The 72,089-nt window shown below is 39.6% G+C and overlaps 3 protein-coding genes across 7 annotated transcripts; 1 reads left to right on the top strand and 2 right to left on the bottom strand.

Annotated features, from left to right (window-relative positions):
• Positions 1–14,678: 14,678 nt before the first annotated feature.
• On the bottom strand, positions 14,679–18,445 carry LOC110865492 (adenylyl-sulfate kinase, chloroplastic-like). Of its 4 annotated transcripts, XR_004861293.1 has the most exons (9): positions 18,030–18,445; positions 16,855–16,956; positions 16,651–16,776; positions 16,500–16,564; positions 16,296–16,414; positions 16,124–16,201; positions 15,584–15,758; positions 15,344–15,501; positions 14,679–15,074 (listed from the first exon to the last, which is right to left on the bottom strand). XR_004861293.1 is itself a non-coding variant. In XM_022114749.2 (8 exons), exons 1-6 carry the CDS (start codon positions 18,048–18,050, stop codon positions 15,723–15,725), a joined length of 507 nt encoding a protein of 168 aa, XP_021970441.1. In that variant the 5' UTR covers positions 18,051–18,341; the 3' UTR covers positions 14,679–15,074; positions 15,344–15,501; positions 15,584–15,722. The 4 variants fall into 4 exon arrangements, 2 of the variants coding, with proteins under 2 accessions (XP_021970441.1, XP_021970440.1); XR_004861294.1 differs by having other exon boundaries at positions 16,651–16,956; positions 18,020–18,336; XM_022114749.2 differs by lacking the exon at positions 16,651–16,776 and having other exon boundaries at positions 16,500–16,650; positions 18,030–18,341.
• Positions 18,446–32,148: 13,703 nt separating this feature from the next.
• LOC110865494 (histone H3.3) lies at positions 32,149–37,351 on the bottom strand. 2 transcript variants are annotated; one of them, XM_022114753.2, is made up of 6 exons: positions 36,984–37,351; positions 36,724–36,841; positions 33,146–33,237; positions 32,969–33,045; positions 32,556–32,646; positions 32,149–32,465 (listed from the first exon to the last, which is right to left on the bottom strand). In XM_022114753.2, the coding sequence occupies exons 3-6, from the start codon at positions 33,215–33,217 to the stop codon at positions 32,304–32,306; spliced, it is 402 nt and encodes a 133-aa protein (XP_021970445.1). In that variant the 5' UTR covers positions 33,218–33,237; positions 36,724–36,841; positions 36,984–37,351; the 3' UTR covers positions 32,149–32,303. The 2 variants fall into 2 exon arrangements, with proteins under 2 accessions (XP_021970445.1, XP_021970444.1); XM_022114752.2 differs by lacking the exons at positions 36,724–36,841; positions 36,984–37,351 and adding an exon at positions 33,313–33,550.
• A 1,352-nt stretch (positions 37,352–38,703) lies between these two features.
• Positions 38,704–41,263, top strand: LOC110865495. The gene is made up of 7 exons (XM_022114754.2): positions 38,704–39,123; positions 39,344–39,406; positions 39,498–39,584; positions 40,286–40,517; positions 40,665–40,738; positions 40,850–40,948; positions 41,026–41,263. Exons 1-7 carry the CDS (start codon positions 38,737–38,739, stop codon positions 41,104–41,106), a joined length of 1,023 nt encoding a protein of 340 aa, XP_021970446.1. The 5' UTR covers positions 38,704–38,736; the 3' UTR covers positions 41,107–41,263.
• Positions 41,264–72,089: the final 30,826 nt, after the last annotated feature.

The following is a 72,089-nucleotide window of genomic DNA, read 5'->3' on the forward strand; positions in this document are numbered from 1 at the left end:
AGCAATAGACTCAAGCCTCGACTAGGCCCTTAGTCGGTGCATCTCGGGATGCGAGTCATCCCGCTCGGGTAACATTTGACCGACTTTGGGTCTAGCCAAGGACCCTTATAAATGTGGCGCACCGTGGAGGCATTCCATGGACTATCCATCAATCAAGTAGTTTAATTTTAGTGTAACTTTTAGTTGATGCTTTTGTTATTAAGTTTTTCTCTTTGTAGGAGTAGAATACACTCGGGAGGATGGTTATAAGGCCAAAGGACGTTGACCCAGCACCCCATGCATGAAAACAGACGACTCCCGACTGAAAATCTTCAATTCTGTAAGTGTAGCATGGGGTCATGTCAGGTAAGCACGCCCCCGTGCCCCATGTCTGCTGTAACATTTTTGATTCTGTAACCTTGACACGGGGCCGTGTCCCATGGGCACGCCCCCGTGTTTGCTTTCCAGAAAAAATTGGTACTACCACTTTTGACACGGGGGTCGTAACAAGTGCCTGCCTTCTGAAAATTTTGTTATTTTTAACACATATCTTACAAATTTAATCAATTTAACCTATTTCGGACACATTGAGGACAATGTGTAATTTAAGTGGGGGGGGGACTTAATAACTTGAAAAGTTGTTTGTCCTAAACATAAGCCTTACACAAAACTCTATTTGGAAACGCTAAAACACCCCAAATATTTTTCAAAACTTTCTTTTTATTTTATTTTTTTTTGTTTTGTTTATTGTTTAAGTTAAGAAATCAAGTTCTAAAAAAGTTCAAGTTTTTATAAATATTTACAACCGATAGCGCCGTGATAAAAAAAGGAACCATACAAGAAAAATTTATAAAAAGGGCATGACAAATTTTTAAAATTTGATTGTATATATATTTTCACATTTTTACCCTTTCCCACAAACTTGTGAGTTTTGAGCCTTAACGAGCATCCACTATCACATCTACACTAAATGTTCATTCTTCATTTCTTGTGTGAATAGCCCGTACGGTTCCTACAAATCTAGAACTTGAGAAAACAATACATTCCTGGTCCTTACCAACTAATCCAAGTAAGTATATGATTGAGGCATTAGGATTTTAAACCCTTTTTTCATTTCAACCTTATTTCTATTTCTCACTCCCCACAAAAACACAAAAATACAAAATTCCCCCTAGTTAACCACTTTGAGCCTAAACCCTTTCATCTTAAAACCTATAACACACCATCACCCAAAAACCATATTCTTATCTTTACAACCCTTTGTTTTTGTAAAAATCGGTTCTTTTGGAAAAAAACGCAAAAATATGTGACTAAGGTTATCAAAAAAAAAAAAAAAAAAAAACTATTCTTTAAAGTGCTTGAAATAAATAAGCAAATCTATTGTTTAAAAAGCACTTAGTTCATAAAGTCACAAAATAAAATTTTCAAAAGAAAACCGACTTTTTACGTTTTTAGCCACTTTCAACATAACTACCCTACCCGTAACCAGGGGAATGTTCATTTAAGAAGAAAATTTAATTGAGAAGAAAAAGAACAAAGGGTAATTTTGTAAAACATTAAATAGTTTTTCACTTATCTCATTTATTATCATTTTTGACTAATTAATTAGTCATAAAAACTATTATCCTCCACACTAACTTTTTTTGCCTACACACATCAAAAGTTATCCTACATATTTCGAAATTCATCCTACACGTTGAAATTTATCCTACATAACTCGTAATTTATCCTACACTTTAAATTATTTTATTTTATTTTTTTGAAAAAAATATATATTTTGAGGATAAGTTACAAATTATTTAATGTAGTTAGCTATTAAAGAGGAAGACTACAAATTAATGACCTATGTAGATTTACCAATGTACCCTATAGTAATATTAATACTTATATTAAATGAAGTAAAAATAAAGCATTCTTATTGGTTGAAATTTCTTCTTTTTTCTTCTTACAAAAATTTCTTCTCATTTAAACTCTCCACCCCGTAACCAAAAACCTACCCTATCAAAGTTCTCTTGATATTTGCGAAGATTAAGTCAAAAAGGAGGAGGTTTGATTGATTGTCAAGCTTATGGTAGGATTAAGTTCCGTACCAGGACCGAGCGTTTCACTTATACATTTTCGGCCGAGTGTTGAGTGACCATTTGTGAGGTATGTGAATGTATATATAGCTTCATAAAATTTTAAATATATGTTATGATTATAAATATTTATTTAAAGTTCCAAATAAAATCATGATGATTAGGGTTGTAAATAAATTAAAAACACGAATAAATAACGAACTTGGAATCCTAACACTCGATACACAAGACTCCAAAATTTCTCTTCTACCCATTCTATTTGGTAGTGTAAGCAAATATATAAGAGTTCTTCTTGAGTACAAACAAAGATTCAAGTGTGGTGGTATTTGATATGCACAAATACCATATATAAATCATATCAAGTGAAGTATAAAAACAACCCTTTTTAGTACTAATGTTGGAAAATGTGCATTTCTTTCTTTACTTTTGATTTTCAGGATTAAAATAGCTTAAACGGACAAAATGAACAAATTAACGGTAAAAACCAACATAAATACGAAGAAAAGAAGTTGGCGCACTATACCAACCCTCCAAGCTTCACCCCAAAGACAAAATAACAAGACCAAAACCCAAGCACGGGGCCGTGCCATCCGGGCATGGGTCGTGCCCGATTCAAGATTCCCAGAAAATAAAGACAAACAGAAAACGACAAGTGACACGGGGCCGTGTCCCCTAAGCACGGGCTGTGGTCAACTCTCTGGTTCGCAAATCTGGTTTCATACAACAAGTACAGAAGACACGGGGCCGTGCCGTTGACACACGGGGCCGTGTGTGAAGAAGAGCTGACACCAGCATCAAATAAAGACAGAGAAGGGAAGGACACGGGGCAATGACAACCAGGCACGGGACGGTGTGAAGCCACTGTTTTCAAGTATAAAAGGAGGTGTTTGGCTCATTTGCAAATCATCCCTTGGCAAACCACTTCTCTCACACCTGCCACCACTCCACCATCATAATACCACCATCATCCACCACTTTCATCCATCATCCATCCTTAGAGTGTGTGTGTGTGTAGTCTCGGGATCCAAGATCGATAGTAAGAGTTTTTGTCAAACAAAGGTCATGCTTGGCTAATCTCTTACATCACTTGGTGAAGACAAAATCATTTATGTATTACTTTTGATTTCCTAGTTTCGGTAACTTTTTATTTTTGTTGGTATTAATGACTTTAATAACTAGTTTTTTATATTGAAGGTGAACTTTACTTAATCATTTCTTCATGTTTTTTGATTCACTCATTTGTGTCTTTACGGTCTATATAAAGCGCGTTAACTGTCTGGAAAGGGGTTAGAAAGGTGGTTGGGTAAAGTTCTTGCCTCGTTCAGTGTATATATCCTGCGAAAACCTGATTCAAGCCTATTAGGACTTACTTTGAGGAAGATAGCAAATCAGGGGAAGTAAGAACAACTTGTAATCCCTTATAAATTAACTACTATTAAAACTTTAAACCAGCCTTGCGGGACTGTATCCCTGCTGACCCAGACCAATATGGTCGAGGGTAGTGTTGCCTCCAAAAGAGGGATATGTCGCTTTTTGCATTAATAACTTACTTAATTGTCTTCCAATAATCTGGCCTTGCGGGACTGTATCCCTACTGATGCAGACCAATATGGCTGAGGGTAGCGTTGACTCCAAAAGAGGGACATGCCATAATAACTAAGATAATCTCTTAAAAACCCAAAGCGATGAAATCATCAAAGGATACATAAATGATGAGTCGGGTCCAAGTGATTCTATTTTGTCTATCTGTTTTATTTATTTTAAAACAAAAACAAAAATTTTCTCTATATTTGGTTAGATTAGACATCGACGATATTCCGTTATTAAAAACCCTTGTGCCCTTGGACGACCTCGGTATTTTACCATCACTATACTACGCAAACGATGGGTGCACTTGCCCTAGCGTGTTGTAGAGAGTGATAGTTTTATATCGTAATTTATAAATTTAAAGCTTGATTAAAGGGTAAAAAAGTACAAAAAATATATCAAAAAAATCCGTACACGCTCCGACACGTCATTGGACCACTTATACGGAAAGGATAGATGACCACGATTACCATAAGCTCATTATCTTGCAACAGAATGTTCCAAGATATTTTGGTTAATGACTTTAAAGTGTCATAACTTGTTGGGGGCAGCCATGTGTAGCTAGAGCGCCTCTGGCTGTCAGCGTTAACAAACTTAATCGAAAACCATCCAAGTGGGAGACTGTTGGAAAAATGGGCCGGTCCGATTAATTAACGCGATCGACCGAGTTATGACCCGTAAGAGTTACACCGTGGGTAGCGAACTAAAATCCACTAGAATGGTTTAACTGGTAATTACGAACGATATGCGAAACGAATCATATTTATATTTATGACCGTGAGCCAGTTTATATTATTATTACTCGTTATTAATAATATAATTGTTTATCTTAATTAATAAACTTGTTGTGGGTATTAACTGAGAGATGGGTACATGGACCGAATGAGACAAGCACACTCTTGCATCTCCACTTGTCGCACATGCACCCATGCTACGCCACTTGTCGCGCATGCACTCTTGCATCGCCACTTGTCGCACATGCATGAACTTCTCGCCACTTGTCCAACTTGACCATCATGTCCGCCACTTGGCAAGCATGCATGAATCTCCATACTATATATAAAGGAATGTATAGAGTAGCTTTTTTGGGTTGAACAACTTGCACAAAGCTCTCTAAACACCCACAACCACCACCATCGCCACCGCGGGACGTTGCTAGTACCGCCGTCCACCACCGCCGCTACCCGGCCTATACCCGCGGTTCATCAGTTCGTGTCACTAGCACGTGTTCGTTGAACCTTGGGGTCTCAACCGGTTAGTTATTAACCGATGTATCTTTCTCATTGGGTTAGATATTCTTATCACTGTGCTCGTATTTGTATGTAACCGGATCCTGTCAGGTTTCGTTTATTATTGATGACTCGTTTATTTTCCGCTACGTTTTATTGATTAATTCTCTTAATTAATTGACTATTATTTATTGAACAAGGTTTTGATAAATAATTTTTTTAATAACTGATCATCACGGAATCCCAACAGTGCCATCAATACATCTAAGTGGACTCAAAACTCCTCCTGGTGTGTTGAGGCTAGGGATGTGTAGATTCAGGCCGGATTGGCCTCAAGATATAACATTTGCTCAGTTTTTGGTTTGTGTATTGATCTATTTTCAGTCCAGTCGGAAAACTTTTTGACTTTTTCCGACTAATTAACTTATTAATTTTTAAAACACAGATATGAAACGCTGAAACTATAACAACAGTTTGAAAACACACTTTACCATGGTTATCTTGGCTTCCGCTGTTGTTCATTTTTGGTTGTTTTTGTTCATCGGGTGACTGCAACAATCGAGGACGTATTGTTCATCATTCTTAGTTTTTTTTTTTTTTTTTTGTTATCCACGATTAATTGTTCTTAGGTTATTTTCTTTTAACAAACTGTTTCTTTACAACCTTAATCAATTATGCACATCCCTATCAACTTTTCAGTTTTACATTCACATGTTACATAACCTCATCAATTTTTCATTCGCATATGTCAAAAAGTAGTTTGGATTCTAGAGTTCACTGTTATATTATATATTAATAAATTTAATAAGTCATCCCCAAGTTCATTGTCATATTATTTAAAACTAGGACAATAGAGTTATTACCTCATAAATTCAATGTTTGGCGATGGTATGGCTGAGAATACTGGGAAGTTTAGGGGTTAATAAGCAGGGAACAATGATAAATAAATAAAGTATTAGTAACCATCGACTGACTTACAGTTTGACACACGATTTGTGGTTACTTTGTGTGTGTATATACGATTACGATTTATTTGATAAACAAGTGTATCTATAAATCTTTAACAAAAATACATCAAATATAGAAAAGGCCACAAAGATCACATGCAAATATATAAAACCTCAAACCATTCTTTACCACGTCAATAAAATTCAAACATTTCCCATACTATAACTAAAAAAAAAAACGTCCAGCACGATCACAAAAAGAAAGGAAGAAACCAAGGTTTGTGCAGCTATAGGAAATATAAACTTGAATCTAATCACATTCATTAAGCACGGATCCGGAGGGCCAACTGGATGTCTTTGGCCATGATTGTGACTCTCTTGGCATGAATGGCACACAAGTTGGTATCCTCAAACAGACCCACTAGGTAAGCTTCGGCCACCTCCTGAAGTGCCAACACAGCATGACTCTGGAACCTCAAGTCACTCTACAACACAGAATTGCATAAACAATGTGAATCCCGTACAGTAAGATTAAAATAAGATGTGTATGAATTACTGAAGAGATTAGTAATCACCTTGAGAGCCTGAGCAATTTCGCGGACAAGCCTATGGAATGGAGCTTTACGGATAAGGAGTTCAGTTGTCTTTTGATACTTGCGAATCTCACTGTTCGTGTTCATGAACACAATCAATGAGTGAACATGATCAATTCTCCCATACTAACAAAAAACTGACTCATCAGGTTTTAATTTGATTTCTGCTCTAACATTGCATTGGCCTAACTGATCATTCCATAATGTCTCCATTCTAGAAATTAAACCTATAATCTATCTTATAAAACTGGAATTGGTGATCATGTATACATGCTTGCAGTGGCGGATCTAGGAATTTATTTCAATGATGTCACTGTTTTTTTATGTTTCAATTTCACAGAAGTGAACATATAACTTTTTGGGTTGGTTCGATAGTTCGGATCCGGTAAAGTTCATCACATAACAAAATATATCACCATACAATAATAAAAACAGACATCTCTAATCTGTTAGTCGATTTTGAATTTTTTTTAATCAAAATTCAGCAATTCGTCACTGCCTATCCACAAATCAAAATCAAACAGCAATGAGTGACCCACCGTGAATCGATGTTTATGGGGTTAGTTTTTTTTTTTTTTTTTTTTTTTGTATTATCATATCTGTTAGAAAATAAACTTAATTATTATTATATGTTATGTTTTATTTAGTTAATTAACTTAGGAATATATTTATGTATTACAATATAATCGGAGAGGCATGTCGGTTGGCAGACACCGTTTCGTAATGACGGTTACTCCCGCCAATTATAACCGTTCATCATAATGTATATAAGTGAGACCTCCGGTAACAATGGAGATCACTAAGACAATTTCATTTCCTTTTGAATTGTCCAGAATCGTTTTTCTTCTTGTTCCCATATTTCATACTCTGTCTTGTGTGTGTAATCATAACACAATGAAAACCAATTCTTCGAACACCGGTAATGCTTCCGCTGATATGAAACTGGATATCCAACATAGTGGTATCAGAGCCACGGTGGGAAATCGAAGAAAATCGATAGATATTATACGATTCCGGGCACAACCGGATGAAGAACAAAAACAGAGGATACGAAGTAAGAGGGACAGATTCAATGGATGGTGTTATTACTGTCATGAAACCAGTCACCGAATCGGTTCGTGCAAAACAAAAGAAAACGATGGAGCGACAAAATTAATCCGGTATGCAATCAACACCGGAATTCAACGAACGAGGGCAGAGTACGATTATTTCGAAGAACTGATCGTCGCCGGCACAGAACATGGATTATGGACAGATTTATGGCATGTAAGTACAGCGTTTAAGCACCATGATGTGGGTAATTTAAATGTTTTTAAACGAATACGAAATTCGTGTGGAGTAGGGACTAGAATAGGGGAAGATGAATTTTTATTCATCAGGGGTCTGGGTGTTGTAGAGATTCAAACAGGGAGTGAAACCATGCGAATTCAAAGCGTGTTTTACATCCCAGAATTGAATCGAAATATGTTAAGTATGGATCAACTAATACTGCAAGGTTACACTGTCAAAATCAATGGTGATAAGTGGCAGATATACCCAATGTTTACTACCCCTGTTTTCAGTACTAAGAATAAAAGAACGGGTCTCACTAAAGACGATGAAATAAATGAAAGACGAAAGAAGATGCGATTGGAACAAGATGTTCCAATAATGAATTACGTCTGCAAGAAGAACCGTGGAATAGCGAACGGAATCGATAAGGATTCCCAGAATTTAAAGAACGGACAAGTAAGTGTCCCAAGTTCCAGCCATGTAAGGGCTGAAGACGGTTATGATGAGGGCCGTAGTATTCACGCAGACGGGGAACCATTCAAGAGTACCATACGGGGAAAAGATGAAGTATCAAGCGTGAATTTCGCAACACGTGCAGATGACGAAGAAGACGTTCGTTCGAAGGAAGATGAATCAGGAATGAAAGACAAACAAAATCGTGATGCAGGGTATAAGAACGTGTCGACCAACAACCGCTGGATAATAGCCAAAGACATGGGTTATGATTATGATGAAGTGAGCAAGGGAGACTTCAATGGCCAAGGAGAAGGTTATCCAGGAACAAGAAATGAAGCTTCTGATTATGACCGAGAAAGGAGAAGCAAGGGACATGTTCAAGAAGGAGAGACACTCCAACACCATGCTCTGTTTGCTGTAAGTAACTAGCATGGAATGAAGAGGCTGCAGAAAGGAAACATTTCGATTTCAAGCAGGCTGGAAGACAATGGATGAAGCAAACAGGAGCGTTATGATGCATTCTCGAAGAGGCAATTAAGTTTAGGGGAGTGTGTTAGAAAATAAACTTAATTATTATTATATGTTATGTTTTATTTAGTTAATTAACTTAGGAATATATTTATGTATTACAATATAATCGGAGAGGCATGTCGGTTGGCAGACACCGTTTCGTAATGACGGTTACTCCCGCCAATTATAACCGTTCATTATAATGTATATAAGTGAGACCTCCGGTAACAATGGAGATCACTAAGACAATTTCATTTCCTTTTGAATTGTCCAGAATCGTTTTTCTTCTTGTTCCCATATTTCATACTCTGTCTTGTGTGTGTAATCATAACACAATGAAAACCAATTCTTCGAACACCGGTAATGCTTCCGCTGATATGAAACTGGATGTCCAACAATATCAAGGCTTAGGTTATTTGGGCATTTAAATGGAATTGAGCTTTGGGTATTTAAATGTAGCTGGGCTTCGTAAAGAATTCTTTATATATTTAATTGGGCTTTAGGTTATTGGGCATTTAATTCCAACTGATCTTTCACTTTCATACTTTGTCCCTGTCTTCTTGACGTGAGTTGCAGGTTGCAGAGTGCTTAAGGTGTGAACATCTAATTAGTTTAATTTATGTATTTGAGATTTAGGGTTATTTATTTATACTTCTTTTAACTAATGGAGTCACCGTCTTAAAAATCACTGATGTCACTCGAAAAACCTTTGCATACATGTCTATATACGACCGAAAAAACGTTGCTGTCCGGTGACTACGTTCTGATTAGCCTACCTCCGCACCTGCATGCTTGCAAATCGTTGGATTGATTCGATGTATGGATTTCTGATCTTACATTGCATTTCATTGACCAACATGGATGTATAAGTGTGTGCTATTCAAGTTCTAGGGTTTTTGAAAATAAAACTGACCGAAGCGCAACAGTTCCAGGACGATAACGATGAGGCTTCTTCACACCTCCAGTTGTTGTTGGAGTACTTTTCCTAGCAGCCTGCCATAAATTTAAAACTTTTACGACAATTTGCAGAAGTAACTAATCTCCAGAATGCTACACATTTGATCAAAAACAATAAGATTACAACAGTGTTAGAAATATAAACTTAGCATTTATATTTATTATTATTATTTGTAACATAGGTTAGTAATTAGTTAAGTTAAATATGGGGTTGGCAGTTAACTTTAGAAAAACGGTTATCACTCCATCATTTAGTATAAATATCCCCATATGATGAACTTTTGTAACTACTAAGATATTTTCATTATATCCATATCTGTACGTTTGTCTATTCTCTGCACAACATACGTTCATATCAAACACACACATGAATCCGATGATGATGATGATATCGGCTTCCGCTAACATGTGGTATCAGAGCGCATGGTTAGAAAACGAAGAATTAGGATCAGAATTACATGATCCTGGGAAGATACGGATGAAGAAGATGGAAAACAAACACGGGAAGAGGCGAGAAACAAATAGCGATTCAGATTATATGAGTCCCCGATTACGCGCGATTGCAATCTTGAAACAAGAGATTGCAATAATGGAATTGCAATACGAAATTGCATTAATGGAATACGAATCGGGACGTCACGAAGATAATGGAGATGCAGGCGAAGTAATGACACGGAGAGAAGAAGACGATTCCGAAAGAGATGTTATGGCCTGTAAAGATGTTCAAAAACTGAACGGTAAGATGCAGGAAGATAGGGACGGTTATTACAATAGAGAAGACGACAAGGATACGGAATCAAGAGAGAAATCACTAATTAACCGAAAGCATCACAAGAGAAAAGAAAGGGATTACAACGATGATTATAAAGATGATTGTGAAGAACAAGAAAGCACAGATTAGCGACAAGCAAAGAAAAGGTATTGCGACAGAAACAGGACTTTTAGCGACGGATGAAAAGGTAGTAGCAACAACAGATTGGAAATTAAGCGATCCCGATATCGAAAATTTCAGAACTATCTTACTCGGCATCACGAAACAAATCAAGGTGGATCTATGGACGAATCATGACAAGTTTAAAGAAAAATGCGTTTATCATCAAAGTCGACGTGACGAACCATTACCGATGCTAAGTTTAGGGGATGGAATTTTTTTTTTTTTTATAATAATGATGATAATAGTCAATCCGAACATAGAATCATAATATTAATTATAATATCATATCTGAGATACATTCGAGAAGAACAAAACAAATCAACGATTCGGGTTGGAGGCAACGGAGAGAAAGATGATAACTGCAACCAAGAAAACTGGAACAAGAACAATCACCGGAATCGACGGTGGTGCTACTGGTCCCATCCCTATCGGCAGAAACAACATGCATCCGACCACCAAAAGCATCGCCACGACCGATCCAATGCCCCAGCCGTACTCCATGTTGTTTTCCATATCTTCTTCTCGAATTGGTTTAGATCGGACAGTTAACTTGGCTTCTTCTGCCCTGAGAGTAATAATTATGTGTATCTCACTTGTTTAGCGGAAACCGATATCATCATCATCATCGGATTCGTGTTCGTGATTCTGTACGTGTGAGTTTGTACAGAAGAGAGTGCAAAACGAATTCTTGTAATAATTGGTTAGCGGAAGCCGATATCATCATCATCATCGGATTCGTGTTCGTGATTCTCTACGTGTGAGTTTGTACAGAAGAGAGTGCAAAACGAATTCTTGTAATGGATATATTATTGAATATCTTGATAATGATCAAGTTACATTGTTTTGATATATATACAAAAGGAACAGTTGTGTTGGTTGTTTAAACGATGTGACGGTTAACCGTTATCATTGCAACCGTTTACCTAGAATTCTAAATAATAATATAAATAAAGCTACATAATATTATCATCCTATAAATTAGTAACATTCTAATGCTTTGTAGTGTTGTAAGTTATGCATAGGGAGTTTTTCAAATAGAAATTTGATTTTTCATTTCAAATCCAAAGGTTTTAATCTTTTATATTTTAACCCCTTTGATTTTTTTACTTTTGACTCAAAGCTTTTTTTTTTTTTTTTTGCAAGTTAACCCTACACTTTTTTATTTTCAACTTTGGTCACCATACTTTTCATCTTTCACAAGCTTTTTGTTTCCTTTTAAATTTTGCGAGTTATCACGCCACAATGTACGTGTAGGGTTCAACATTTGTTCGTCTATTTTTCCTGTTTGATAGGCCCGTCGCAACGCGTCTATTTTTCTCTTTTGATAGATTCGTAGCAATGTGCGGGTCGTAGATCGACTTAGTTATTTTTTTTACAGTTTTACGTTTCGGTTTAATTTCTTTGCATTAACACGCCTCAACGAGCGTGCGTGTTTCAACGATTTTACGTCTGCTTTTCCTTCGGTGTTATTTTTCTTTTTTATTTATGTTATTTTTACGAGTTTCTCTAATGTTGGTGGTTGTTGGCAATGGTGTGACATTGCCGCTACTTGGCACGGTTTACGAACTTTTTTAACATATTAAGTTTTTTTACAAATAATTTGTTTTGAGTTTACCCCATACTTCTTTTACTTAAAAAACAATTATTTACGTGCATTTTTCTTATATACGTGTCGGTATATATATGATTTGCTCTACGTTTTGACATAATCTTTTTGCGAAAATGAGTTAGCTCAAATATAATACATTTTCTTTGAAAAACCCATTTTCACGTGCATATTTTTATGTACGTATTGGTATGAATTAGAGTTAGTCTACAATTCGACGTAAATTTAATTGGGAAACGAGTCAGGTCATATATAATATGTTTTCATGCTTATTTTATGGATTTACGAAATTTTGTTTCGAACCGAGTGAAGTCAAATTATGGTTTCCTTTTTTCTTTTTTCAAAAGTTATAATAAATCCCTTTTGATTACACGTGTCAGATTTTTCTTTTATAGCCGTTATGTTTTCTATGTACAAGTCGGGTCACATATAATACATTATGATTGTACGTTATAAACTTGATTTACTTTACGTTTTGATCCAATCGCAATACTTAGATAGGTTACATTGAGTCCAATTGGATACGTCGAAATGCATGTTTTCATATGGTTAACACATCGCATAACGTTTGGACTAATCGACTCGATGTTTATGATGTACCCGTGCCGCAACGCGCACGGGTCTTATTGCTAGTTAAGTTTAATTTATTATCTAACACTACCCCCTAAATTAAACTATCTTCTTGGAGACCTTTGGCAGATCAATTTGCATCATTTCATAGCTTTGACAGCCTGTGCAAAAATCAAACCTCCTCCTCTTGATCAGTCTTTGTGCAGCATTCCAGTAGCCTCCAAGATAGAGAGCGTAAGCGTCTTCGGTTGTGCGTCCCACTCCCTTAGCCGGTTCCTTATCATATCCTTGTACATCATCTTGTGTTTCATTTGAAGTTGATTCTTTAATTATCTTTGCCCTTTGAGATTTAAAATCTCTATAATACCTTTCCAGAATGTCTAAGTACTGAGCATATAGAATTCGAACCAAAACATTATCGCTGTAATCTAGCCCAAAATATTTGGCCATTACGACCCATAAGTTATACTCACTGACTCGTTTGTGTCCACCTTCCTTTTCGATGATAACAACAGGATCAAACAATTCCACCATTTGAAAAAGCTTATTCTTAAATATGCCACGATGTGTGCATATCTCAGTGGGTGATGAATTAAATTCAAGTTCACTTAATATTGTGTCAATTTTCTGAAATTGGTTATGATCTTGACTGATCATTAATACAACAAAATCAGAATCCAAATAATCCCTTTTAAATTCATCATAAACCCCACTGTCTCCTAATTTGATATAACCATTGTGAATTGTATGACCTGGTAGTCGATAGCAATAATGTGCTTGTTGTTCCCTTGTTTTCCGTTCCATTGTAGGTCTTCTAAACTTCCAGAAATTAAGGTAATTCTGGTTACTAAATCTCCTTTCCATTGCTAATAGTCCATCTGTCGCTAAAAGTTCTTCTGCTATCGTTAAGGCCTTCCCTTCTTTGTCGCTAAAGTTCGTCACTAAATCTTTCTTTCTTCTCTTTATCATTATTTTGGATTTATCTGCAGAAGTGACTCTTGTATAAATTTCTTTAAAAAACAGAGCATCATATCTTTTGCCGTTCACATCCTTTATCATTGTAATTCTTCGTGTCCGATTGCTTTCTTGTTCTTCACAATCATCTTTATAATCATCGTTGTAATCCCTTTCTTTTCTCTTGTGATGCTTTCGGTTAATTAGCGATTTCTCTCTTGATTCCGTATCCTTGTCGTCTTCTCTATTGTAATAACCGTCCCTGTCTTCCTGCATCTTACCGTTCAGTTTTTGAACATCTTTACAGGCCATAACATCTCTTTCGGAATCGTCTTCTTCTCTCCGTGTCATTACTTCGCCTGCATCTCCATTATCTTCGTGACGTCCCGATTCGTATTCCATTAATGCAATTTCGTATTGCAATTCCATTATTGCAATCTCTTGTTTCAAGATTGCAATCGCGCGTAATCGGGGACTCATATAATCTGAATCGCTATTTGTTTCTCGCCTCTTCCCGTGTTTGTTTTCCATCTTCTTCATCCGTATCTTCCCAGGATCATGTAATTCTGATCCTAATTCACTACTAGAAAACTAGGTTTTTCCGACCGCAATTTTGGTCGCAAACCAGTCGCAATTGCCCTGTTGCGACCGTTTTCCGACCGGAACTACAATCGGAAAAACACCCGTCGCAATTGCTCTATTCCGACTAAGTTGCGACTGCTGCTATCTTTTGCGACCCAGGTTTTGCGACTTTAATAATGGTCACAAATATTGCGACTGTTCCTGGTTTTGTGGGACTTCAGTTGCGACGGTCTTGATGCGACCGTATTCCGACCGGATGCCTCTTACAAACTGCGATCGTTTTCCGACCGCCTGTCTATACAAACTGCGACCGTTTTGCAACTGCTTGCCTTTTGAAAAATTGCGACCGTTTTTGCAGTCGCAATTTCTATTTATTTTTTAGAAACTATTTTTATCCATTTTCTATTTTAACCTGCATATAATGTCAATTTTAAATTTTACATATTATCAAATTTTCACAATTATATAAAACATCCCACTTGAAACATCAAATACCAAAGTTATCATAACAAAATACATATTCAAAACAAAGTGTTTATACGTTTTGAAACCTAAGTCGATGATTATACGTTTTGAAACCTAGCTTTTAGCATCGCTTCAATGTTTGCCATCCTTTCATTCATAGCCTCTTTCTCCGCCTTATCTCTCATTTTCCCCCACCAATTCTGCAATAATATCGTTCAACCTTTCTTTTTCTTCTTTTTCTTTCACTATATCTTGGATAATCACGTTCACTTTTGATCTAATAAAACCAATGCAAAGTGAAAAAATTAATGGCCACGACCCTTTCCGATATTTGTCGTAGTACATCCCATGATATCTACAATAAAAAGCCAAGTGTGAGATTCAGCAAATATGATTTGTTGATTTTGATTTTTAGGAATTAGTTATTTCTGTTACGCCATATTGATCTGTAAAGTTTGTCAATTTCATCATTTGCCTCATTGAGTTACACATTCCGTCAATTAACGATTAACAAGAATAAAACTCATAACTAACATATTTATGATAAAAACTTACTATTATAGCACAAATCACTTACACGTTACTAGGCAATTAAAAAAGAACTCTAATTACACGCTTATATACCTTGTTGCTGCCCTGTTCTCTTGTTGTTGCCCAGTTCTCTTGTTGCTGCCATGTTCTCTTCAGTGACGGTGTTAGCATTGCTTCTACTAATATATCAGAATTTTGAGTTAAGCACCAAATGAAGATACCAGACGCTTCTTTTGATAGCTCGGAGATTCCTGCCAAAACAAGCAGCAACAAAATTGAGTATGTAAGAAGCTTCTAGAAGTTGAAGTTTTTAAATAACATTGAAAAGCGCACCTTCTCCGGAAGTTTTTAAGGAAACGGTGTAACCCAAATTTCCGGAAGTACAACTTCTTTATCGTCCTCTCAATTTACCAGTATGATTCATGCCGGCCAAGCTTCCAATATCCGGTTTAACCGGCCGGTGTAAACCGGTTCAACCGACCGATGTAAACCGGTTTTTAAAACATACCTACCAATCTCATACAGAATCGGTAGCGTATCAGTATTTCAACGATTACCATAGTCCATACCTACAGTATTCCGTTTAGATTTGAAGTCCTTTCTGTTTCAGTATTTTGCTGTACGATACCGATCTCATACAGAACCAGCCTTAACCAGCCCTGGGTTTTAAAAAGCGCCCTGATGCAGGCCTTAGCGCCTCATGTCACTTGAGCCGCGCCTTTTCCACAAAGCACAAGAAAAGCGCGTATTTTGGGTTTTTTTTTGGGCTCTGAGGCGCGCGCCTTGTGTACTTTAGGTGTTTTTATGCATCAAAGTGTTGTACAATAGGTTTTTAGGCTTGTACATGTAGGTAAAATTATATATAAACCTTACTTCAGCATCTTTTGTCAGCTTGTATAAACCCTTTGGATCCCTGGCCTCACAAACACATAAAGGCATATCCATGAAAGCCTATCAATCACAATGTCATGTGAATAATTATGAAATGCAACCTTTTATAATCAAGAAAAGCTCAAATTTATACATATAGAAGTATAGAACTAACCTCAATGAAATCTCCCGTCGGAAGTTTGGCTCGACAAGAATCGCGATCTTTTCTGTAGGGAGATATCACACTGGCAATGCAGATAACTCCAGCATCAGAGAACAACTTTGCAACTTCTCCTAAAAATCCATAATTAGTATATAAAAAAATACAGCAAACGCGAGTACTACAATTAGGCATTAGCTATGGAAGAATTAAACTCACTGATTCTTCTTATATTCTTAACACGGTCTTCTGGTTGGAACGTAAGATCACTGTTAAGACCATGCCTGACATTATCACCATCAAGGGCGTATGTTAGCTTCCCTCGAGAATGCAAACCGCGTAGATAATGCACAAGCCAATGTGCTCTTACCTGAATCACATTTGTAATTGAAGCCTTTTGTCAGGCCTCAGCGCCGCATGGTTCTAAGTTGGGCTAATCTTGATGGGTTCGGGTTGGTTCGGGTCGAGTACGGGTCAAAGTCTAGTCATTAAACAGCTAACGGGTCATGGGTAAGGATTCTCATTAAATAAAAAAGCATGAAAACCTAAAAAACAAAACCTTACGAAAATATACCCGGAATATCGTCTCGAAGAACCTGTTCATTACCAAAAAATCAGAGTACCCAATCCAAACAGCGATAAAACAGCTTAACGACGGCTGAATCCGATTGAAAACCTGTTCATTACCAAAAAATCAGAGTAAAGTTAGTACAAAACCACCGAGACATTGCAAAATTTAGGTCTACGTGAGAAAGAAAAGAAAATTAATTAGTACATAACGAAGTAGACGAGATCGAAACCTGCTTATTCTGTTAAATGAAGAATATTTAGCTGAAACAGCTTAGTAGCATGTAAATGCGACCGTAAACCTATTCATCAACATATATAGCATGCCTAGTACTGTATTAACAGCTTAGAAAACAGATGTACTTTTTAGTTTTAGGGGCAGGGCAAAAGATGCGGGTTAACCATTTAACCGCATCTTTTAGTTTTGTCATCCGCATCATTTGTCCAATTGTGTACTAGTGTAATATGCTAAATTTTGTAAAATCAAAGTAATAATACATTTTTAGTATGAATATATAAACATATATAGCATGCTAGTACTGTATGAACATCAGAAAGCAAGCACTATAAGTTAAAACAGCATTCATGCACGCAGTTCTCCAAGCAAACCATATATATAGCTTTCTCAAAGTTGAATTAAATTTATGTACTGTGACAGAAAAAAGCTGGTTAATTCATTGTTTTTGAAGAATTAAACAACAACTATCAGCTTCATGATCATCAATAAGGTTTATTATCACATGTGACAAGTTGATAAACCAAAAATATTTCATTTCCTTTTATACTCAAACATATAATCATCAGAAATATGTTTAACAAAAGGAAGAAATTAAATTAAATCACTGTGTTTAAATTTAAAAAATCGAGTGGATGCAAAATTTGAATCCAGATATCATCAAACCGAAACCGAAACCGAAAAACATAATCGATAATTCGTTTGCTCGCACTGTGTACGAATTCATAAATCATAACCTAACTATAATCCATAAACCCTAAATCCTCACTCGAACAACATATGTTTATAGTTTCTACAGCATAAAATAACTATATATCCATATAAACAGTTATCATATCGAAATCGAACACAAGATCAATAAACAAATCAGTTATGTTAACCTAAACCGTTTAGATCGAGTTATGAACAAACATGAAGTCAAATTAAGAACAATAACCTTCAAATACCTTAGATCCGTGAAACGACATGAAATCTAGAACAACTTCGATGTACCAGCAAACGTGTGACAGAAATTGATTAGAGGAACGATTAAGGAGTCGTCGATCTAGGTTTTATGCAGAACAATTGGTGAATCTTCGGTAATGTGGAGGAACGATTGGGGAATCATCGGTGAATCTTCGTCGATCTAGGGTTGACATCGTGAATTGACAATAGGCGTGGGCAGAGTCAGTTTTAGGTTTTGAGAGACAGAGATTGGGGGAATTAGGAGCGGGATACAAAAATTTTAAAGGGATTATTTATATTTTAAAGAGATTGGGGGAATTAGGCCCATAACAAAGTCTTATACGTACTTAATATGATGAGGATATAAGTAGTATGTGAATAAAAATGCACAGTTGATAGTTGTTTATAATATGGATTTTATATGGTACGTATAATTAAGCTCAAAATAAATATAAAGTAAATAGGATGCTAAACTTGGGATTTTAGAAGGGCGGAAACGGCCGGGGGACGGGTTTATACGAAGAGGATGGAAGGGGGGAATCGGGTGGCGGTTGTGGATTTGGGTGGGAGTGTGTCGACGGGTACGCATGGGAACCCGCTTGGGATTTTGGCGCGACAACTTTCGTATCCGCTGCATAAGATACGGGACAAGTGTCCGCTTTATAGGTCGGTTGGTTGGTTGAGACGTTTTGGCAGGTAGATGGTTCACCGACGAATCCGGAGGAAATGAGTTTGTTTAACACGGGTTTACTCTCGAGGCTTTCGTTAGCATAAAACTACTGTTATGAAAATCTTTATATTTTGTAAATTTCTCATTGCATAATCAACTAGAAGCAGTTAACATTTCAGTAAACATATACAACTTTTTAATCAGGATAAAAGGTTTATACTGATTACTAAATCAACAATGTCCAATCCCTGCCTGGTGCTAATTGCTTCAAACTCATGAGCAAAATAAGATAATTAAGACATGTCAGATAGCATTTAACAAACACTACAGAACCAATAACTCGTATTTGCGACCGCTTTAGACGGTCGCAACTTTTTCTTATATATATATATATATATATATCTCGTATTTGCGACCTCTTTAAGCAGTCGCAACTTTTCCTTTTCTCGTTTTGTGCGACCTTTTTCCGACACTATTCAACTAATTTGCGACTGCGAATACGAGGTCACAAAACTTGCGACCGTTTTGCGACCGAATCTAGATTGGTCTTTAATTGTGCGACTATTTTGATTTTGGTCACAAACCAGTTGCTAATTTTGCGTCCGCCTTATATTGGTCGCAACATTTGGTCGCAATTGCTTAGTTTTCTAGTAGTGATTCTTCGTGTTCTAACCATGCGCTCTGATACCACATGTTAGCGGAAGCCGATATCATCATCATCATCGGATTCGTGTTCGTGATTCTGTACGTGTGAGTTTGTACAGAAGAGAGTGCAAAACGAATTTTTGTAATGGATATATTATTGAATATCTTGATAATGATCAAGTTACATTGTTTTGATATATATACAAAAGGAACAGTTGTGTTGGTTGTTTAAACGATGTGACGGTTAACCGTTGTCATTGCAACCGTTTACCTAGAATTCTAAATAATAATATAAATAAAGCTACATAATATTAAGTTTAATTTATTATCTAACAAACAGTACGTACCTTGTAAGCCAGTTGCTTTCTGGGAGCTTTTCCACCAGTAGACTTGCGAGCGGTTTGCTTGGTACGAGCCATTGCCTTCCAGATTCAAGAAACTAATAACCGAAAGAAAACTTACAATCAGATATAAACAAGTAAACATAAGAATGTAAAGAAACTAAATTCGATACCTATAGACTGATCGAGAGATTGTAAGATTCAGAATGCAATCTTCCATTTTCCGTATGCATATATATAGGGCGTGGCTGACTTTGGTTTCCGAATATAGAGAGAGACTTTCGGTGTGTTCTTTTTTCTGATTGGTTTCTAGTGTTAGTAAATGAATTTGATTGGTTATAACTATTTGACGGGGATTGCAATTTTGTGTTTCTTTTGTGTGTTAATTATTGGTGTTTAGGGTTTAGGAAAACCAAATTTTATTTATCCTAAATTACAATTTCAATCCTTTGGTAGTGTTTGGTATGCTGGAACGAGAGGTGGAATGGAATGAGTGATTATGAGGGAATGAAGAAAATAGTGTTTGGTTGGTCAATGTAATGGAATCATCCATTACAAAAGGCATTTCAATCCCTCAAAATCATTCCTTCCACCCCCTTGTTTTTTTTCTACCACCCGTTGTCACCGCCACCACCTCCACCCATCGCCTTCGCCGACACCCACCACCGCCACCTATAACCACCCACAATCACTACCACCGACCACCACCACCACTTACCGCTAATTTTATTACTCCGTTTTTCTTGACTACCGAACAATACACAATAATAATTCATTCCATTCACATGGTAACCAAACAAGACATGGAATGATAATGATCCATTGCATTCCCTCGTCCATTCCATTACATCATCCATTCTATTCCTTCGTTCATTCCATTACCCCATACCAAACAGACCCTTTATATTTATATGAACTAGTGTTTTTCAATGACGCGCGTTGCGCGAAAGGCATTGGTGTTTTCGACCGACATCATTCTTCAAACGATTCGAGATAAACGATGCGTAACCAGCCATATCCGGCATCGTAGAGTGTATTAATAAGGGAGCAATTGGATGATTGGATGTTGGGCTTTGGAATGCCCACGGATTGTTCGGGTCAAAACCACGATTATGAGGATTCATTTTTCGTATTGTGGTTGGATGAGAATTTTTTTTTTTAAAATAAGATAGAGATGATTATAGAAGAGGTTGAGTAGTTGTGGTAAAAAAATGAATAGAAGTGTGAGTATTTATAGTGAATAATGTTTTTTAAACACATAGCCGTTGGCCAACGGATAGCCCAAACAGCTACTTGTCTTGGCCAATGAGATCCCGTCATGTCATCTTGATAGACCCGTCCAACGCCCGGGCTGAAACCCCCGCCCAAGGGGCCACGCCGAAACCCAAGCCCACCCGGGGTGGTGACTTGGGCGTTTGTACCTAACCCACACCACAACCCCCGCCCCCGGGCTGAAACCCCCACCTAAGGGGCCACGCCAAAACCCAAGCCCACCCGGGGTGGTGACTTGGGCGTTTGTACCCAACCCACGCCACAACCCCCGCCCCATACCCCATATTCTAATATAGCCTAAATTCACTGTTCATTTAGTTTGAATTTTATCATAGATTTTTTTTAAAAAATAAGATAGAGATGATTATAGAAGAGGTGGAGTAGTTGTGGTAAAAAAATAATAGAAGTGTGAGTATTTATAGTGAATATATATTTTTTTTAAACACATAGCCGTTGGCCAACGGCTAGCCCAAACAGCTACTTGTCTTGGCCAATGACATCCCGTCATGTCATCTTGATAGCCCCGTTCAACGCCCGGGCTGAAACCCCCAACCAAGGGGCCACGGCGAAACCCAAGCCCACCCGGGGTGGTGACTTGGGCGTTTGTACCCAACCCACGTCACAACCCCCGCCCCTGGGCTGAAACCCCCGCCCAAGGGGCCACGCCGAAACCCAAGCCCACCCGGGGTGTTGACTTGGCGTTTGTACCCAACCCACGCCACAACCCCGCCCCATACCCCATATTCTAATATAGCTTAAATTCACTGTTCATTTAGTTTGAATTTTATCATATATGAATTTTTTTTCATAATTCATTTCAATCATCAGGGCAAATTACATAAAGATAGCAGGTAGACGAACAACAAATTGCGCCGCCATCCCTTTCTGAATAGAAAACCCTAATCTACTAAAAACAAAGCCTCGCCCCTGAGGGGTCGAAAAGTTGCTGTGGACCACACGCTGAACTCTAGACAAGAACCGAACTGCCTCTGGCGCCAAGGAGCCAAACGTGTCAAACGCCAGGGGGACAAAGGCATGCTGATTATCCTCACAAGGTTTCGCGTGCTTTTCCACCTTCTTCGACTCTGCTTTCAGTACCGCTTGCCCCGCCAGATTTTGGAGGTGGGAGGATAACCCGGTCAGATTTCGAGTTGAACTGGTCCAAAAGAAGCATATTTTTTGACCTTGAGTATTGGTCTTCTCTGCAGCTGAAACATAACTTAGATGTAATGCATATAGAGAAAAATGTGTGCGACAGCTTGCTCGGTACTCTTCTAATGAATGATAAGAGCAAAGACACGCCAAATGCGCGGTCCGACACAATGGCTGAAACAATCGGGTCGCAAGTTGTTAAGTCCCCACCCAAAGTACTCATTCAAGTCCGATGATCGAAAACTTTTTTGTCAGTTTATAAAAAATGTTAAATTACCAGACGGGTTTGGATCTAATATCAGTAAGAGGGTGACAAATAACAATGCTAACATTACCGGGTTGAAATCTCATATCCTCATGCAACGTTTGATACCGATTGGGGTTAGAGGGCTTTTGACTAAAGATACATCTACACCAATAGTAGACCTTTGTATGTTCTTTAAGCAACTTTGCTCTAGAACACTCTCGGTGGATGATATGAAGAAAGCAAAGGATGACATTGTTACCATCTTATGCAAGTTAGAGATGATTTATCCACCTGCGTTTTTTGACATTATGGTTCATTTACTTGTGCATTTACCTGATGAAGCGATTGCGGGAGGTCCAGTAGCTTTTAGATGGATGTATCCATTTGAAAGGTACATGAAAAAACTAAAGAACTATGTCAAAAACCCGGCAAGGCCTGAAGGTTGTATAGCTGAAGGTTATGTGTTTGAAGAAGCTCTAACATTTTGTTCAATTTACCTTAAAGATGTTCAGACTAAGTTCAATCGCCCAGATAGAAACGATGATTTCGTTGTTGAAAAAAGAAAGTTATGGGTGTTTGAGTCCAAATGTCGTCTTGTTGGCGCAAGAAAGGACAAATATCTATCATTCATCGAAAAAAGCAAGATGGAATGGTTTGTCCTCGAAAACTGCTCAGAAGTTAGGGAGTACATGAAGTGAGTGCTTCTATCATTAACTTTTCATAATCTATTAATTGGTATTTTTCATTCCTTTCTTATATTTGTCATCAATGTAGTGAATTCAAGCATACACATCCCCAAGATGATCTTAAAACGAAATTTCCGGGATGGTTTCTCCATAAGGTATAATACATATATAACACTCATTACTCTACACTTGCTAGGTAATACATATATAACAAACATTATTACTCTATATTTGTTAGGTCAATTTGATGAAAACACAAAATTCTCCAGAATTCCACCCGGAGTTGTATGCTCTTTCAATTTGTGCGAAAATGATTGCTTACACTTACACTGCTTGCATAGTCAACGGTGTTAGGTTTAAGACACTTGAACGTGATGCAAAATGCGCAACGCAAAACTCTGGGGTGGAAGTGGTTGGAGAGAACGGTGTGAAATTTTATGGCCAATTAGAAGAAATTATTGAGTTGCGTTATACAAATGATTATTCCACTGTCCTATTTTGGTGCAAGTGGTTTGATACTCAAAGGGGTGTAAACCATGACAATAATATCACCAGTATAAGCACTGAACATGAATAGGACAAAGACGATCAACTCATATTTGCTTCGCAAGCCAAACAAGTGTTCTTCATCCAAGAAACGTCTCGAAACCAAAAAAATAAACATAGGTGGGTAGTCGAAAATGTTAATCATCGAATAATTTGGGATCGGCCATTAAGTGATGACCGCGTCAATAAGGTTCAAAAAGTTGACAAACGCTTAGAAGATATTGACGTTGTCGATAACAACTCTTCATCTGACTGTCCACTTGTCATTGACTTGACCCAATACTTTCAAATTGGATCTTCTCATGTTACTGCGGGTGAGCCTTCAATTGAAGTTGATCCCCCAACGGCTACCGTCGATGAAGTGTTTGAGGTCGAGACTGACTGTGATGAGGTCGAGGCTGATTGTGATGAGGATGATCCCGATTATGTGGAGTCTGACTATAAGAAAAGTTATTGTAATTTATATTGATTTGTAATTGATAAACACTTGTTTGAAATATTTATTTGAATTTGAGTTACACTTGTTGTACTTTCCCTTAATTTCTATTAGATACACATGCTGTAACATTTGTAACTTTATAGGGATTATGTTTTCGGTATTGCTGATATTCGCTTATCTTATGGCGGATGTGGCCCCCTGGGGACATGGGGGTGACGGCGCTGGTGATCCACCGATTCCTCCTGGTGGATTTCGTGGCACACACGAGACAGACGGTAAGTCTTTTACTAAATTATTTTGTAGTCCTTATATTTTATATATTATAAATGTTGTTACTAATTTTTTTTTTGTTTTAATTGCAGCGGTTCCCCCGAAGAAGGTTAGGGGGAAAGCCAAAAACGAGAAACTAAGGCGTCTGGTAAAAGCGGGGGGGGGGGGGGGGGGGGGGCTGTGTCGCTTACGTTTGATAGACAGGTCATGTATACCCCTGTTGGTAAATCAAGAGATATGTTTTCACGGGAGGCCAGCCTATATATGTGGCGGACCATCCCGTTCGATAAAATTGGATGGGATAACGTTGAACAACATTACAAGGATGCCCTCATGAACCACTTACGTGTAAATAAGTTATATGCATAAAATTTTATCAAACATTTAAGCACATGCAAATCTAATTTATATATGATATTTTAACTTTTTTATTTACTTTGTAGGAAAATTTCAATTTTGATGAAGTGGAACGTGATTTAGAGGCCAAAAACTTGACGGGTGGTATTAGGGCTGTGCTTATGAAGCGGTACTCTGACCGCAAGTACGACGCTAAAAAATTATTTAAGAGCAAGGGAGGTTACAATGATATTGCGAGCGCAAGGGCATACCATCCCGCGGATATGCCCTATGATAACTGGTTGAGAACCATCGAAGGTTTCCGGGACCAAAAATATATTAAAAGAAGCAAGGCCAACACACTAGTACGCGAGAAACAACAATTCCCATACCGTGGGGGGACATCGTCGTACGGTAGCACCGCCTATAAAAATGTAATGTTTTATGTATGTGTGCGTGTGTGTAAGCTTTTTTTATTTAATGTCTAATCTTAGTTTAATGTTAAACAGGAGATGGATAGGGTACCTACGTATGCTAAAACCCACACGGACAATCAAGGGAATTGGGTTGATCCGGTTGCTGAACAAAATTACGTAAGTATTTCTTTTAAGCATTATTTTCTATAACAAATATATATATATATATATACACACACATATATATTTAATCATCTTCGTAAAATACAGTGGAACATACAACAGGCCACAAGTGAATGGAGCGGTGAGGGTCCACCAATTGCCCCGTATCAGGAAGCGTTGGATGAGCGGCGAGGATGGTACCGCGGGATGGGGCCTAAACCTTCTTCCAACACGTCCTTGAACTCGTCATCTAACATGTCATCTTCGCAAACTCGAACACAAGAACCCCTTTCCGAGGTAAACTACGCAATTTATAAAATGACAGACGAACGCATGTTTCCTTGTTAAATATATGCTAATATACGTTTTGATATCTATTATTGTAGGATTTTGTTAACAGCTTGTTCCAAACACCGTCCTTTTTGAACCAACTTAATAACTATCTTGCTTCACAAGGAAAAGGAAAAGGAAAGTCAAAAGACTACGATCCTGATGACTTATTCAATAGGGAATCCGACGAGGAGTGACTTGTTGTTTTTAATGTATGATTTAATTAAACGTTGTAGGATTATAATGTACGACTTAAACGTAGTTTTTAACTATATTACCTTTAGTATATGTTGATTATGTTCATGGCGTATGTTTACGTTGTTTGAAAATAGGCAGGTTCTGTTTTTTCAGCCGTAAAACTGGCTGGGCAGCTGTATATAAAGTTGTTGTATTAAAAAAAAAAACAGACTTTTAGCGGCGACATGTGTCGCCGCTATTGCCCTTCCACCTTTACCGGCCAAGCTTAATACCAGCGACACTTTTAGCGGCGACAGTTGTCGTCGCTAAAAATGGAAGATCAATACCGGCGACAGGAGTCTTTAGCGGCGGCAACTGGTCAATAGCGTCCGAGCAATACCGGCGACGCTTTACCGGCGACATGTCGCCGCTAAAAGTCAATAGCGGCGACAATAGTGGTCAATACCGGCGACAGCTGGCGCCGCTAAAGGTGCCCTGTTCTTGTAGTGTAACGCGACCGACCGAGTTATGACCCGTAAGAGTTACACCGTGGGTAGCGAACTAAAATCCACTAGAATGGTTTAACTGGTAATTACAAACGATATGCGAAACGGATCATATTTATATTTATGACCGTGAGCCAGTTTATATTATTAATTATTAATAATATAATTGTTTATCTTAATTAATAAACTTGTTGTGGGTATTAACTGAGAGATGGGTACATGGACCGGGTGAGACAAGCACACTCTTGCATCTCCACTTGTCGCACATGCACCCATGCTACGCCACTTGTCGCGCATGCACTCTTGCATCGTCACTTGTCGCACATGCATGAACTTCTCGCCACTTGTCCAACTAGGCATCATGTCCGCCACTTGGCAAGCATGCATGAATCTCCATACTATATATAAAGGAATGTATAGAGTTGCTTTTTTGGGTTGAACAACTTGCACAAAGCTCTCTAAACACCCACAACCACCACCGTCGTCACCTCGGGACGTTGCCAGTACCGCCGGCCACCACCGCCGCTACCCGACCTATACCCGCGGTTCATCAGTTCGTGTCACTAGCACGTGTTCGTTGAACCTTGGGGTCTCAACCGGTTAGTTATTAACCGATGTATCTTTCTCATTGGTAGTTAGATATTCTTATCACTGTGCTCGTATTTGTATGTAAGCGGATCCTGTCAGGTTTCGTTTATTATTGATGACTCGTTTATTTTCCGCTACGTCTTATTGATTAATTCTCTTAATTAATTGACTATTATTTATTGAACCGGGTTTTAATAAATAAATTTTTTAATAACTGATCATCACGGAATCCCAACAGTGCCATCAATACATCTAAGTGGACTCAAAACTCCTGGTGTGTTGAGGCTAAGGATGTGTAGATTCAGGCCGGATCGGCCTCAAGATATAACATTTGCTCAGTTTTTGGTTTGTGTATTGATCTATTTTCAGTCCAGTCGGAAAACCTTCTGACTTTTTCCGACTAATTAACTTATTAATTTTTAAAACACAGATATGAAACGCTGAAACTATAACAACAGTTTGAAAACACACTTTACCATGGTTATCTTGGCTTCCGCTGTTGTTCATTTTTGGTTGTTTTTGTTCATCGGGTGACTGCAACAATCGAGGACGTATTGTTCATCATTCTCAGTTGTTTTTTTTTTTTGGTCATCCACGATTAATTGTTCTTAGGTTATTTTCTTTTAACAAACTATTTCTTTACAACCTTAATCAATTATGCACATCCCTATCAACTTTTCAGTTTTACATTCACATGTTACATAACCTCATCAATTTTTCATTCGCATATGTCAAAAAGTAGTTTGGATTCTAGAGTTCACTGTTATATTATATATTAATAAATTTAATAAGTCATCCCCAAGTTCATTGTCATATTATTTAAAACTAGGACAATAGAGTTATTACCTCATAAATTCAATGTTTGGCGATGGTATGGCTGAGAATACTGGGAAGTTTAGGGGTTAATAAGCAGGGAACAATGATAAATAAATAAAGTATTAGTAACCATCGACTGACTTACAGTTTGACACACGATTTGTGGTTACTTTGTGTGTGTATATACGATTACGATTTATTTGATAAACAAGTGTATCTATAAATCTTTAACAAAAATACATCAAATATAGAAAAGGCCACAAAGATCACATGCAAATATATAAAACCTCAAACCATTCTTTACCACGTCAATAAAATTCAAACATTTCCCATACTATAACTAAAAAAAAAAAACGTCCAGCACGATCACAAAAAGAAAGGAAGAAACCAAGGTTTGTGCAGCTATAGGAAATATAAACTTGAATCTAATCACATTCATTAAGCACGGATCCGGAGGGCCAACTGGATGTCTTTGGCCATGATTGTGACTCTCTTGGCATGAATGGCACACAAGTTGGTATCCTCAAACAGACCCACTAGGTAAGCTTCGGCCGCCTCCTGAAGTGCCAACACAGCATGACTCTGGAACCTCAAGTCACTCTGCAACACAGAATTGCATAAACAATGTGAATCCCGTACAGTAAGATTAAAATAAGATGTGTATGAATTACTGAAGAGATAAGGGCAATTTCGAATTATATGCCCAATAGTGGAATGTCCTTGCACAAGATAGGCGACAGAAGAAATTGTTGCCTTTGATGGAGAGAGAGGAAAGAAAAAGAAAATTTGGATGAATGAAGTTGCAAAATTCGACCAAATGAAGAACGTGTCAAAATTTGGTCATTATGGTTTTTGATCGGGTCCACAGGAACGAATGAAGTGAAATGTGTGTCGATGCCTTGGCGTGGATTGAACATCCGCACACCATTTCTGAAAGAGAAAGTCAAAGACCTTCGCTGGTGAAATGTGAAAGACCAGCCGGACCCGGAGGTTTATGAGCTTGTTGCTGTCAAGAGATTTTTCAGTAGTTGCAAATTCGACTTTGAAGTCCACACCGGGTGGATATCCAGTTGGGAGAGTGCTTAGATTCCTTGCAATGCACGGAACAGTTGCAGGATACGCCTTTAAATTCTTAATCTCTCCTATACTTGTCGATATTTTAGCTGCTTTGTGAATTGTTATTATCTCGTACAGCACTCTTTGACCTGACACATTGATCTCGAATATCACCTCACACGTGATTGTTTCAATATGAAATTCATCAATGTTGTCATGGTCCGCACCGCTTACCGACATGCCAACTCACTTTTCCAAAATTTGTTAAATCTTTTCTGATAAAACTTAATTTTGGTAAACGGCATTAAGGTCAAGCAAGAGTAAAACCAACATCGGAAAATCATTTTTGTAAATACCCTTGTGTTTTTAAATTTATCTTAGTTTATTGATTTTAGGGGGAGTAAATCCAAAAATCAGAAAATCCAAAAACATCGAAAAATTTCAAAAACACAAAAACAATAGAAAAACAAAAATGAGTTTCCTGGCGAGCAAAAGAGAAAGTGATAGTACATCAGTAGTCTATCCAAGCCTCTTTAAACCTTAAATGAAAAACGATAAGCAGCTCTATATAAGATGTATCGGTAGGCTCACAATCATTTTAAAGTGTGCAGGGTGATATAAATCTTAATCGACTGAAGATCAGGTGGGAACCATTCATTGGCATATGGTCTTAGTACCGAAATTTCGTTTGATAGATTGCCGAGGTTCTGAGATATTCGGTCTTTATGCTGCTTATCATCTGGGTATCATGGTTGTATCTTTTACCGAAAAATAACGGGGACGTAAGTCTAGATCTTCCATGATACTATACATACGTGTACATATTACATACTGCATTCGACCTCAATAAGTGATAAACAATCACATGTCCAAATCAAATAAGTGATAAAATATCACATCTATCCGGGTGTCAAGTTCGTCTCTCTGCTGTACGGAAGTACTGACCTGTTCACGGACTTGCACCTGTGCCCTCATGCATACGAAAATCAAGTTCCTCATCAATAAGTGATTATATCACATAGGACTTGTTTTCAAATCAAAATAAGTGAGTATCTCACAATTTATACGGTCAAACAGATGATAATCGGTATACTCACCGGTAAGATGAACTCTCGTGCATACCTTGATACGGGAATGTGTCGTGATGTGGATGAACACCGGTCGGTAAGTATAAATCATACATTAACGTATCCTCTAAACATGATTACATCTGATAAGTTGAGCTTAAGTGGACAACAATACCGATAATTGTTATAGAATGCTTATCTTAATGTTAACTAACTGAACAACAAGAGTGTTTTGGCATGACCGTACACTGATATGATTCTCTTACCCTCGAAACTCACAAAAAGAATGTTTGTATATATTTATTTACTGCTTAACTTTTATTGTTTTTCTTTTAAACAGTTTCGTCGTTTGGTGCATATCAGCACGACATTAGCGGTGATGTCGTTTGATAACACTCAAAGGATTTTAAATTGTTGTCTTTTAATTTCAAAAACACGCCTAAAATCCGTGTTTTAATATAAACTTTATAAAAGCCAAAAAGATTTTATTTCTGCTTTATTTTCGATCGTACGATGTTGGAGCTCAAGTCTTCGTTACCTGAAACCTGACTGAAAACCGAACTGACTAAATCTTCATAAACGGTCAAAATTTGCAGATTTTGAAAGTTAGAATTTAAAATTGATAAATTTATTAAACTTTCAAACTGTCGGACGGTGTTTGATTGTGACATGGTCATACGTGTGTCATTTGTTTATGCTAACTATATTCCAAGCAGTTGTTCTCATTACGCGTTTAGATTTCTTGCATGTGCAGATTCTAAAGGCTAGGAGAACATGGTTGATGACAAGCTTTGGAATGAAGACATGACGAGAAGGCGCTCAAAAGATGAAGATGATCGAGTTGCCGCTGGCCATCATCAACACCACAAGGATCTCACTTCATAAAGATAAAGTCTTTTCACGAGCATAACTCAAGGGGGAGCTTATGTTAAGGGGGAGTTTGTCAACACACTTCCTACATGATACGGGTAGTTTGTTGATACACTCTCTGCCTTCAAGACGTGAAGACTTTGAAGATCCTCCGACAATGAAGACCTGAAAGGACATCAGAGTTTTGAGAACTCGAAGACCAAAGACCGTCGAAGTTCGAGACGAGTCTACAACTATAGAAGATAAAGACAAAGCTACAGCCAAGGGGGAGTTTGTTGGTGCACTTGTGTCTGTACTTTGTCTGTATTCGATCTGTATATATAAACGATGTTCTAAGTCTGTAAGTTGACCAAGTCAACCATCCTCCGGTTTGACTTGGTCAAACTGTTCGAAAGTAGTTGTCTGTCTCGAAGGATAGCTCCTCGAAGGATACTGTTGATCCTTCGAGGTACTCGAAAGATATGCTTCGATTGTTAGACCTCGAAGGATCATCCTTCGAGGTGATTGCTGATCATTCGAACATATTGTCATCGATAGATGATCCTTCGGACCATCTATCGGATCCTTCGGACATGACCTGCTGTGTATGGGTATAAATACCCATGCATTGTGTTGAGTTCTTAAGACAGAAAGGGAGATGCACATAGACACACACACCTGAGAGAGAGAGTTCTTGAGAGCATCTTCCGAAACACACACACTTTGAGAGTTTACAAGTTAGATTTGTAAACATTGTGCTTGTAACTGAAACCTTCATTTGCATTAATACAAGTTGTGTTAATCGGTGAACCCTTGTGTGTTGTGTGTATACTTGCTTAATCCCGGTTTGCTCGCTAGCTTGGATTCCGCACTCGCTAGTGGGTTAGTATAACAAGGTTTGAGGTTCGTCATCCGACAAAAGGGACCTACAGTTATCTTGGCTTCCGCTGTTGTTCATTTTTGGTTGTTTTTGTTCATCGGGTGACTGCAACAATCGAGGACGTATTGTTCATCATTCTCAGTTGTTTTTTTTTTTTTTGGTCATCCACGATTAATTGTGCTTAGGTTATTTTCTTTTAACAAACTATTTCTTTACAACCTTAATCAATTATGCACATCCCTATCAACTTTTCAGTTTTACATTCACATGTTACATAACCTCATCAATTTTTCATTCGCATATGTCAAAAAGTAGTTTGGATTCTAGAGTTCACTGTTATATTATATATTAATAAATTTAATAAGTCATCCCCAAGTTCATTGTCATATTATTTAAAACTAGGACAATAGAGTTATTACCTCATAAATTCAATGTTTGGCGATGGTATGGCTGAGAATACTGGGAAGTTTAGGGGTTAATAAGCAGGGAACAATGATAAATAAATAAAGTATTAGTAACCATCGACTGACTTACAGTTTGACACACGATTTGTGGTTACTTTGTGTGTGTATATACGATTACGATTTATTTGATAAACAAGTGTATCTATAATTCTTTAACAAAAATACATCAAATATAGAAAAGGCCACAAAGATCACATGCAAATATATAAAACCTCAAACCATTCTTTACCCCGTCAATAAAATTCAAACATTTCCCATACTATAACTAAAAAAAAAACATCCAGCACGATCACAAAAAGAAAGGAAGAAACCAAGGTTTGTGCAGCTATAGGAAATATAAACTTGAATCTAATCACATTCATTAAGCACGGATCCGGAGGGCCAACTGGATGTCTTTGGCCATGATTGTGACTCTCTTGGCATGAATGGCACACAAGTTGGTATCCTCAAACAGACCCACTAGGTAAGCTTCGGCCGCCTCCTGAAGTGCCAACACAGCATGACTCTGGAACCTCAAGTCACTCTACAACACAGAATTGCATAAACAATGTGAATCCCGTACAGTAAGATTAAAATAAGATGTGTATGAATTACTGAAGAGATTAGTAATCACCTTGAGAGCCTGAGCAATTTCGCGGACAAGCCTCTGGAATGGAGCTTTACGGATAAGGAGTTCAGTTGTCTTTTGATACTTGCGAATCTCACTGTACGTGTTCATGAACACAATCAATGAGTGAACATGATCAATTCTCCCATACTAACAAAAAACTGACTCATCAGGTTTTAATTTGATTTCTGCTCTTACATTGCATTGGCCTAACTGATCATTCCATAATGTCTCCATTCTAGAAATTAAACCTATAATCTATCTTATAAAACTGGAATTGGTGATCATGTATACATGCTTGCAAATTGTTGGATTGATTCGATTTATGGATTTCTGATCTTACATTGCATTTCATTGACCAACAAGGATGTATAAGTGTGTGCTATTCAAGTTCTAGTGTTTTTGAAAATAAAACTGACCGAAGCGCAACAGTTCCAGGACGATAACGATGAGGCTTCTTCACACCTCCAGTTGTTGGAGTACTTTTCCTAGCAGCCTGCCATAAATTTAAAACTTTTACGACAATCTGCAGAAGTAACTAATCTCCAGAATGCTACACATCTGATCAAAAACAATAAGATTACAACAGTACGTACCTTGTAAGCCAGTTGCTTTCTGGGAGCTTTTCCACCAGTAGACTTGCGAGCGGTTTGCTTGGTACGAGCCATTGCCTTCCAGATTCAAGAAACTAATAACCGAAAGAAAACTTACAATCAGATGTAAACAAGTAAACATAAGAATGTAAAGAAACTAAATTCGATACCTATAGACTGATCGAGAGATTGTAAGATTCAGAATGCAATCTTCCATTTTCCGTATGCATATATATAGGGCGTGGCTGACTTTGGTTTCCGAATATAGAGAGAGACTTTCGGTGTGTTCTTTTTTCTGATTGGTTTCTAGTGTTAGTAAATGAATTTGATTGGTTATAACTATTTGACGGGGATTGCAATTTTGTGTTTCTTTTGTGTGTTAATTATTGGTGTTTAGGGTTTAGGAAAACCAAATTTTATTTATCCTAAATTACAATTTCAATCCCTTGGTAGTGTTTACGAGAGGTGGAATGGAATGAGTGATTATGAGGGAATGAAGAAAAAAGAGTGTTTGGTTGGTCAATGGAATGGAATCACCAATTACAAAAGGTATTTCATTCCCTCAAAATCATTCCTTCCACCCCCTTGTTTTTTTTTCCACCACCCGTTGTCACCGCCACCACCTCCACCCATCGCCTTCGCCGACACCCACCACCGCCACCTATAACCACCCACAATCACTACCACCGACCACCACCACCACTTACCGCTAATTTTATTACTCCGTTTTTCTTGCCTACCGAACAATACACAATAGTAATTCATTCCATTCACATGGTAACCAAACAAGACATGGAATGGTAATGATCCATTGCATTCCCTCGTCCATTCCATTACCTCATCCATTCTATTCCTTCGTTCATTCCATTACCTCATACCAAACAGACCCTTTATATTTATATGAACTAGTGTTTTTCAATGACGCGCGTTGCGCGAAAGGCATTGGTGATTTCGACCGACATCATTCTTCAAACGATTCGAGATAAACGATGCGTAACCAGCCATATCCGGCATCGTAGAGTGTATTAAAAAGGGAGCAATTGGATGATTGGATGTTGGGCTTTGGAATGCCCACGGATTGTTCGGGTCAAAACCACGATTATGAGGATTCATTTTTCGTATTGTGGTTGGATGAGAATTTTTTTTTTTTAAAATAAGATAGAGATGATTATAGAAGAGGTTGAGTAGTTGTGGTAAAAAAATGAATAGAAGTGTGAGTATTTATAGTGAATAATGTTTTTTAAACACATAGCCGTTGGCCAACGGATAGCCCAAACAGCTACTTGTCTTGGCCAATGAGATCCCGTCATGTCATCTTGATAGACCCGTCCAACGCCCGGGCTGAAACCCCCGCCCAAGGGGCCACGCCGAAACCCAAGCCCACCCGGGGTGGTGACTTGGGCGTTTGTACCTAACCCACACCACAACCCCCGCCCCCGGGCTGAAACCCCCACCTAAGGGGCCACGCCAAAACCCAAGCCCACCCGGGGTGGTGACTTGGGCGTTTGTACCCAACCCACGCCACAACCCCCGCCCCATACCCCATATTCTAATATAGCCTAAATTCACTGTTCATTTAGTTTGAATTTTATCATAGAATTTTTTTAAAAAATAAGATAGAGATGATTATAGAAGAGGTGGAGTAGTTGTGGTAAAAAAATAATAGAAGTGTGAGTATTTATAGTGAATATATATTTTTTTTAAACACATAGCCGTTGGCCAACGGCTAGCCCAAACGGCTACTTGTCTTGGCCAATGAGATCCCGTCATGTCATCTTGATAGCCCCGTCCAACGCCCGGGCTGAAACCCCCGCCCAAGGGGCCACGCCGAAACCCAAGCCCACCCGGGGTGGTGACTTGGGCGTTTGTACCCAACCCACGTCACAACCCCCGCCCCTGGGCTGAAACCCCTGCCCAAGGGGCCACGCCGAAACCCAAGCCCACCCGGGGTGTTGACTTGGCGTTTGTACCCAACCCACGCCACAACCCCGCCCCATACCCCATATTCTAATATAGCTTAAATTCACTGTTCATTTAGTTTGAATTTTATAAATTTTATCATAGAATTTTTTTTTTAAAATAAGATAGAGATGATTATAGAAGAGGTGGAGTAGTTGTGGTAAAAAAAATAATAGAAGTGTGAGTATTTATAGTGAATATATATATTTTTCTAAACACATAGCCGTTGGCCAACGGCTAGCCCAAACAGCTACTTGTCTTGGCCAATGAGATCCCGTCATGTCATCTTGATAGCCCCGTCCAACGCCCGGGCTGAAACCCCCAACCAAGGGGCCACGGCGAAACCCAAGCCCACCCGGGGTGGTGACTTGGGCGTTTGTACCCAACCCATCTCACAACCCCCGCCCCCGGGCTGAAACCCCCGCCCAAGAGGCCACGCCAAAACCCAAGCCCACCTGGGGTGTTGACTTGGCGTTTGTACCCAACCCACGCCACAACCCCGCCCCATACCCCATATTCTAATATAGCCTAAATTCACTGTTCATTTAGTTTGAATTTTATCATATATGAATTTTTTTTCATAATTCATTCGAATCATCAGGGCAAATTACATATAGATAGCAGGTAGACGAACAACAAACTGCGCCGCCATCCCTTTCTGAATAGAAAACCCTAATCTACTAAAAACAAAGCCTCGCCCCTGAGGGGTCGAAAAGTTGCTGTGGACCACACGCTGAACTCTAGACAAGAACCGAACTGCCTCTGGCGCCAAAGAGCCGAACGTGTCAAACGCCAGGGGGACAAAGGCATGATGATTATCCTCACAAGGTTTCGCGTGCTTTTCCACCTTCTTCGACTCTGCTTTCAGTACCGCTTGCCCCGCCACAAACCTATTTTCCCAGAACCCGGCTAGGGGGGATACACCTGTGAGATCGACACAAGCATGTTTCCCACCCTCCCAACCAAAAACTAGCACGTCAGCCGGACGTAGGATGTAAATTATCCATCTCAAAAACACCCCAAAATCACCTTTCTTAGACCATGCGTAGTGGTGTAAATTTTTGCGTTTTTCATCCCCAAACACGCCCACCCTCACCCCCTAGGCATTATTGGGCGTTATTATTCAACCCCCCCCCCCCCCCCCCCCCCGGGCGTTTTTCAAATCACGCTTTGTGCAATTTTGATTGGCCAATCACATTTAATCTTCCTTTTTTGGCCAATCGTATAATGCCCACATCCCCACTATACCCATTTTAGAAAAAAACGCCAATGATGCCCCTTACTGACTATACTGCCACATGGCGAAAAACGCCCAAAAATGAGGACATTATTCATCCTTACCACTACGCATGATGTTACTCCTATGAAATACCACCATATTCACTTTGAATTATAAAAAAAAAGTTCATGCAAAGTCCAAATACATTATACATGATAGTTAAATACATAACGGATAAAAAAATCAATAAAAGTTACAAAAATCCATATGTTACTATTTCTTATATTTATTGTATTGTGCGAACCACATAATATATTTCAGTTAAAACTGGATTAAATTATAATATGATTAGTTAGATGATCCCTATTTATGATTTGAATTACACACCGGGTGTGTGAGTTACCTGTTGAGTCAAAAATCAGCACGACTAGCGTCACCAACCTCGAACTCATCAAGATCTAGTTCAAGTTCCTCCTTTCGTGGTTATGATGTCATCCTCTTGTTGGATTATAAATCCAAAGCTTCATCCACAAGAGAAAACACTCGTTAGAGGGCTTGTGGGGGATTATCCTGGGGGCGCTTCGACGTTTAAGCCAGTAACATCCCGACAATGAAAAACGTAAGTATAAGTATATAGTATTTATGTAGTGGAAAAGATTAAACCTGCCTCCCATGATGGAGGGAGCTTCCGATTTATAGGAGGTTTCTGGCTGGCCTATTACAGGGCTTATCCAAGTTGGGCGCGTTTGAGCTTGTCTAAAATGTTGGGTCTCTAGTCGAGTTATATGGGTGTCTACTCGTTACTGTTGGAAAAAAAAAGATATTTGATAGGTATTGGTTGTTAATAACCGGTTTCGGTTTCTCATTTTAAGGGTTGGAACCGGTTATTGCTATAACTAGTTCCGGTGATTTTACCAAAAAAACATACCCTATGTTCCCGATTTATAGGTAGGGTTCGATTCCGTTCCTTAAAAAAACAGGGTATTAAAATACCATGTTTTTGGGTTTTTCTAAACTCTATTTCTGAGTTTTTTTTAACCCTATTTTCAGGGTTTTTTAATGCTATATTACGTTTTTATTACCTCATTTTCTTATCTTTTTGCTTATTATTATTTAACTAGGATTACGACCCGCCGTAATGCGGCGGGGATTCTTTAGTTATATACTAAGTCGGTCTAGGACCCGCACAGTATGTTAACCCTGTCAAACGTGGAAAAATAGACGATGTAAAACGTTCTCCCACACACGCATGTTGTTAAACGTGTCAAACGGGGAAAAAATAGACGATGTAAAAACGTTCACTCACACACGCACGTTGCGTCGTGTTACTCGCAAAATTTAGAACGAAACGTAAAAACGTTAAGCCAAAGACGCACGCTGTGATGTGTTATGTCACAAAATTTAGAACCAAGCATAAAGCGCAAAATTTGCGGAAAATAAGAACTATAAAGGAACAAAGTTGAAAGTAAAAAAAGTTATGAAGATAGATTGCAAAAGATAAAAAGTTTTGGGTTAAAAGTAATTTATGAAATACTTTTGGGTGAAAAGTAAAAAAAAAATCATTTTTTTTAAACCCCCTAAAGCCAACGTTACGACAACCATATGCATAACCATTTTTTCTTTGAAAAACCCACAAAGCACACCCCGCGTTGCAGCGGGGCGTAAAACGGTGTCAAATAGTACTAATGTCACACAACCGTCATCGACCACCAACACTGACTTGACCTAGGATATGCGTGTTGCGATGAACCTGTCAAACATGGAAAAATAGAGGCAAAAACGTTGAACCACACATGCACGTTGCGTCGTATTAACTCGAAAAATTTAGAACTATACGTAAAACGGAAATTTGCGAAAGATGAAAAGTATAAGTGACAAAAGTTGTGAAGTTAAATTGCAAATAATGAAAAGTTTTAGGTTAAAGTTAAAAAAACAAATTATGTAGTGTTAAAATTGTAAAAGATACAAACCTTTGGGTTAAAACTAAAAAGTCAAGTTTTTTTTTTGAATAATGTGCAAAGCATAATGTACAAGTCCTTATGCATAGAAAACTTGCTAATTTATATAGGTTTTAATGCGCATTGTATAATGTAAAAAAAAAAAAAAAAACAAATACACTAGCATAAACTTAAAACATGTATCGGGCATAATCGGTTCCGGTTCCGGTTCCAGTTCTTGTTCCGTTTCACGTATTAATTGGGTATGATCAGTTCCAGTTTCAGTTCATTTCCAGGTATGGAGATCAAAATGCATACTGTATCTATGCCCTATCGGTTGAGTTAGTTTCGGTAGTATAGAATACCTGTGTATTAAAAAAACCAGGATTTTTTACCGACTCCAGCTTTCTATGCACCTCTAATCCAAACATGCCTCACGTGGGCCCATAAACGCGGGAAAATCTGTAACACCGTTGTCAATGTTTCGTTTTCAAACCACACCCTCCACTCCATTACTGTCCACAAATCAACTCCAAAATTCCCTTCTTACTTTCACTTCCTCATACGCTACAACTACCACCGTCGGAGATAACTTTCAACGGAAGTTTATTCTTATTAATATTATGGCTGCCGGAAACGTGTCATCTTCTCACGTCATCAGCTCAACTGTCGTCGATCTTTCAAGAAACAGCCGCACACAGATGGTTCGTATCTCCTACAAGAAAACTATCAAAAACGGACTCTCCGTTCGAAACGATAAAGACCGCCAATCTGCAGCTCAACTTTTGGTGGAGGGTCCTTCTTGCATATTCGTTGGTCCTATTGAAAGGGCTAGTAAAGAAACTCTAGAGGCTTTTTATCGACAAGTATGTATCAAATTGAGTTCTCTATTGGATTTCCTGGATATAATGTATTAGTTATGATTTTTGTTGGAATATATTGTAATTGTCTCCACATAGGCAAATGGGAAACAAGTTACGCTGCAACCCCCTTTTGCATAGCAAATCCAATCCTAGCAAAAACATTTAAACTCACTTTTGTATATGTTATTTGAGGGTGTTAATGATTGGTCTATATTTGAATCAGGCACAGAATTCGTACTATAGTGGGAAACCCTTGATTGTTGACGACATGTTTGATAGAGTAGAGGTAATCTTGAACCTTGTTTTCAATTGCCGGCTTGCTGCTATGAATCTTTATATGAATCGCTGATTTGAGAAAGTGAAATGAAATGAAACAGTTACAGTTACGATGGTATGGATCAAAGTATGTCGTCAAGTATCCTCGTTGCAGTTTACGACAGCAGTCAACTTATGCTGATGCCCAGGTAATTTTTGTTTCCAGTTTTAATCTGTTATGTATTATGTTTCATGATTTGTGAACTTTGTCGAAAAAAGAGCTGGGGCGGACCAAGGTATATAGTCAGGGGTAGCCGCCCCCCTTGAGAAAAAAAAAAGGTTTTAGTGTAACTTTTAAAGTAAAATGCACGGATAGTCCCTGTTGTTTGGTGAAATTTCACCTTTAGTCCCCAACTTTTTAGAATTACACTCTTAGTCCCTGTGGTTTGACAAGTTGTTACTCGGATAGTCCCTAAAGCGGATGAAGGTTACTCGGATAGTCCCTGTGGTTTGACAAGTTGTTACTCGGATAGTCCCTAAAGCGGATGAAGGTTACTCGGATAGTCCCTGTGGTTTGACAAGTTGTTACTCGGATAGTCCTTGTCATTTCACACCCACTTAACCAGAAAAACTAACTTCCATCCGCTTTGGGGACTATCCGAGTAACAACTTGTAAAACCACAAGGACTAAGAGTGTAATTTTGAAAAGTTGAGGACTAAAGGTGAAATTTCACCAAACCACAGGGACTATCCGTGCATTTTACTCTAATTTTTAAGCACCTTGTGAACATAGAAAAAAAAACTTATATAAGCACACTGCACATTGCGCCTCGTGTATGAAAAGCGGTGTGCTTCTCGCTCTTAAAACCAAGCATCCATTATAACTTTATATGACATGGATGTAGGGCAGGAAGACCATTCTCAGGTTTTTGCATTAGCAAGTGTGTGGCTATTGTTTCTTGTGATCGGAAGTTCAGCCTGTCTTGTACCTGTTGTTTACACTTTTGGCAAAGTCTTTAATGATGCAAAAGATTCCGAGTTTTCACCCGCTGCTCCTCTGCTTGAGTTTATTGCTATGATCAACGGCATGCTTGTAATGATGCTCGGACCCATGATCGGTTATCCAATCGCCTCTGCTTCTGGTAATAAGTTATCATACTTGTTTTTACATATACCATATTCTTTTATATATATGGCATTGTTGTGTAAGAAATTTTTTTTAAGTTTTAACTTTCAAATACCATTTCTTTCAAGATTTATCAAAATTACACCCTCTTAATTCCCGACAGTTGGAGCACTTCAAGGCTTATGGAAAAATGACTTGGTGGCGTTAAAAGGGGCGTGTCCTAATTGCGGGGATGAGGTTAGTTTTTAACTAACGAAGATGTGAGCTCCTAGCAGGATGTTACAGTTTTAGTGGCTCATGATGCATGGATTTACAGCTTGAAATGAATTTTTAACTTTTTATATTCAGGTATTTGCGTTTGTGAAATCGAATGAGTTTGGTAATTCGCCACATAAAGCTGACTGTCATGTATGTGAATGCTTATTAGAATTCCGCACTAAAGTTGAGGTAGTTGTCTCTTTGTATAACTTGATGTGATCTATTATTTTTATAGAATCTACTGAGTGATTCTTGTTTATGTGCAGAGATCGGCTTCAAGTCCCGGAAAGAGGTGGGTTTATGGTCGGATATATCTGATCCGAAGAAGACGAATGAAAAGAGGATAAAGAGAGACTTGAGATGAGTTACTTTTGCATAGTATAATTCTTTGGTTATATTTTTAAACAAAGCTAGCAACTAATTATGTACAACTAGCAACAGATTTGTAAAATATGCATCATTAGTGCAATGATATGAAAAGATTTAGGTAAAGATTGTTTACAAGACCACTTCTGTGGCCATTGCAAGAAATTACTTTTATTTCATTTAAACTTCCCTTAAAAAGGAGTACATACAAGATGTCATACTATAAAAACAAACTGCGCATGCAACAACTGCAATAATCGACCTCATCGTATAATTTGATTGGCAGTCATTAAGAGCTGATGACAGAAGAAACAAACTATGTCAGAAGCAAATATGAGATTTATATTCGTCCACCTAGCATAAGGTGTTATATTCGTCCACCTAGCATTAAGTCTAGTGCTATGATGTGAATTCTGATAACCTGTAACATAGTTAACAACAGACGTAGAGTCGGATATTAATGATGATTTTACGGTAAACCTTTTAGTTCCCCCTCAAAGAAGCTTCTTCGTAATATATATTTAATGTATTACGAAGATGCCATTTGTCTAATGAGCAAATAGCAGTTATCTCGAACTAAACATAGATCCGTGCAATAAAACGCTGATCAGATCCACAACTTATTTGCCGAAAAATAGGCCCCAGTTTAAAAACCAATATACATGTTACATTGCGACAACCAATATCTATATCTATACTTACTAATATAATAAAGGTATTTTAGATGATGTGTCATTCATACAACAATTGTCCCTATAATGTTGACATGTGGCATTTAATCCTATTTATTTTTTACTCATTTGTACATGTGGCAGCCTAAAACTCACCACGTTATTTGTTATCAATCCGGGTCCGCCTAACCCGTTTAACTATACAGATCCTTTAAATATCTTATAACCTGTTTCCAAACCCTATTCATGACTCTAATTTGCTATCATCGCTTAGCAATGGTGACTTCCGACACAACATCAGCGGTGGAAACGGCGTCACAGTGTTCCGATCCGGTGATGGTCTTCAGTTCTATCCTATCGGCGGAAGGTCAATCCTAGCGGCGGCAGTTACGATGATTTTGAAGAAGACATGACGACGGGAGGGCGGTTCAAAACTTAGCTGGCGAGAACAAGCTAGGACGACAACGGCGGTAGACGGGGGGTTCGTAGGTAGGTGTACATGGTGGTGACGTCGACGGCGGAGGTGGGTCGTCGATGACGGTGGTGGCTCTATTGTTGCAACTGGCTTTTGTGAGTTTTAATTGTTGAATTTGTTGATTTGATCATCATTTTTGTAGGAGAGTTTTGAGAAAGATGAAAGTTTTAAGAAATAAAAGAAGGGGGTGAGGATATACTAGAAGTTTATTTTGCTAGGAAGGCTAAGAAGTAATCTTGACCATCAATGTAATTAATCAATGGCTGAGATTAAAATGCGTGAAAGTGAACAAAAAAAAGAGGCGCGTGAGTTCGTTTAATGGTATTCTAGTCCATTCAAGTCAATAGTTTCTCTCTCCTCCAATTCCCCATCGTTTTTAAAACGTTAATAACTTTTTCATACGACAATATTTTTTTATAAAAATTACACCATAAAAACGAGCGTTTTTTTATCTTTAAAACGAGCACACTATTGCTATACTTTTGAAAAAAAATTTGAAAACCCAGATGCGTAAAACGCAATGGATAGAACAACACACTATAACCCAGGTTCTAAAACGCAATAGGTTTTAACATGGTCATGTTTATGTTTTAACATGGTCATGTCTTTGTTCCAACATGATCATGCTTCCCTTTTAACATGATCATGTTCTTTGATGTTATTTTACACTCCAGTTCTAAAACGCAATGAAACCCAAAATCAAGATTTTGCACTGTAGATTCTAAAAAGCAATGAAGCTTTAACATGGCCATGTTCATGTTTAAACATGGTCATGCTTTTGTTCCAACATGACCATGCTTCTATTTTGGCACGATCATGTTCTTTGCACCCCAGGTTGTAAAACGCAATGAAACCAAAAATCAATATTTTGCACAATGGAGTTTTAACATAGCCATGTTTAAGTTTTAACATGGTCATACTTTTGTTCCAACATGACCATGCTTCTATTATAGCATGATCATGTTCTTTGCTTGTAAAACGCAATGAAACCAAAAATCAATATTTTGCACTGTAGTTCTAAAAAACAATGAAGTTTTAACATGGCCATGTTTATGTTTTAACATGGTCATGCTTTTGTTCCAACATGACCATGCTTCTGTTTTGGCATGATCATGTTTTATGCACCTCAGGTTGTAAAACGCAATGAAAACAAAAATCAATATTTTGCACTGTAGGTTCTAAAAAGCAATAGAGTTTTAACATGGCCATGTTTATGCTTTAACATGGTCATGCTTTTGTTCCAACATGACCATGTTTCTATTTTAGCATGATCATGTTATTTGCTTGTAAAACGCAGTAAAACTAAAAATCAATATCAATGAAGTTTTAACATGGCCATGGCCATGTTTTAATATGGTCATGCTTTTGTTCCAACATGACCATGTTTCTACATGTTCTTTACACTCCAGGTTGTAAGACGCAATGAAACAAAAATCAATATTTTGCACTACAGGTTCTAAAAAGCAATGTAGTTTTAACATAGGTTCTAAAAAGCAATGTAGTTTTAACATGGGTATGCCTTAGTTCCAACATGATCATGCCTCTGTCCAACCATGATCATGTTCTTTGCACTACAGGTTCTAAAACGCAATGAGTTTTAACGTGGTCATACCTTTGTTCCAACATGATCATGCTTCTATTTTAGCATGGCCATGTCTCTGTTTTAACATCCAAAAGAACAAAAATGAAAAGAACTCTAACTAAAACATAATGAGGTGAAAAACGCAATTGAGGTTTGATAACTAAAACGCAATGAAAATAAAATATAACATAACTTACAAAAGAACTCTGATTAACGACGGTGGACAGAAAAAGAACTCTAATACACCGTGGGGAAACTGGTGGCGGTGGAGCGGTGGCGGTGGATGGTGGAATGATGGTGTCAGATCTGAAAAACCCAACAGGTGGTTGAAGGTGGTGGTTTCAGGTCTAGTTTCCGGCAAGATGGTGGCGATCGTAGGTCGTGGTGGTGGTGGTGGTGGAGGTGGTGGTGGTGGTGTTGGTTGTGATGTGGCAGTTTATAGTTTTGAAAATAGTGGATTTGAGTATGTGGGTAAGAGAAATGAATTGCAGATGCTGGGTTTTTATTGAAGATGATGAGTTTTGACCAAAATACCCCTCCTTATGTTTTTCATCTTTGTCACATGTCATCCTCTTATTGCTTCCTATCATTCCTAGCGAAATTAATCTTCCTATTTGATCTTTTCCCATAAAAGAAGATGGTGAGTCGATTTAGGAGAGAGAGGCATTCTACGGGAATAAAAGATTTCATATCTTGCAAATTTGTGTTTCAAATTTTAAAACGAAAAAATGAGAATTAATATATTTTTATTGGTTAATTAACTTTAACTATTAACTGTATAATAACAACAAACAACTTGATGAGCAGTAATTTACTAATTTTGTAAGCGAATTTGTATAAGCCCTTCAAAGCACTATGTATTGAAGGTCATATGTATTGAAGATAAGTGATCATATGAAAATACTAAATTAAAAAAATAGACTACCTACTAGATATCGAAAGAATCCAAATGGATTAATTGCTTCAAACTTTACTAAAATTGCATATTATTTTTCGAAACTATGTTATAATTTACTATTTTGAAACCATATTGGCATCAGTGTTAGTGTTATTGGCACCGGTATCGTTGTTTGCTTTTATTGTTTCCGATTGATATAAAACATGTTTTGTTGTCTTTTTTAGCACGTCACGACTCTTTTTTGTTTTCTCTTTCCTTATTGTTCCCGATTGATATATGTAACACCCCGTGTTTCGAAAGCCAAAGTCAAAGTCAAGATTGAAGTCAAAGGAAGAAAAGATTGCTAATTGCGATCTGTCGCTCCTTGGTCAATTCCTGTTTTGACTTCTTTGACTCGTAGCTAGTCTATTTAATTGTTACGATAGTTGTATTATGTGGAGTAGTTGTTAATAAATCGAGGTTTAATCGCTACTTGTCGATGTTTATCGCATATTTTATCGCTTTATCGATTATCGCAATCGCACTCGCAACTCGAATTATGCCTTATGAATATTGTTTTACGTGTGTGTGCCTCTTATGTGTTACTTGTGCATGTTTATTTATGTTATGATGTGGTGAATAATCGAAAAACAACCGAAACGCAATCACAATCGAATCGCAAACGCTAAACGCAAGTTAAGTTAGGATGATTGTATGTTGATATAGTAGTTGGGATTAAAAGTAGTTAGAACAGGAAACTCTATCGCATCGCAACGCTCATCACGCGAATCGAAACTGCAAAAATTGTCACGTCGTGCACTCCAATCGAGTGGCCAGCCGACCGAGCTGCCATCCGATCGGACTGCCACCCGATCAAGGTGCAACTCGATCGAGCTGCCACCCGACCAGGGATGCCACTCGATCGACCAGCTCCCTTCTCTCCTTTCCTTTTATGGAAACCCTATAAATACCCCTGCCAACATCACAAACTTACCTTTTCTACACTCTCTCGTCCGACCAGCACTCCAACCTCACCTTTTCTTCGATTTCTCGCGATTCCGGTAAGATCTCGTCCTAAATCTTGTACTTTCTTAATCTATACACACTCCTACACCTTTCTATCTTTTGAATCTTAACTTTTAACCGTGAAATCACTAGATTTGAGGTGTTCTAGGATAGTGTCATCATGGTGTTCTTATAAACTTCATGTTTTGGCTTCAATCCACCAAGAACAACTTAGATCTGAATGATTTCCACACAAATCAACAAAGATCTTGTGTAGATCTGAACATATTCACGGTGAAAAAGGATTAAAAGATGGTTTCTAACTTTCTTTCAACTCTTTTACACTCAATGCACTCAAAACCGATGGAATCGGATTTCGTTCTGACCCCTACTCGTTCTTAGTGTATTGACTTTTACTTTAACGTATGTGGCAGGTACTTAAGATGTTTGAATGCTTTGCTTGCTGTGAAATCGAGGCTAGGAAAGGTCTAGAAACCAATAAACAAATGTCTGTATTATGAAATCTGAGTTATCGGAACAGAACAATTTGACTGGATTTTGTCTGTAATAATTGTGTTATCTTTTATGACATGGTATGGGACATGTTGCCTTAAATAATTGGTAATTATAGTTGTAATGGGAACTTCTGGACAATCTGTTTCGCTCAGTGCCACGCCCCGATGTTTCCGCCATCGGTTGGGGTGTAACGGATTGGTATCAGAGCCATAACTATAGGGAATTAGGCAAGACTCGACCTAGTCCGGGTCGATGTCTTAGAAACGACCTAGTCTATAGTTAGGTACCAACAGACCGACTTGTGCATATCCTGTATGGATTGTGTGCGAGAGAAATAGCAAGTAGGTTCGTACAAACAGGAGAAGTTGCTACATCTCGGTATCCTCGCTTGCACTACACTAACACTACACATTCAAAAATAGACGAGTGATTTAGTCGAGATTAGGTGTGAAGACCACAAACTCTCGATCAAATTGCTTGTTCGATCTGTATTTATCTATAAAACACGAGAATTTGTGTTGAATCAGGAGTGAAATCCGTACTTTAACATGGATTTTCGTCGCTATTTCTATCAAAACAGGAACAAGGTTGTTAAGTTAGGGGTGAAACCCGAACCTTGACGATTTATTCCGCCCTATTTTGTTTTACAAAACTCTCACCAAAGTCTCGACGGACTCCAACGACATGAAGGCACACTGTAACTGGAAGAATGCGTGCCATTCGCCCAAATTCGAGGCGAGAGCACAATTCCGAAGGCTAAAGTGTGTACGAAAAGTCCTTGTAAATAGTTGAATCACTTTGGGCTGTCAATGTCTATCAAGCCTTAGACAATCTATACTCGATTTCGATCTCGCATTTTCACCGATTTTTATGTGTTTCGATTCTAAGCCCGCAACTGCTGACTCTGATATTTGCCGATTTTATGTGTGTTTATATGGATTTACTGTTTATATGCTCCGACTTTGGTGATTTATTTGCTTTTCGCTTCTCGCTTCAATCAAAACACACGAACCACACTACACGCCTATCTCGAATCGCTGCTCGCTTATGCTATACGACTCGATGTGTACTCGAAATCGCTATTCTCGAACGCTCGCAGACTTTGAATGATAGGTTTCTGTATTCTGACTGCCTCTCTATGCTTCTAGGAGAATTATGTGCTTATATGCTTCTGTGTTTCTGTGCCTTACGTGCTTACGTGCTTCTGTGCTTTTGTGAATCTGTGAATATGTGCCTAAGTGTTACGTGATTATACGTGTCCCTGAGCTTTAGTAGTGTTAGGCGTGTGAGGTGAGATTCGATTATATTGTGTTGAGTCCTGTGGCGATGTCTGTTGCAGACAATGTCGTCATCTGGATCTCGCGCTACTCAAGCTGCTCGCCGAAAGCAAGCAGATAAACGCCTCGCCGCTCTGGTCGCTAAGCAAATGGCGAAGGTCGTACCTTAAGTCGTCAGTGAACTGTACGAGAACATGAGCAAATCGTCTGAAGAGTCAAGGACAGACTCGCCAAAATCTGGGTTTAGCTTCAAGCAGTTTAAGGCATGCGGACCGAAAGAATTCACTGGCGAGGAAGGCCCTACGGCTTTATTTCAATGGTTCGATTCGATTGAGGTCACCCTGCGTCAGAGTGGATGTCCTGACAATCTTCGTACTCTGAATGCTACCGGCGTCTTCCAGTCCCGCGCATTAGACTGGTTGACGGCCGAGAGGAACAAACGCGGAAACGATGTAGCTTATGGTCTGTCGTGGGATGAGTTGAAGAACGTCATGCTCGAAGAGTTCTGCCCTCCCCATGAGCGCCAAAAGTTGGAGGACGAATTCTGGCACATCAAGCAGAAGGATGGAGACAGCGCTGCTCTAACTGCTCGCTTCAAGCAGCTCAGTATTATCTGTCCTGATCAAGTCAAGACTACTGAAATGACGATCAAGAAGTACATTCGAGCTCTGCCAGACTGTGTTGCAGATTTTGTGCATGCTTCAAAACCAGCAACAATCGAGGAACCCTACCTGCTTGCCGCTGAAATTAACGACAAGCGAGTCAAAGCTGGTTTTTGGGATAAAGATTCGAAGAACCTGCATCAAGCTACCACCGCCGCAGCAACCGCTCACACCGCCGCCGCTCCGCAATCGTCAAAGTCCTGTCGTCGCAAGAGGAAGAACAACAACAGCAACTCCAACAACAAGAACTGTGCTGTCACTACCGTTGCTCCACTCCAAGCAGTACCAGCTCAGCAACCTCAGCACCGATCAGCTCCAGCACCAGTCACTCAAGCACCTCCTGCTAAACGTGCTTACACTGGCCCTCACCCTGCCTGCCCGACATGTACTTATCATCATCCGATGGGTATCGCCTGCCGATTTTGAGTACATTGCAACATGTACGGCCACTTCACCGCTAACTTTCGTACAGGTCCTCATCAAGCACCAGCTCAAGCCACTGCTCATCAAGCTCTGCTTCCAGCTCCTCAAGGCCAAAAGCGGCTCAGGCACCCGCGGTCAACGCCAGAGTCTGCTTCGCGTGTGGTGATCCCAACCATTTCCCGAACATGTGCCCGAACAGGGTTGTGAAACAAGAGCCTCAACAACAGCAGCCTCAACAACAGCAACAAGCCGCCCGTGCCAGAACTTTCAACATCAATGTGCGCCAAGCCCAGGCTGACAACAACGTGGTCAATGGTACGTTCCTTGTGAATGGTATTTATGCATCATGTTTGTTTGATACTGGAGCTGATAACTGTTTTGTATCGTTTGAGTTCGAGAAGCTCCTTAATCGTAAGCGCTCCCATCTCCCCTCAACGTTCGATGTTGAAGTCGCCACCGGAAGAACCGTCGCCGTTAATTCTGTTCTTCGTGATTATACTGTTGAGCTCAACAATCACATCTTTCCGATCGATCTTATTCCAATGCAGCTCGGAAGCTTTGACATCATAGTAGGCATGGACTTTCTTCGCGAAAACTTTCTGAAGTTGTGTGCTTCGATAAGATGATTTGATTTTCGCTCGCGAATGGTGATGTATTATGTGTCTATGGTGAAACTACGTCGAAAAGTCTCAAGCTCATGTCGTGTGTCCAAGCTAGCAAGTGTCTCCGCAAGGAATACAAAGCTTTCTTGGCTAACATTGTAGTAGCGGAGAAGGAAAAGAAAGGAATGGCGGTAAGCCAAGTACCTGTTGTGTGTGAATTTCTAAGTGTGTTTCCCGATGAACTTCCATGTTTACCTCCGAGTCATGATATCGACTTTCGTATCGACCTCATTCCTGGAGCAAACCCTGTTGCTAAAGCTCCTTATCGACTCAATCCGTCAGAAATGCGTGAACTCTCGAGTCAGCTCCAGGAATTACTTGATAAAGGCTTCATTCACCCAAGCACCTCTCCATGGGGCGCACCAGTCCTTTTCGTCAAAAAGAAGGATGGGTCGTTCAAGATGTGCATCGACTATCGGGAGTTGAATAAGTTGACAATCAAGAATCGCTATCCCCTGCCTCGAATTGATGATTTGTTTGATCAGCTAGAAGGTGCTTCATGTTTCTCCAAGATTGATCTACGCTCAGGCTATCACCAACTACGCATTCAAGAGGAGGATATACCCAAAACCGCTTTTCGTACTCGATACGGCCATTATGAGTTCGTTGTTATGCCTTTTGGTTTAACCAACGCACCCGCGGTTTTCATGGATCTAATGAATCGCGTGTGTAAACCATTTCTGGACCGCTTCGTCATCGTGTTCATCGACGATATCCTGATCTATTCAAAATCGAAAGCCAAACATGTGCAGCATCTATGTTTGTTCTCGAGCTACTCCAGGGGAATCGACTCTATGCCAAGTTCTCCAAGTGAGAATTTTGGCTGGAGGAGGTTCAATTCCTCGGTCACATTGTCAATAGTCAAGGTATTCATGTCGATCCCGCGAAGATTGAAGCTGTTAAGAGTTGGGTTATGCCTAAGATCCCGTCTGAAGTCCGTTCTTTTCTTGGACTAGTGAGCTATTATCATCGATTTATCAAAGGGTTCTCTAAAATCGCCGTGCCGCGTACCTCTCTCATGCATAAAGACATATCCTTTGTTTGGGGAACTGAACAAGAGTCTGCTTTCCGAACCCTCAAGAACATGCTTTGCAATGCTCCCGTCCTTGCTTTACCCGACGGAAACGATGACTTCATTGTCTATTGCGATGCCTCTAACCTTGGTGTTGGTTGTGTTCTCATGCAACGGGATAAGGTTATCGCTTACGCGTCTCGACAGCTCAAGATCCACGAGAGGAACTATACAACCCATGACCTCGAGCTAGGCGCAGTTGTTTTTGCTTTAAAGATTTGGCGACACTACCTTTACGGTACAAAGTGTACGGTCTTCACCGACCATAGGAGCCTACAACACATCTTCAGCCAGAAAGAACTTAATATGCGTCAACGCCGATGGGTAGAATTTCTCAACGATTATGACTGTGAGATTCGTTACCATCCTGGCAAAGCAAATGTCGTTGTTGACGCACTCAGCAGACGAAGCTACTTGCATAGCACCCACAATGTTCCAGCCCAGCATCATCTCGAGTCTCTCATTCGCGAAGCCCAACATGCATGTTTTTCCGAGCGTACTTTGAAGAAGGAAAGAATTCATCACGATGGAGCTCAGCTAGTGAATAAATCAAATGGGATATTCCACTATCTGGACCGAATTTGGATCCCTAAGCGAAACGATTTGCGACAGATTTTGATGGACGAAGTCCATAAGTCCCGATATTCTATTCATCCCGGTGCCGACAAGATGTACCAGGACCTTTGTTACAAGTATTGGTGGCTGGGCATGAAGAGGGATATCGCTTTCTACATTGGGAAATGCCTGACTTGCTCGAAAGTCAAGGCCGAGCACCAAAGACCCTCTGGCTTGCTTGAACAACCCGTGATCCCAATGTGGAAATGGGAGAGCATAGCCATGAACTTCATAACGAAACTCCCACGTACAACCGTAGGTTACGATAGCATCTGGGTTATCGTCGATCATTTGACCAAATCAGCTCACTTCCTGCCAATACGAGAAGACTACAAGGTAGAAAGATTAGCCCGAATCTACACAAACGAAGTTATCTGTCAACACGGTACGCCTCGTGACATCATCTCTGACCGTGATGGACGGTTTACCTCGCGTTTGTGGGAAACGTTTCAAGCTGCACTCGGTACTGAGTTTAATCTGAGTACCGCATTCCATCCACAAACCGATGGTCAGACTAAAAGAACAATCCGTACTTTGGAAGACATGCTTCGCTCATGTGTCATAGACTTCGGTTGTAATTGGGATGCATACCTACCCCTCGTTGAATTCTCGTATAAAAACAGTTATCATTCCAGCATTCAAATGGCACCGTTTGAGGCCTTATACGGAAAAAAATGTCGGTCGCCTATTGTGTGGCACGAGATTGGTCACTCGCAATTAACCGGTCCCGAGCTATTGCAAGAAACAACTGACAAAATCCTCCAAATAGAAGACAACTTGCTGAAATCTCGGAGTCGTCAGAAAAGTTACGCCGATGGACGACGCAAGCCCCTTGAATTTGACGTTGGCGACCATGTACTCCTAAAGGTATCACCTTGGAAGGGTGTGGTCAGATTCGGCAAGAAAGGGAAACTCGTGCCTCGATACGTTGGACCCTTTAAGATTCTAGAAAGGATCGGAAAAGTGGCTTACAGACTCGAACTACCGGAGGAACTTAGCAACGTTCACCTGACTTTCCATGTGTCTAACCTCAGAAAGTGCCTAGCTGAGCATGATCTGTTCGTACCTCTGGAAGATCTCTAAGTAAACGAAACACTACACTTCGTGGAGGAGCCTGTCGAAATCATAGATCGCCAAACTAAGCAGCTCAGACGCTCGCGCATTCCCATTGTGAAGGTTCGACAGGAAGGCAAACGAGGCGCAGAGTTCACTTGGGAACTCGAAAGCGACATGAAGGCGAAGTACCCGAAGTTGTTTGTTACGGCCAAAGCCTAATTTTGGGAAGAAATTCCCTAAACAGGGGGAGGCTGTAACACCCCGTGTTTCGAAAGCCAAAGTCAAAGTCAAGATTGAAGTCAAAGGAAGAAAAGATTGCTAATTGCGATCTGTCGCTCCTTGGTCAATTCCTGTTTTGACTTCTTTGACTCGTAGCTAGTCTATTTAATTATTACGTTAGTTGTATTATGTGGAGTAGTTGGTAATAAATCGAGGTTTAATCGCTACTTGTCGATGTTTATCGCATATTTTATCGCTTTATCGCTTATCGCAATCGCACTCGCAACTCGAATTATGCGTTATGAATATTGTTTTACGTGTGTGTGCCTCTTATGTGTTACTTGTGCGTGTTTATTTATGTTATGATGTGGTGAATAATCGAAACGCAATCGCAATCGAATCACAAACGCTAAACGCAAGTTAAGTTAGGATGATTGTATGTTGATATAGTAGTGGGGATTAAAAGTAATTAGAATAGGAAACTCTATCGCATCGCAACGCTCGTCACGCGAATCAAAACTGCAAAAATCGTCGCGCCGCGCACTCCAATGAGTGGCCAGCCGACCGAGTTGCCATCCGATCGGATTGCCACCCGATCGAGGTGCAACTCGATCGAGCTGCCACCCGACCAGGGATGCCACTCGATCGACCAGCTCCCTTATCTCCTTTCCTTTTATGGAGACCCTATAAATACCCCTGCCAACATCACAAACTTACCTTTTCTGCACTCTCTCGTCCGACCAGTGCTCCAACCTCACCTTTTCTTCGATTTCTCGTGATTCCGGTAAGATCTCGTCCTAAATCTTGTACTTTCTTAGTCTACATGCACTCCTACACCTTTCTATCTTTTGAATCTTAACGTTTAACCATGAAATCACTAGATTTGAGGTGTTCTAGGATGATGTCATCATACTGTTCTTATAAACTTCATGTTTTGGCTTCAATCCACCAAGAACAACTTAGATCTGAACGATTTCCACACAAATCAACAAATATCTTGTGTAGATCTGAACATATTCACGGTGAAAAAGGATTGAAAGATGGTTTCTAACTTTCTTTCAACTCTTTTACACTCAATGTACTCAAAACCGATGGAATCGGATCTCGTTCTGACCCCTACTCGTTCTTAGTGTTGTGTTGGTCCAAGATCTGGATTCTATCCACGAGACCACCGATTTTGGGTTAACCAAGAACAACCGCTTGAACCGGTTAACTAGTTGAACTTGGGTGATTCCTGTTCGATCGGGTCACTGGGGACAAGATAGGGTTATGTTGATTAGCACGTGGTTACACCGTCTCGATAAAACTACAAAACTATCAAAACAACCAAGGAAGAAGACGATCAGGCCGACCAGGACGGAGTGTCGCCCGATCGGACTATTGTCCGATCGGCTTGCACCTTGGGTCCCACACTTAACTTTTATTTTAACATTGAAGGTTTGAACATTGAACGAATTACTGTCCGATCGGATTGCCACTCGGCTATGTGATGTTTAGACCTCAAAACTTAAACAATTTTCAACATGTTCAATACAAGCGGGTTGCCACCCGATCGGACTACAATCCGATCGAGTGCCAAACTGCTGTGAACTTGTTCTCACTTAGTGTCCAACCTACCGGATTGTCGCCCGATCGAACGGTCGTTCGATCGATCGACCTGAAAGGTAGAGACACTTCTTTCTTTTCAAAATGCTACAACGAAAACTTCAAAAGTCAAGCCATCATACACAAACACATCCTTCCCAAACGAAGAAACAATCCACTTGAGAGGTCACCCGATCGGATGACCATCCGAGCGGATTGTCACCCGATCGACCGGCTACCCGACCGGATTGCCATCCAATCGGAGTACTGTCCGATCCATTGACACCTCTCACCATTTACGTATCACTTATTGTTATGCTATCATTCTTATCAGGCTAATCTCACTCTAAGCGCTCCCTTCAATCCATCATCGCTGTGAGTATACTCGAACCCTTTTTACTTTCGCACTTTTGGGTGTTACATACGTTACTTATTCTAAATCACATCGAACACACTACGCAATACTTTAATCGCTAACCGTTACCGCATGTTATACGTGACTTAATGAATGCTTGTTTGTTATGTTTACACATGGAATGCTGTCTACCTGCCTTAGCAACGATAGTACTATAGTTTGGACTCAACACCTGTTCACTCAGGGATTGTTAAGGACAATTTGTTACATGGCTCACAGTGGTGGGTGTGTATTACGAACTGCCTTGGGCAGTCAACCCGTAGTCATTGGTATCGATAGGTTCATATCGATAACTAACATGCCTCATTTTACACTGTGTAAGTGCTGGTTATGCGTAAATGATTTCGAACTCTATTATATCTATTAACCTTGTATGCTCACCTTTACACTATGTGTATTGACTTTTACTTTAACGTATGTGGCAGGTGCTTAAGATGTTTGAATGCTTTGCTTGCTGTGAAATCGAGGCTAGGAAAGGTCTAGAAACCAATAAACAAATGTCTGTATTATGAAATCTGAGTTGTCGGAACAGAACAATTTGACTGGATTTTGTCTATAATAATTATGTTATCTTTTATGACATGGAATGGGACATGTTGCCTTAAATAATTGGTAATTATAGTTGTTATTGAAACTTTTGGACAATCTGTTTCGCTCAGTGCCACGCCCCGATGTTTCCGCCATCGGTTGGGGTGTGACAATATAAAACATGTTTTGTTATCTTTTTTAGCACGTCACGACTCTTTTTTGTTTTCTCTTTTGATTGACATAATGAGTGTCGGTACCATAACGATATGAAGCGATATTCATTGAAAACCCGTCGCGTAGCGCGGGTATCCAACTAGTTCTTATATGCTAACAAATGTAGGATAACCGTTCAGAAAATAAATAAAATAACAATTTTATTTATCTATATTCTGATTACAATACATAAAGAATAACTGAACCAAACTGAAAGGAAATACAGTACAAGAAATTTAAGCTAAACTAAGAATATATTACAAAAGAAAAATTAAGAAACATAAAAACAATGGTGACTGAGGCACGTGAAGATCACGCTTCCCTTAAAACAGATTTCGGGCCACCCAGGTGAACCCGTTTGCTTCCCAGGGTACAACAGCCTGAGCAGATTGTACTATAGGGGATACCCAAGCACCTGAAATAATACTTGAAACAGGAGTTCTTAGGGATGCGAGGTTAGGAAATTCTATGTGTGTGCTATAAACCATTCGAATTTCTGTGTGTTCTAAACAAAGCACACAGCTTTGTATATAATGTTGTTTAGAATTCCAAATGAAAGGTCATAATTGAATACAGAATTCAATAAAAATTAAGTCTCAAATTCAATGAGAACTTAATTCAACTTGACCAGTAGGAATCCAAACAGTCACCAAGACGCATTTAAAAAATTGTAAAGGCAGCTCCAAGCGGCGATGCGAGCGTGCGAAGTGCAAAGTGCGCCATCAAAGCGCCACATTGCGCTCATCGCCCTCGTCCCGTGCCCGTGCCCGGGCGCGTGTCGGGTGCTTCGCACCCTCCTGACAACCACTGGGTGTGAGTTGTCACACAAGAATACATTCGTGTAGAGAATTCTAATTATAAATCCACAAAAGATTTATCTCTCCACCTATGTGGGACAAGCTCAATTTCCCACATGTTTATGGTTCCAACACACAAACTTAATGCACAAGATCTCTCATTCATCTTAGCTTAACTAATAAATAATCATAATATTAACTCATAATATAATATTATTTATAAAATTTCCAACAATCCCCCACATGAATGGAGATCGTCCCATACACTCAAGTGTCATGATAAGATTTCAGCGGTTAAGTAATGCAGGATAGGTAGGTTTCCCTTTGAACCCTCCTTTGTGACATATACTTAGTCTCCTAGCGGTTAGTAGACGCGATGTCCTTGAACCAACCCTTTTTTTACGTAGATGTTATTACACATCACACATTACTCTTCCTGGTCTGGCTAACCCCTCATAGTTGTGTCCGTTATGGTCAAGGAACACCATCCTGGTTCTGCGAGAGCTCTAGGAATTGTGCCCCCAATTCCATCTGAAGCGACCCCACTTCTCTCTAACATAGGTGATTTACAAATCATTAAAAGCCATATGCTTAACCTCTCTTGATATCACTGATTTTTAGTATGAATGGACTAGGAAGTTTGTAACTCCCTTTGTATGTTGAGGTACTCCCCCACAGTGACCTCAGTTCGTACAGTTAGGTGGTCCTATTGAACCTAGATCATGGGATCTCCAATCATCTAGGATAGGTTTTCCGTTGTACAAACTTACTCCAAGGGCTTTAGTCCCATTCCCAATGATGACTTATGTACTACCTCTCTGCTTAAGCCTTTTATAAGCGGATCCGCAATGTTACCCTTTGACCTCACATAGTCAATCGTGATAACTCCAATTGAGAGTAGTTGTCGTATCGTGTTATACCGACGTCGTATGTGCCTTGATCTGCTATTATACATTGCATTTTGAGCTCTACCAATAGTTGATTGGCAATCACAATGTATGCAAATAGAAGTCACAGGCTTAGGTCATCTTGGAACATATTCCAAGAATTGACGCAACCATTCTGCCTCTTCTCCAACTTTATCTAGCGCGATAAACTCAGTTTCATCGTGGATCTAGCTATAAGAGTTTGTTTGGACGACTTCCAAGATATAACTGCTCCTCTAAGGGTAAACACATAACCACTTGTAGATCTAGAATCTTTCATATCGGATATCCAGATGGCATCACTGAATCCTTCCACAACAGCTGGATTTTGGCCATAATGCAGTCCATAATTTCTCGTGTATCTCAAATACCTTAATAATTCTCGTTATACCCTTCTAGTACTCTGAACAAGGATTACTAGTATATCTACTTAGCCTACTCACAACGTATGCTAAGTCTGGTCGAGTACATGAGATGAGATACATAAGACTGCCAATGATCCCTGAGTATTCCAATTGAGCAACACTCTCACCTCTATTTTTTGACAAATGTTAAGAGGTATCAATTGGAGTTTGAGCTACACTCGTGTCCCCAGGATTAAACTTCTCAAGGATCTTATCCACATAATGAGATTGACTTAGCACCAAACCAGTTTGGGTTCTAATGATCTTTACCCCAAGAATCACATCAGCTAGACCCATATCTTTCATGTCAAATCTCGCTTTCTGTCACACCCCGATGTCCACGTGTATCACCGGCGGGCCCGGTGGGGGATTACCGTGACGTAGTTGGCAACAATATAGTCAAACCACACAATTATATAAATGCACAGCGGAAGCTTAAAGATAAATATATACTTCAACCTCTGGTTGTAATATCAAAAGTATTACAGAAGTCGAATGTATCCACAGCGGATCATAATAATAATAAAATATTGTTCAATCAGATACGACATCGAGTTTGCGAGACTATTCGTGATGCTTAGGAAGCTATTACCAGCCAATTTCGTATAGTACCTGCACTTAATCTTTTGGAGAAAAATACGTCAGTTTACACTGGTAAATACGTTCAACTGACACATTTAAAAATGTTTATTTAAAATTGATTTGAATGCACGAGGCACAAACTCTTTTATAACTTGGGAAAATTATTAAAATCTTGTGAACGTATTACATGTTCTTTTATGCGTTCAGTAGCCCGGATCGTGCCGGGTTAGAGTTTAATAGACACACCACATTGCGTAAAACCGTAGTATAAAAACCAACGGCTACGTCTTTTAATTAAGTGTCGACAATATATACCGGGTGTACGCCTACACCGGGATGTCGAGGTCGTGGCCATTTCGTAAAATGATGCCAAGGATATCCGGGACAACGGTCATTAACCCCCCCAAAGGCTTTTAAGAAACAAAACTGTTTAAATGAGCCGATCACATTACACAATTTAACCACCTCAGCGATGGAAGATATGATGCTCAATCAAGCGGTATTATTATACCGTATCCCAAGCCCGTATAGGGGAAATAAGTTAAAAGTATTTACCTTTGCAAGTATATTCCTTAATTTGATTAAATCACCGATAGCTTTTACTGGGGCTCCTAATCTGGAATGAAGGTTTTAATTAACCTCTTAGAATCCTAACGGGTCTTTATATTAGCCGTAGCCTAGACCGGTTGGTTCCGATATATAGATATGGTTTAATCGCGTGAAAGGCGAAAACCGAGAATGGAATGTGATTCTGCCCCAAACAAGTTCAGAGACTTGTTTTATATGGGTTCAATGTTCACACTCTGTATTTTGGGGTCAAAATAATAGAGTTTGACCCGTATCGGCTAATTTATGAAAACTAGTTTCATAAGCCGAACCGTGCGCGCAATAGGCGAGACGGTTAACCATGAGAGTCTTACGCTTATTTCCTAAGTCCATATGCCTTAAAGAGGTTGTGGTATCGGTAGGATACCTTCCGTGATGCCCGTAACGAGTTTAAGTTAATATTACGCCCCGTAGGGGCTTTTCGGTCATTTTAAAGACTTTTAAAGAGCTTTTCGAGTTCTACAGGAAATCTGAGTTTCCCGAACAGTTTATAAAGTCTAAAATACTTTATTTATTATTTAAAATCAGTGGCAACTGGAATCGGGTCAAAAGACCTTGTAGAACTCACGTTTTGGCCGAAAAGGGCATATTCGGTATTTACCGAACCGTAGCCATAACCGCAGGTTATGAGCAAGGTAAAAATTATTAAAAATCTTTAAAATTCCAAAAATATTATTTTATAACAGTGGGTAAAAGTTTTGGTGACGAAATCTTGGTTTAGATGGGCGTTATGCTAATTGCGCCGTTTAGTACAAAAGTTTACTTTAATTGCGCTATTTAGCATAACTCTCATTCTAGACCTCGGATTGACGTGAAACTTTAAGGACATGCTTATAATTTAGTAAGCAAGGTTATGGTCCGTTCACGTGTCCGAAATACTCGTTTTATTTTTAAAAGGCCGTTACGGTCAACTTTTAGGCGATTAACGGAAATGCGTAAAAGACTTGGATAATTCATGAACCGATCACAGAGGTCTATACCATCATGTAACCTGGTCCTAAGAGAGTCCTAAGGCATATCTATACCTCACTAAAACTGTAACACCTCGAATTTTTGTGTCCAATAATGTGTTAACACGTGTCATTTGATTACACGTGGCATCTATAATAAATAAAGGACTAAATTTGACGAACCTTGAAAGTATGTAAATTCGAGGGTTATAAATGTCAACAAAGGGTAAAATACGGTATAGTCACCCTAAATGATGCTCATACCTTCAAACGAATAAATCATAGATCGTACGGAAGCGAAACGCTTCAGAAAGTGAGGGATTACAAACCACAGGGGTTAACTGTGCCAACATGTTTAAATTATACCTCTGAGTGACCCTTTAACGTTCCCAAAGCTTTGTAACAGTGTTATACACTCACTAGAATGTAATATATAAATTTCGCGAAGTTTCGTTACGAAACGAGAAAGTTACGATCGAATTCGTAGGAGAAGGGTTAAAAGCGTCAATAATAAAATTTAAGGCCTTTTGAATAATAAATAAATTAACCAGGGGCTTAACGACACGGGTAAATAACGCGAGGTCCCTAATCGTAATTAATCGAGGACCTTATCGCAAAGTTACCCCTTCAAACCCGAAAGGTCAGGTAATTAATTACCAAGATTCTTAATCATTACAAAAAGATTTGAAAAAGATTTAATTTTAACCCCTTACGGACCGTAAAGGGTATGCCTTACGGACCGTAAGGAGGGGGAATGATTGCTGAGATCCGCCTATGACTTACGGACCGCAAGGCCGAAGCCATACGGTCCGTAAGCAGCGCCCAGCGACAGAAAAATGGCTGTTGGCACTTTTAAGCGGTAAAACACTTAATGATGGGTCTTTCAGAGGTATGGTTGCCCCCTACTCGACCCATAAGACTCTAGGACACATGCCATTCATCCCATATCAGTTGTAGAGTGTTGTGTAATGATCTAAGGGCTTGGTCTTGGCTATAAATACCATGCTCATGCTCACAACTTTCACCACAACACAAACTCACTCATCTGATCATTCCAAGAGCTTTCAAGTCTTCTTCTCTGCTCTATAATCAAGTCTTAACTTCTGTAAGTCATTAGATCCTTTGTGGTTTGAATTATGCTTAGTATATAGCTAAAAACCAAACCGTCGTAAATACGGTTTGACTATTAAATAAATCCAAGATGGTTCAGTCTTATGACGAATCAAAGGTAGTTATGAGTTGGTATTAATGTGGGTAATAAACCTCTAAGAGGGCTCCCTCTGATCACCACTCTAACTAGCTCAAATGTCGAGTCAAACGGTCGGTTAAAAAGTCAACAGAAAGCTATTTTTGCGATTTATGCACAATCTGTAATGTATATGCTATGAAACCTGTTTAGACACTCGTAAAACATGATATTAAGTATATAAACTCGTTTGCGCTCATTTGAATCGGCCATTTGCTATATTGAACCGGTTCGGAGCCGAATGTCGCAAAAGTTTGACTTTTGCTTTGACTTCAGTTCTGACCCGTTTTAATGAGGTATAGATATGCCTTAGGACTCTCTTAGGACCAGGTTACATGATGGTATAGACCTCTGTGATCGGTTCATGAATTGTCCGAGTCTTTTACGCATTTCCGTTAATCGCCTAAAAGTTGACCGTAACGGCCTTTTAAAAATAAAACGAGTATTTCGGACACGTGAACGGACCATAACCTTGCTTATTAAATTATAAGCATGTCCTTAAAGTTTCACGCCAATCCGAGGTCTAGAATGAGAGTTATGCTAAATAGCGCATTTATAAGTAAACTTTTGTAATAAACGGCGCAATTAGCATAACGCCCATCTAAACCAAGATTTCGTCACCAAAACTTTTACCCACTGTTATAAAATAATATTTTTGGAATTTTAAAGATTTTTAATAATTTTTACCTTGCTCATAACCTGCGGTTATGGCTACGGTTCGGTAATTACCGAATATGCCCTTTTCGGCCAAAACTTGAGTTCCACAAGGTCTTTTGACCCGATTCCAGTTGCTACTGATTTTAAATAATAAATAAAGTATTTTAGACTTTATAAACTGTTCGGGAAACTCAGACTTCCTGTAGAACTCGAAAAGCTCTTTAAAAGTCTTTAAAATGACCGAAAAGCCCCTACGGGGCATAATATTAACTTAAACTCGTTACGGGCATCACGGAAGGTATCCTACTGATACCACAACCTCTTTAAGGCATATTGACTTAGGAAATAAACGTAAGACTCTCATGGTTAACCGTTTCGCCTATTGCGCACACGGTTCGGCTTGTGAAACTAGTTTTCATAAATTAGCCGATACGGGTCAAACTATATTATTTTGACCCCAAAATCCAGAATGTGAACCTTGAACCCATATAAAACAAGTCTCTGAACTTGTTTGGGGCAGAATCACAATCCATTCTCGGTTTTCGCCTTTCCGCGCGATTAAACCATATATATATTCCGGAACCAATCGGTCTAGGCTACGGCCAATATAAAGACCCGTTAGGATTCTAAGAGGTTAATTAAAACCTTCGTTCCAGATTAGGAGCCCAGTAAAAGCTATCGGTGATTTAATCAAATTAAGGAATAATACTTGCAAAGGTAAATACTTTAACTTATTTCCCCTATACGGGCTTGGGTTACGGTATGTTAATACCGCTTGATTGAGCATTATATTTGTCCATCGCTTAGGTGGTTAATTAAATAATATGATCGGTTCATTTAAACAGTTTTGTTTCTTAAAAACCTTTAGGGGGTTTAATGACCGTTGTCCCGGATATCCTTGGCATCATTTTACGAAATGGCCACGACCATCGACATCCCGGTGTAGGCGTACACCCGGTATATATTGTCGACATTAAATTAAAAGACGTAGCCGTTGGTTTTCATACTACGGTTTTACGCAAAGTGGTGTGTCTATAAATCTTTAACCCGGCACGACCCGGGCTACTGAACGCATAAAAGAACATGTAATACGTTCACAAGATTTTATTAATTTTCCCAAGTTATAAAACAGTTTGTGCCTTGTGCATTCAAATCAATTTTAAATAAACATTTTCAAATGTGTCAGTTGAATGTATTTACCAGTGTAAACTGACGTATTTTTCCCCAAAAAGATTAAGTGCAGGTACTATACGAAATGGGCTGGTAATAGCTTCCTAGGCATCTCGAATAGTCTCGCAAACTCGATGCCGTATCTGAATGAACAATATTTTATTATTATTTTGATCCGCTGTGGATACATTCGACTTCTGTAATACATTTGATATTACCACCAGAGGTTGAAGTATATATTTATCTTTAAAGCTTCCGCTGTGCATTTATATAATTGTGTGGTTTGACTATATTGTTTCCAACTACGTCACGGTAATCCCCCACCGGGCCCACCGGTGATACACGTGGAAAGCGGGGTGTGACAGGTTGGTATCAGAGGCAACATTGAGAGAATTAAACACTATCCTATTGTGTTTAATCTCAATGACACAATTGCACATACTTGAGTCTAGACAAGAACTTAGGACAAATTCGAATTATTATTCCAATTTTGTCTTTTTCTTTTATTATTGGTATTTAAAGTTTTATAAAGCAGGAAAATGCCACCTGTAATATTCCGAGGAAGAGGAAAGGGAAGAAGAGGCAGAGGAGATATCGTGACACATCACGATCACGAAGCTGGACCGTCAGGTACAAGTCCTCCTTCAATGACAAGGAGCGAAGAACCACAACGACGAAGAGATCTTTACGAACCTGCGAGGCATTCCACCTCGCACAGCTCGACGCCATCCTACCGACACTCCTTTGGGCCAAACTCAAAGAATGATCCCAACAACCCACAACCTTCCTTCAAACCTCTACAACGTTCGGTATCGCACCGGAATTATGACGACCCTACTCCATACTTCATAGGTCAGTTTAATCCAGCTGACTACATACAGGAACCTTCAGGCTTTGTTCCATTAGGGCCACAGGACCACTTCTCCGAAGACCATATGGATGAAGATACTGATCCAACAGAACCTGCTCGTGGTACGCCCACGCATCCGATAGAAGTCTCTGATGGGTCGTCCTTCCATGGCACACCCTATCAGGGACCAGATAGTTTCCAAGCGTTGTTCGACCGACATGAGTGGTACTACACACCACCTCAACAGACATCACAACAACCGCGACATCCGCAGGATCCCTCTGAGGATTCACGCTTTGTGGCAGTTACGCCACCACCTCCGCCACCGGCGCAACCAGTAATACCTGATCCGCCAAGGCGTAGGAGGACAAATGCTCGTATGTCCACACGAGGAGGAGGGGGTATCCACTTCAGCACCCCTCGACACTCTAGTAGTAGCCACTATCCGCCACTACAAGAAGAAGGACCTTCAAGTCCTATACAGGAGGCGAACTCCGCACCAGCTGCACCAAATTCGCCACCATTTGGGTATGACCAACCCATACCTGCTTACACGGGTCCAACGGCTTACAACCCGTTCGAACCGTCTCAGGCACATTACAACTACAATTATGAGCGCGACCCATATGTGGTGTCGGCTAGATATAATGCATGCTACCCTGACGGAGCACATGGAAACATGGGACCACCGGACTACTCAGCTCATGGGTATCCAATACCTCCCAGACCTCCAGTTCCGCAGCAAGCGCCGCAACCACGTTTCTCTCCTCCTGAACAGGAAGAGATACTCCATCGACTAGATCGTGTGGAGAGAGAGTTCGAAGAAGAGAAAAAGATCCACCGAGGATTTCTCAAAGGCTTGGCGAACCTACTAAAGGGCAAAAAGAAGAAACGTGACCACTAGCCCTTAATGGTTGTACTTAATGTAATTTCTACTTTGAAATAAGTCCCTGCGTGGACACTTATCGTATTTCAGTCCCTACGTGGACTTATCTTTTAGTCCTTGCATGGACACTTATTTTATGTTAGTCCCTGCGTGGACTTGTCACTTATTTTAAACCTCTATAGAGGTATGTACTATTTGAAAGACCCATTTAGGGCAATATGTGATTGTATTTGAGATTATGGAATGTATGTTATGAGTTTTGTTTTAATATGTATGAAATAGATCAAAACCATTCCTTCTAAATTGATCTGCCTAAATAAAGAATCTTACGAGTGAAACCTAGCCTGGTGTCTTTTAAGATCCGGCCAAGATGGTAGGACTTAATTAAAAGATTCAGATTCCCTGTTAACCGCTGCAAGCATGTTAACAATCATGGCAGATGTGATTCTTTAAAATCACGCGCGTCATTCTTATACAATAAACCTTTAAGGATTTCAAAACCCAACTAAATGATTTATAAATCGTGGGTTAAATCGCCAATGAAGGTGATCAACCTTATTTAAACATCCATTAGTGATGTAGTGCCTACGGGCCAAATCTTATTAAATCATCCATTAAGCGATGTAGTGCCTACGGGCCAACCATATTAAAACATCCATTAGAGGTGTGGTGCCTATGGGCCGCAATAATTGTCTTATAAAGACAAAAGGCAGTGGTGGTCTATGACTCTCTGTCAGAAGGAGATAAAAGAACTACGGTTCAAATCTGTATGCCGTTGATTCTCTGAAATCTCGGCTAATATTATAAAACATCCTCGTGATTAGGCTTTATGCCGCCAATATTATTGTTATAGCTAAAATAGGATGTATTCAAATCCTAAAACTAAGTGAGTAATAAGATAACCAAATATGGTCTCTGTTACCATGGTTAACAAATTGTCATAAAAGACAATTATATAATAATCTCCTGAATAAAATTTTGTTATCTTCTGTAACAGATTCAAGTTACAATGGCAGATCCCAATGGAGAGAATAGCCATACTAATGAAGATGACTACGACAATGCGCCAGTGCATCTGACAGGCGCACAGCTAAAGGCTCTAATTGACAATGCTGTTCAGGCAGCTCTTGATCGTCAATACACTGAGTCTCATAGCAGATCTGTAACAAAACCACCCTCCAAACCAAAGACACACTCCAAACCACCCTCTCAACCCAAGAAAGATGACGACAATCACTCGTCAGCTGAAAATAGTATTCGTCGTGAACGAGAGTACACTGATGCATCTGGTGCCAAGGGTTGCACCTACAAGTACTTCGTGTCTTGTAAGCCCCGGGAATTCACAGGGGAAAAGGGTGCTGTTGATTGTATCACCTGGCTGGATGAGATGGACACTATTGTGGACATCAGTGGGTGCGCAGAGAAGGATGTGGTGAAGTTTGTGTCCCAGTCATTTAAGGGCGAGGCCCTGGCATGGTGGAGGGCGTTGGTGCAGGCATCAGGTAAGTCTGCTTTGTACAAGATGACATGGGAGGAATTTATTGCTCTCATTAAGGAAAACTACTGCCCTCAGCATGAGGTTGAGAAGATCGAGGCTGACTTTGTGTCACTGGTAATGACGAACCTGGACTGCCAGGCTTATTTGACGAGCTTCAATACGATGTCTCGCCTGGTTCCATACCTTGTGACACCAGAGTCTAGAAGAATCGCCCGTTTCATTGGGGGCTTAGAGCCTGCGATAAAGGCGAGTGTGAAGGCCTCCTGGCCGACGACCTTCAGGTCAGTTACCGACCTTTCCTTGTCTCTCACCTTAGATGCTGTCCGTCTGAGGACGCTAAGGAGCAAGGAGGCTGAGAAGAGGAAACGTGAGGATGATACCTCACGAAGGTCTGGAAAGAAGCACCGTGGAAACGGTGACGGCAAGAGAGGGGCTGAGACGAAGAAGGATGGGCAGGCTGGTGAAAGGCCTAATTGCAAAATCTGCAAGAAACCCCATTCTGGGAAATGTAGGTTTGCATCGAATTCACAGTCGCAGCCAAAGACTTCCTCCTGTGGACTATGCAAGTCCAAGGATCATAAGACGGTGGATTGTAAGAAAATCAAGGACGCAACCTGCTACGGTTGCAATGAAAAGGGGCATATCAAGAGTAACTGCCCTAAGAACGCCAGGAAGGCGGAGGAAACCAAGAAGACAAATGCTAGAGTCTTCCGCATGGATGCAAAGGAGGCTGTGCTGAACGACAATGTGCTTACAGGTACTTTTCTCGTAAATGATATATTTGCAAGAGTACTTTTCGATTCAGGCGCCGATAAATCCTTTGTAGACCAAAAATTTTGCCAACTATTAAATATGCCTATCAAGACCCTAGACGTGAAATACGAGGTAGAGTTAGCAGACGGCACGATAGAAACCGTCTCCACTGTTCTAGAGGGATGTGAAATGTCCATTAAGAACCATTCTTTTCCTCTATCTCTACTTCCTTTCAAATTAGCGGGTTTCGACATTGTTCTAGGCATGGACTGGTTATCCCATAATCGGGCCCAAATCATTTGCAGCAAAAGGCATATAGTGCTAAAGACTCCGAGTGGTGAATCGCTTACCATTCGAGGAGATACGCAGTACGGATTGCCCGAGGACGTATCTATGCTCAAAGCCTCTAGGTGTTTGAACAGAGGCTGTGTAATTTACATGGCTCAGGTAATAATTGAAGAACCTAAGCCGAAGATCGAGGATCTTCCTGTCATTTCTGAATATCCCGAGGTTTTTCCTGAAGAACTACCTGGTTTGCCACCAGATAGACAAGTGGAATTCAGAATAGATATCATACCAGGAGCAGCTCCTATAGCAAGAGCACCTTACAGGCTAGCTCCTACTGAAATGAAGGAACTAAGGACCCAGTTGGATGAACTGTTGGCAAAGGGTTTTATCAGACCTAGTTCATCTCCCTGGGGAGCACCTGTCTTGTTTGTAAAGAAGAAGGACGGATCGATGAGGTTGTGCATCGATTACCGTGAGCTGAACAAAGTTACCATAAAGAATAGATATCCTTTGCCAAGGATCGACGATCTGTTCGATCAGCTGCAAGGAGCGAGCTACTTCTCAAAGATCGACTTGAGGTCGGGCTATCATCAGCTAAGGGTCAGAGATGAAGATGTACATAAGACCGCATTTAGGACTCGCTATGGTCATTACGAGTTCCTAGTGATGCCTTTTGGGCTCACAAATGCACCGGCTGCGTTCATGGATCTCATGAATCGCGTCTGCAAGCCGTATTTGGACAAATTTGTCATCGTCTTCATCGACGATATTCTTATATATTCCAAAAGCCAAGCTGAACACGAGAAGCACCTCCGTTGCATTCTCGAATTACTACAGCGTGAGAAACTCTACGCCAAATTCTCGAAATGTGAATTCTGGCTACGAGAGGTTCAGTTTTTGGGTCACGTGGTAAGTGAGCGTGGTATCCAAGTGGATCCCGCTAAGGTAGAGGCAGTCATGAACTGGCAAGAGCCAAAGACGCCTACCGAAATTCGTAGTTTCCTGGGGTTAGCAGGATACTACAGGAGGTTTATTGAGAATTTTTCGAGGATTGCTGCGCCCTTGACTTCCCTAACCAAGAAGAAAGAAAAGTTCATTTGGGGCCCAAAGCAGCAAGAATCCTTCGAAATCCTGAAGCAAAAGCTAAGCAACGCACCTGTGTTGACCTTACCTGAGGGTACAGATGAATTCGTAGTTTACTGCGATGCATCACACACAGGCATGGGGTGTGTGCTTATGCAGAAGGGCAAAGTGATTGCCTATGCTTCAAGGCAATTAAAGGTGCACGAAAAGAATTACACCACCCATGACTTGGAGTTGGGTGCCGTTGTATTTGCACTGAAATTGTGGAGGCATTACCTTTATGATATTAAATTTGTGATTTATTCTGATCACAAAAGCCTTCAGCACCTGTTCAATCAGAAAGAGTTGAACATGAGGCAGCGTCGTTGGATGGAGACCTTGAATGACTATGATTGTGAGATCAGGTACCATCCCGGCAAAGCGAATGTAATCGCTGATGCCCTGAGCAGAAAAGAAAGGGTAAAACCTATTCGAATCAATGCCAAGAGCATTGAGGTCAAGAACAATTTAATTGAAAGGATATTAGCTGCACAGCGAGAGGCTGTGTTGGAAGCTAATTACCCTAATGAAAAGTTAGGAGTAACTGAGGAGCAGTTGACTCTTAGCAAGGATGGAATCCTTAGACTGAACGGACGTATATGGGTTCCGATTTATGGAGGACTACGAGATATTATCCTCCAGGAAGCCCATAGTTCCAAATATTCTGTCCATCCTGGTGCGGACAAGATGTATCAAGACTTAAAGGCAAACTATTGGTGGATAGGCTTGAAAAAGTCTGTGGCCGCCCATGTAGCAAAGTGCTTGACTTCTGCTCAAGACAAAGCCGAGCACCAAAAGCCGTCTGGCTTGCTACAACAGCCTGAACTTCCCGAGTGGAAGTGGGAATGCGTAACTATGGACTTCATAACCAAGTTACCCAAAACCAGGAAAGGAAACGATACAATATGGGTCATAGTCGATAGGCTGACTAAATCAGCTCATTTCTTACCCATCAAGGAGACGTATAGCTCCGATATGTTAGCCCAACTTTATGTTGATAAGATTGTAGCCTTACACGGCATACCTGTGTCTATTATCTCCGATAGGGATACTAGATACACGTCTCATTTCTGGAAGAGTTTCCAGCAATCTTTGGGCACGCGTTTGAACTTCAGTACGGCTTACCATCCACAGACGGACGGTCAGAGTGAGCGTACTATCCAAACGCTAGAAGACATGCTTCGTGCATGTGCGATCGATTTAGGTGGTAACTGGGATAAGAATCTACCCCTAATCGAATTCTCCTACAATAATAGCTACCACACCAGCATAAAGGCTGCGCCTTTCGAAGCATTATAAGGTAGGAAATGTAGATCGCCTGTTTGTTGGGCGGAAGTAGGAGAGGTCCAATTATCGGGACCAGAGATAGTTTTCCAGACGACGGACAAGATTGTCCAGATCCGGGAACGTCTCAAGGCTGCCCGCGATAGGCAAAAGAGCTACACTGATCCGAAGCGTAAGGACCTTCACTTTGAAGTAGGTGAAAAGGTATTGCTTAAAGTGTCACCCTGGAAGGGGGTGATGCGTTTCGGCAAGAAAGGCAAACTGAGTCCGAGGTACATAGGGCCTTTTGAGGTCATTGAACGTGTCGGATCGGTCGCCTATAAGCTGAACTTGCCTGAAGAGCTCAATGGAATTCACAATGTGTTCCACATCTGCAATCTCAAGAAGTGCTTCGCCGATGAAACATTGGTGATTCCACACACAGATGTGCATATAGATGAGAGCTTAAAATTCGTAGAGAAACCGTTGTCGATTGAAGATCGACAAGTGAAAAAGCTTCGCAGAAAGCACGTACCGATTGTAAAAGTCAAATGGGATGCTCGTAGAGGTCCCGAATATACGTGGGAACTCGAAGCCACAATGAAAGAAAAGTACCCCTATTTATTTGAGTAAATCTCGGGTCGAGATTTATTTTAAGGGGGTGAGGATGTAACACCTCGAATTTTTGTGTCCAATAATGTGTTAACACGTGTCATTTGATTACACGTGGCATCTATAATAAATAAAGGACTAAATTTGACGAACCTTGAAAGTATATAAATTCGAGGGTTATAAATGTCAACAAAGGGTAAAATACGGTATAGTCACCCTAAATGATGCTCATACCTTCAAACGAATAAATCATAGATCGTACGGAAGCGAAACGCTTCAGAAAGTGAGGGATTACAAACCACAGGGGTTAACTGTGCCAACATGTTTAAATTATACCTCTGAGTGACCCTTTAACGTTCCCAAAGCTTTGTAACAGTGTTATACACTCACTAGAATGTAATATATAAATTTCGCGAAGTTTCGTTACGAAACGAGAAAGTTACGATCGAATTCGTAGGAGAAGGGTTAAAAGCGTCAATAATAAAATTTAAGGCCTTCTGAATAATAAATAAATTAACCAGGGGCTTAACGACACGGGTAAATAACGCGAGGTCCCTAATCGTAATTAATCGAGGACCTTATCGCAAAGTTACCCCTTCAAACCCGAAAGGTCAGGTAATTAATTACCAAGATTCTTAATCATTACAAAAAGATTTGAAAAAGATTTAATTTTAACCCCTTACGGACCGTAAAGGGTATACCTTACGGACCGTAAGGAGGGGGAATGATTGCTGAGATCCGCCTATGACTTACGGACCGCAAGGCCGAAGCCATACGGTCCGTAAGCAGCGCCCAGCGACAGAAAAATGGCTGTTGGCACTTTTAAGCGGTAAAACACTTAATGATGGGTCTTTCAGAGGTATGGTTGCCCCCTACTCGACCCATAAGCCTCTAGGACACATGCCATTCATTCCATATCAGTTGTAGAGTGTTGTGTAATGATCTAAGGGCTTGGTCTTGGCTATAAATACCATGCTCATGCTCACAACTTTCACCACAACACAAACTCACTCATCTGATCATTCCAAGAGCTTTCAAGTCTTCTTCTCTGCTCTATAATCAAGTCTTAACTTCTGTAAGTCATTAGATCCTTTGTGGTTTGAATTATGCTTAGTATATAGCTAAAAACCAAACCGTCGTAAATACGGTTTGACTATTAAATAAATCCAAGATGGTTCAGTCTTATGACGAATCAAAGGTAGTTATGAGTTGGTATTAATGTGGGTAATAAACCTCTAAGAGGGCTCCCTCTGATCACCACTCTAACTAGCTCAAATGTCGAGTCAAACGGTCGGTTAAAAAGTCAACAGAAAGCTATTTTTGCGATTTATGCACAATCTGTAATGTATATGCTATGAAACCTGTTTAGACACTCGTAAAATATGATATTAAGTATATAAACTCGTTTGCGCTCATTTGAATCGACCATTTGCTATATTGAACCGGTTCGGAGCCGAATGTCGCAAAAGTTTGACTTTTGCTTTGACTTCAGTTCTGACCCGTTTTAGTGAGGTATAGGTATGCCTTAGGACTCTCTTAGGACCAGGTTACATGATGGTATAGACCTCTGTGATCGGTTCATGAATTGTCCGAGTCTTTTACGCATTTCCGTTAATCGCCTAAAAGTTGACCGTAACGGCCTTTTAAAAATAAAACGAGTATTTCGGACACATGAATGGACCATAACCTTGCTTATTAAATTATAAGAATGTCCTTAAAGTTTCACGCCAATCCGAGGTCTAGAATGAGAGTTATGCTAAATAGCGCATTTATAAGTAAACTTTTGTAATAAACGGCGCAATTAGCATAACGCCCATCTAAACCAAGATTTCGTCACCAAAACTTTTACCCACTGTTATAAAATAATATTTTTGGAATTTTAAAGATTTTTATTAATTTTTACCTTGCTCATAACCTGCGGTTATGGCTACGGTTCGGTAATTACCGAATATGCCCTTTTCGGCCAAAACTTGAGTTCCACAAGGTCTTTTGACCCGATTCCAGTTGCTACTGATTTTAAATAATAAATAAAGTATTTTAGACTTTATAAACTGTTCGGGAAACTCAGACTTCCTGTAGAACTCGAAAAGCTCTTTAAAAGTCTTTAAAATGACCGAAAAGCCCCTACGAGGCATAATATTAACTTAAACTCGTTACGGGCATCACGGAAGGTATCCTACTGATACCACAACCTCTTTAAGGCATATTGACTTAGGAAATAAACGTAAGACTCTCATGGTTAACCGTTTCGCCTATTGCGCACACGGTTCGGCTTGTGAAACTAGTTTTCATAAATTAGCCGATACGGGTCAAACTATATTATTTTGACCCCAAAATCCAGAATGTGAACCTTGAACCCATATAAAACAAGTCTCTGAACTTGTTTGGGGCAGAATCACATTCCATTCTCGGTTTTCGCCTTTCCGCGCGATTAAACCATATATATATTCCGGAACCAACCGGTCTAGGCTACGGCCAATATAAAGACCCGTTAGGATTCTA

This window comes from Helianthus annuus, chromosome 6 (assembly GCF_002127325.2).
Source record: "Helianthus annuus cultivar XRQ/B chromosome 6, HanXRQr2.0-SUNRISE, whole genome shotgun sequence".
Taxonomy (NCBI): Eukaryota; Viridiplantae; Streptophyta; class Magnoliopsida; order Asterales; family Asteraceae; genus Helianthus; species Helianthus annuus.

Coding starts and splice junctions, on each gene's coding strand:
- LOC110865495 (XM_022114754.2), top strand. CDS start 38,737: ATGTTTCGTTTTCAAACCACACCCTCCACTCCATTACTGTCCACAAAT. Junction 39,124..39,343: donor TAGAGGCTTTTTATCGACAA/GTATGTATCAAA, acceptor TATTTGAATCAG/GCACAGAATTCGTACTATAG. Junction 40,949..41,025: donor AATTCCGCACTAAAGTTGAG/GTAGTTGTCTCT, acceptor GTTTATGTGCAG/AGATCGGCTTCAAGTCCCGG.
- LOC110865492 (XM_022114748.2), bottom strand. CDS start 18,050: ATGTCGTTTCACGGATCTAAG. Junction 16,651..16,854: donor TCTTCGAGACGATATTCCGG/GTATATTTTCGT, acceptor AATGTGATTCAG/GTAAGAGCACATTGGCTTGT. Junction 16,415..16,499: donor TAAGAATATAAGAAGAATCA/GTGAGTTTAATT, acceptor ATGGATTTTTAG/GAGAAGTTGCAAAGTTGTTC.
- LOC110865494 (XM_022114753.2), bottom strand. CDS start 33,217: ATGGCTCGTACCAAGCAAACCGCTCGCAAGTCTACTGGTGGAAAAGCT. Junction 33,046..33,145: donor GAAAGCAACTGGCTTACAAG/GTACGTACTGTT, acceptor AATTTATGGCAG/GCTGCTAGGAAAAGTACTCC. Junction 32,647..32,968: donor CCTGGAACTGTTGCGCTTCG/GTCAGTTTTATT, acceptor GAACACGTACAG/TGAGATTCGCAAGTATCAAA.